The sequence below is a fragment of the Cyprinus carpio genome, chromosome B1 (assembly GCF_018340385.1).
Source record: "Cyprinus carpio isolate SPL01 chromosome B1, ASM1834038v1, whole genome shotgun sequence".
Classification (NCBI taxonomy): Eukaryota; Metazoa; Chordata; class Actinopteri; order Cypriniformes; family Cyprinidae; genus Cyprinus; species Cyprinus carpio.
In genome coordinates this window covers 30,982,742-31,044,591 of record NC_056597.1, presented here as the reverse complement: position 1 = coordinate 31,044,591, position 61,850 = coordinate 30,982,742, and the positions used below count along the sequence as shown (strand labels likewise).

General features: G+C 37.3%; 1 protein-coding gene, 2 long non-coding RNA genes and 1 pseudogene across 4 annotated transcripts; 2 read left to right on the top strand and 2 right to left on the bottom strand.

The window, feature by feature from the left end:
* Positions 1 to 1,531: 1,531 nt before the first annotated feature.
* LOC122136022 lies at positions 1,532 to 5,959 on the bottom strand. 2 transcript variants are annotated; one of them, XR_006153870.1, is made up of 9 exons: positions 5,651 to 5,959; positions 5,140 to 5,249; positions 4,509 to 4,700; positions 4,252 to 4,348; positions 3,524 to 3,689; positions 2,260 to 2,446; positions 1,946 to 2,003; positions 1,776 to 1,793; positions 1,532 to 1,641 (listed from the first exon to the last, which is right to left on the bottom strand). It is a non-coding gene; the product is annotated as an uncharacterized LOC122136022 (long non-coding RNA). The 2 variants fall into 2 exon arrangements; XR_006153871.1 differs by having other exon boundaries at positions 1,946 to 2,000.
* A 704-nt stretch (positions 5,960 to 6,663) lies between these two features.
* Positions 6,664 to 11,081, bottom strand: LOC122136020 (protocadherin-like wing polarity protein stan). Its single transcript, XM_042717552.1, has 12 exons — positions 10,998 to 11,081; positions 10,813 to 10,904; positions 10,414 to 10,521; positions 10,042 to 10,155; positions 9,860 to 9,953; positions 9,464 to 9,576; positions 9,199 to 9,372; positions 8,083 to 8,208; positions 7,743 to 7,993; positions 7,535 to 7,633; positions 6,926 to 7,098; positions 6,664 to 6,805 (listed from the first exon to the last, which is right to left on the bottom strand). Exons 3-9 carry the CDS (start codon positions 10,471 to 10,473, stop codon positions 7,961 to 7,963), a joined length of 714 nt encoding a protein of 237 aa, XP_042573486.1. The 5' UTR covers positions 10,474 to 10,521; positions 10,813 to 10,904; positions 10,998 to 11,081; the 3' UTR covers positions 6,664 to 6,805; positions 6,926 to 7,098; positions 7,535 to 7,633; positions 7,743 to 7,960.
* A 20,278-nt stretch (positions 11,082 to 31,359) lies between these two features.
* LOC122135792 lies at positions 31,360 to 38,770 on the top strand (annotated as a pseudogene).
* Positions 38,771 to 50,112: 11,342 nt separating this feature from the next.
* Positions 50,113 to 55,671, top strand: LOC122136025. Its single transcript, XR_006153877.1, has 3 exons — positions 50,113 to 50,277; positions 55,195 to 55,241; positions 55,323 to 55,671. It is a non-coding gene; the product is annotated as an uncharacterized LOC122136025 (long non-coding RNA).
* Positions 55,672 to 61,850: the final 6,179 nt, after the last annotated feature.

Genomic DNA, 61,850 nt, shown 5'->3' with positions numbered 1-61,850 from the left:
TAGACAATCTGGTGCTTCTGAATCAGCTACTGTAAGTATGTTTGTTATTAGTTTAAGAATTTGCTATTGGCTGTTCAAATGCAGAGTTTTGCGCCTTGTAGAGTATCCCATGAGAGGGTAGTGTGTGAGAGAGAGAGAGAGAGAGAGAGAGAGAGAGACGGTCACACAGTGGAGACAGCTGTCATAACAGTCAGTAGCTTGCGTACTGCAAACACATACGAAGTAAAACAAATAAAATAAAATAAAAAATGTTAGCCTGAATGCACTGTATGTCGCTTTGGATAAAAGTGTCTGCTAAATGCATAAACGTAAAATTAAGGACATTATTGTCTCTACATTTTTGTTGAAAGCTGAAGCTTGCGATTATTGAAAGGGGTGTTACATTTCCAATGAGTGCTTGTGGTGTTCGGCCAATCACAATGCACTGGGTAAGCTGGCCAATCAGCGCAGACTGTGCTTGTCAGAAGGAGGAGTGTTTGAGAGAGGCGGGGCATAGAGAAACCTACAATAATGTACAGTATTTTAAAAATAATTTGTTTTTTTTTTTTGACATATCTGTCAAACAATTCAACATATTCTGTTACACCAAATACACCAGATAATGATCTTTAAAATAGCATCATATGACCCTTTTAATATTCTGTTACACCAAATACACCAAATAATGATCTTTAAAATAGCATCATATGACCCTTTTAAGTGAAAGAGAAAGGTAGCTTTGGAACCATGCTCTTCTTTTTGTGCTACAGGAATGCTATGTCTTAACAGCTGTGTATTTTTAAGTATAAATTCACGTTTTTAAAAATGAATTTCCAATTTAAAATAATATGGCAGTGATGTGTGGCTTCATGTCGGGTGTTTCGTATAACCACTTACACCGTGTCTACACCGGATGCGAGTGGTGCGATGGGACACGACAGTAGAACCCATTATAATCAGTGATGCTGTCTACACTGGATGTGACATGACGCAACACGATCAGTCTCAACAGTACACTGATGCCTTGTTCTATTTATGATGTTCTGAAACAGAGTGATTTGATTTGATTTGCAAGGGTCGCTTTGTCACGTCCAGTGTAGACAGACTTTAGATGATGCAAGCGACAACGGTCACATTCGCTGTAGATATATGAGACAGTACTGTATAATGAGTGGAGCAGCGTGAAGGGAATTCACCCTGTCATGTTATGACATGTCATTTTGAGAGTCACATCCTTGATAGCACACGTACAGAAATGTCTATTTGATGTGTGTGTTTATATTTGGAAGATGTATTTTTTAGAGGTTTGCTCATCTGCAATACATCTCTGGGGCGTTTCCTGTCAGACATAAATATTTAGAAAATGTCTTTAAGATGTTTATGTATGTAAGATTTAGAATGTATGTAAAACTGACTTTTTAAAGATGTTTATCAGATGTTTGTACACAGCGGATTCTTTCCACTCTTTAACAGACATCTTGGAGTTTTTAAGTTCAAAAACTTATGTTGTTTCTTTCATGTTGGGAACTTAACCACTAAAATGCGAAGGCATCTCACTAAGTTTAGGATTAGGGCTATAGATGTATGTTATAATAAAGACATAAGCTTTGATCTATCGTGGTGGTTTCAGGCTGTTGTTGTTCTCCTATTCTCTATCACAACCTGGAAACACACAGGACACATAGGACACAATTATAAATAAGAATTTATGATAAATGTACAATATGACAAATGCTGTAAAAAAATACTTTATGAATTTTACTCCATGAGTTTGTCATTACAGTAATGTGTTTTACCTTTCCGGTTCTGGGTTTCTGTTAACAAGAGATGAAGCATGTTTAGTCAAACATCTCAGATAACAACATGGTAACTCATGCACATTTTGTATTTGAAACAACTTTTTCTTTTTCTTCATAAATTAGTTTAACTGTTTGTATCTGATCTTCAACAATATTTTAGCACTTACTTCTAAAAGTTAGTAGGGAGGCGAATACTGTTTTCTCCTACAATCCTTTTTCTTTCTTCTGAGTAAAACACACATAAGAAAATAAGTATAATAAGTATAATAACCAATTCACCAAACTGCAATTTTCTTCACTGTATAAAAATACTCCTAAAACACGAGTAAAGTTGAGTCAACATGAAATTTCATTTTTATTACATTAAAGATAACTACTGTGTTTTAGTAAGAAAACAGAGCGGCCAGACTGCATGTTTTATAGTCAAAGGAAATAAATAGATAGAAAAATAGCTGCAGTTACATGCCTACTAATAACTTACCTAACAAGTGCAACGAGTAACACAATAACCACAAAGCTTATTGCTAGCAGAACACTAAGATAAGTTTTGACTGTTTGACTGGAATCTCCAGAGTTTCCAGAACTGTCCTCCACTTTGATTTCCAGACCAGGACCAAAAAACATTCACCAGTTCAGATGTTAAAACTTTGTGCTCACTGTGCACTTTCCTGTGGGAGTAAACATATATATCAGTGGTGGCCTGCTGGAAATGGTCTAGGTTTGGCTGTGCCACAGCCAACTATTTCAGCAAACATCCCAGTATGATTTAATGCTAAACAGTTAAAATTAAAGAAAAGTTACACAGAAGAAAATAGTTGATAATCTGAGAGGCTTGAAACATATTTAAAAAACAAAAACCAAAAAAAAAAATAATCTGATCAAGATCGAAAAAATGTCTAATCAAGCTCTGGATTATTTAGAAGATAATTCTCACAAAACCTTATTTTCAGCAAACTTTTTTAAAGGTAAATTAAAAATACTTTTTAATTTTCATAATTCACTATGTATAAATTGCAACAGCAAAAACTGTGAGGAAAAAATAAATGTTACATTTAGTTTAGAGCTTTATAACCAAACCACATGGAGATGTGTTGACATCATCCACGAACAGTTCCTCTGTCAAAGTGAGTGTTTGTGTCTGTGTTTGGAGTGGCTGATGCCCATGTGTACATAAACACCTCTAACCACTGCAAACTCCTGTATAAAACACTCACCAGACATAGGCCACCGTACAGAAATGTGCTTGTGTAAAAATCTATCAGGTTGGTTTCACATTAATAATAATGGGCTCACGCGTGACTAATGTACGACTGTCACAGTACGTCATTGTAATCACTTTTTACCTTGATTACAATCATCATTCATCAAAACTTTACTGATCCGACCCTACAGAGTAATCCTAATAGCATTATATTTATAGATATTGTGATATTATCTTGCACTTGTCAAATTCACATTCCTTGCTTGTTTCCTTGGACAAACATGGTGGTAAAAACCAATAGACTCATGAGCATTTGGAGTTTAAAATGGAAATTAATGTACTCAGATTCATTTTAGAACTGATGAATATTATAATTGATTTACAGCCAAAGTCCTGCCCACAAGGCTATCGTCTGCAACTATCATAAGTGTATTTATTATAATCATGTTTTTTGTTAACTTACATATATTTCAGCTTTCACACTGAAGATTAGAAAAAGAAACTGATCTAAATCTAAATAAATTGACGCTAGTTGACAGCTTACTCTTTGACCTCCGTGGCTGGGATGACAGCACCACTGGTGTCCATGGCGATGAAGCTGACGTAAGTCTTGGCTGTAGTTTCTCTGAAAATGGTGCGGCATCTCAATCCCATCCTCAGCACTCACACTGAGGACTTTCACAGTCCAGCCTAAAGCTTTTCCCATGGAACTGAGAAATAAACCACACTATCAGATGGTGAAACCGAACACAATAAAAGGAGGACGGTAGAAAGAAGTACCAATAAAACATTCAGTCTGATTTGTAAACCAGGGGGAAAAAATAATTTAAAAGACTGGACTCAAAATAATGTTATGTTCATGATTCGATCCTGTTCTTTCATTTTGATACCAAAAATGAAACAGCTCTCTATAGAGGAGAAGCTTTTCTGTAAATAATGGCATAAATTTAAGTGTTTTTAAAGACAAAACAAATTGTGTGACTTGAACACATAGAACCACAAGTTATATGGACTACTTTTTTTATTATGCTTTTTTGTGGGTCATTTTGTGGAAGAGCATGAACCTTTTCCTTTTGTCTTCAAATGAAAAACACAGAAGCATAAAGGTTTGGACTGCCATGGTGGTGAGTAAAATAATTATTTTTTACAGTTATTTTTAGACTAATTATCCTTTAAACATGTTTCCACTTACTCTCTTTGCTTAAACACAATAACACTTTACTTCACAAATGGAAATGCTCTCAATAACAATGCTTCAGTGAGATTACTCACTCCTCCATCTCTGGGATCTTCTTCTCCACTATGTAGACAGGCTGGTTTAGGGAGATGACGGTGACGCTCAAATGATGTACACTTGTTTTACTCTGATCTGCAGGTGACAAAACACAAGAACTCAATCTTTGCAATGCCTGGTCTTTTTTCCTGCTCCATTCTAAATCAAAATGGCATTCATGCTCTTTCTCACTGTTTTAAGTAGTATTCTGACACAACCTTGTAAAAGCTTTCTCTTTTTATCTGTTCCTTCTCACCTGTACTGATGTAGTCATGGACAGTCCATGTTTATCAGTGGCTTTAGCCTGAAAGTTGAACAGACCGTCTCTAACACTAGATGCATCCAGTACGTAGATCTGACCAGTGCTTTCCTCCACATCCATCAGAGATGTGGACTCCAACAGTGAATAATGCAATTCTGAGCTCTCGCCCACATCAGGGTCTAATGCCTGAGAAAATAAACCACATTTCAACCACATTTTAGCAAAAAACAAACAAATAAATCATGAAATCATTTGTGATTAGTAATTCTAGACCATTGACAGCCCTGAACTATACAGCTGTGATCTTGGTCATGTATTTTTATTTGGTAAGTAATGGTGTTTTGGGGGGAAACATCGCAGACACCAACATTTATATGCCACAAGAAAATAGTAAGTCTGATCAGTTTGAAAATAGCAGCACTCCTTTTTCTTAATCATTCATGTCCATAGCACAGGAGTTACATGCTAAAATGAATTTTAAGGGTTTGAATAAAATCACTCGCCCTAAACATGAGCAAAAGTAACAGAACAAATGCCACTATATATAAAACAGATTTGAGTACATACAACACTACAACTGATGCCTTCTTTTGAAAAGCACAAGCCACTACAGAGATTCACTTACCTGCACCTTCACTATAGGGAATTTGTATGGAGCGATACTGAAAATTCTGCTTTATATATTTCATCGTCAAACACCGGAGCCTCATTCACGTTCTCAACCTGAACTCTGACCTGAAGATTAAGTGAAAGAAAGTCAAATGCTTTGTGTTAGCTGTCTTCTAAGAAGAAATCTTTGGCTTTGACATGCTTGAAGAGTGATAAAACACATTCTATGCAAGGATGTGAACGCAAACACTTTTAGCTACAGAAGCTTGTGTTAGTGGATTGGTAAATGTTTCAGAATGCAAATGCAATGCAAGTACTTGTTGCATTTCCAGTGTTGCTTCAATGGGGGATGCATAAAATATCACCTTGTATAGGTCAATTACTGCCAAAGTTAAACAGTCCTCAAGTATTAATCTGATTTAAAGTTTTTGTTTTACGAGTACAGTAACTCAAGAATGCACATCAGAACAATGTGTGTGTGTAATTGTGTAGTCTGTTTCTGGTCTTATTTGTAGTAAGAATAGTACCATTGTCTCTGCTGTGTTTGGAGGAGTTCTGGAGTCTACGGGCCTCTACTGTTAGGATGTACCACTCCTCTTCCTCCTTGTCTAGTGCTCTGAGAGCTTTTATGGTTCCTTCACCATCCACAGAGAAGACATCCTTATGTGACTTCATGTTATAGCTGACTGAAAACCAGTGGACTCCCTGTCAACGCCTTGACTTTGCCTACTGTTGTGGCCTCAGGTTCGTTCTCCTTGATTACGAAGTTGTAGGAGGAGCTCTGAAAAGCCACACTCTCGTTGACAGAGGAAATTCTAAAGTGGATCAAGACCTCAGCTACAGAGAGAAAAAGAGATGTTAGTTTTGACATGTTAGTTCTGTTGAGCCCAGTTCATTTTTACGTTCATTGTCACACCATGTCACATATGTAACATGACATGCACGCAAGCTGCACAGATAAAAAATAAGATACCATGACTGATTATAAAAGTATTAATTATGGAGCTAAAATAGTCTGAAAATAAATTCATTTGCAAAATATGATTAGGTAATTCACAATCACAAAGACAGTTTATATATTTGAAAGTCTCCGAATAAACACATACAAACTGATAGTGATCCACACGCACCCCCCACAACAATGATTTGCAATTGAAAGTCAGCAATCAATTTATACACATAGAAACATTCAGATATTTGCAAAAATACCTGTGTATTTGTTTTTGTTTTCTTTTTTTGTAGCAGTGTAAATTTGGTTGTGCATTTGCAGATCAGATTTTTGTGAATATGAATTACGCTAAGAATTTGTGAATTGCTTTAATTTTGCATTACATTCATTTTGAAACTATTGTAGCCCCCATATGTTTTTTATTTTCAATCATGTAAAATGGCCCAGAGTTTTAACTTATAAAGGTTTCGTACTGGCATTAACACTAGCACTACATTAGCACACTGTTTTTGCTTCTTTGTTTACATTTTTACAGTATGTAGGTGGGACACACTACTAAGGGAAGATCAACAACTTGCACAAACCCTTCATCAGACTGTGCTGGTGTTCCACGATCTGTCGCTTTAGCAGTCAGGGTTAGCTGTATATCTTCTGTGACCTCGCTAAGGTCAGAGGTCAAAATGAGTCTCCTGTTTCACCATCCAATGTGACCATGGAAGAGTCTTTAGAGAAACTACAGAAAAAAACAACATTTATGTTTCAGGTTCATGTTTTTTGCCAGCTTTTAAAGAATCTTTTAATGGAAGTGTGGTTTGAAGTCTTGGAGGTCTTGATCGTGAAACTTGAGCTGCACCTGTAGCTAATGACTGCGTTGGGTCCGGCGTCTTTATCTGTGGCAGAGACTGTCAGCAGCACCTCTCCAACCTTGGCGTCTTTAACCAGAATGCTTCTGCTGTAGGTGTCAGAGCTGAAGACTGGAGCGTTGTCATTGACGTCTGTGATACTGACCCTCACTGTGGTGATGTTCTGCAGAAAATAAACACAAGCAACAGTTTTGTTTGTAGTACAGACCAAATTTGCTAGTATCTCACTTAATGTGAGAATTAACCATAATGTACTTATGAAGACTTCTTAATAACAGTATAAAATCTAGTAAAGAGTGCAGATTCTTCTTGTTTGTTCATGTGTCATTTAGGGATGGATAAATCCCCAAATTCAAAATCGAATATAGTCTTTAGGACTAAATGAAATATGCAGGTGTACTCAAGGTTTTCTTCTTTTGCTATGCAAACAATGCCTCAAATGTAGCACAAATTATTAATTAATTCCCTAGTTTACGGTAAATCGTGGCCACGAACAAACTGGCACAGTGTGGCCAAGATTTACCTAAAAACCAGGAAATTAATAAATCGTGGGAACAAATTCTTAATTTCTGACCACGAAATGGAAATGAATACTGTACATTTAGCTGTGGTATTGCACTGTCCATGGCAACAATGAGCACATCATACACGCTCTGTGTCTCCCGATCCAGCTCATCCATAGCTAGCAGAGTCCCATCCTACAAGTGAAGGAAATGAACTTTTTTTCTTTTACAAAGTAAATAAGATCTGAGCATATAAAAATATGGTATCAAGAGCATCAGTGACAGCTCTCGTAAGTCCTCTCACCGCTCTGAAGCTGAATAGTTCAGTGTGTGAGTAAACAGTGATGGCAACACGTCCATTTTCTCCAAAGTCAGAGTCTGTGGCTGATATCACGCACACCTCTCCAGGTGATGAGGGCGTGTAAACACCTTCCTGAATCTCAATGCGCTCTGGGAGAGGAAGGAATTGTGGGTGGTTGTCGTTGACGTCCAGAACAGTGATGATGACCCTAGCTGTGGAGATTAAGCCATCATCAGGTGGTCTACGGCTATTACCTGAAGAACACAATGCAAGCATCCCATTTAGAATGAACAGTCATTCTGAACATGTTGGGTTCAAAGAGATGAATATGATAGTTTTGCACCTCAATGTTGTAACTGTCTATAGTTTCTGTGTCCAAGGTGGCATCGCTCATAAGTGATATTACTCCTTGACTGTTAATAACGAAGGTATCACTGTCCATGACAAAGTGACCTTTAGAGAACCCACCCTGATCAGAAAGAAAATAAGAAAAGTAAGTTTATAAAACGGATAGTTCCAGTCCTTGATTCTGATTGGCTGAGCTATGTTCGAAGCTTTTGTGAATTACTCTACAATTATACACCTTTGTTTACTTCTGTGTGTTGCTCGGCAACCATTTTTTTGCAACCATAACTGTTTCTGAGGAACTAAATTGTTTGGTGGAAGAATACTGTTTTTATTAATATCATTACACTGTGTTTGCTCTGTTTTATTTTGTGTAACCTTACTATGTATATCCATATATGGTTCGTGTCGTACCTAACAATGCCCGCTAGCTGTTATAAATTCAATGTAAACCACGGCTTCTTGGGGCTTATTGCTTTAATATTAGATTTTATGTATTCAATGTATTCTTGGGGTTTTTTGGTTTAATATCCACAGTGTTAAAGCTAAAGTCCTGGGCTGCATTTCCCAAAAGCATCGTAAACTTTAGTACATCGTAGACCCATTTAAAACCAAGCTTAAGATGCTTTATGGAAGTCAGAAGAGAGATTTGTCTTATGCCTTGCATGCTTACATTTCTAAGACATTGGTAAATCTCTCTGAGCAGTTGGAAAGGAAATAACTGGTTCAGGTGTTGCTTTGACCGTGAGATATACTGTGCATTTGTTAACTGTTCTTGTGTGTATCTGATCTCTCTATTTGTGTGTATAGACATGTTTGTGTTCCAGATGGGCGTGACCTCCGTTAACCAGTTGGAGGCAGTGATTGGTTCTGCTAAGCACCTCACCCGGATATAAAGACTGCCACAAACCCTCAAGCCTCATTGATATCTTCCCATCGTGTTTCACTTACATTCTGATTGACTGTGTTCTCTGCTATTGTATTTTTCTGTTACAGCTAACACCTAGAGGTCGTAACAGTTGGTTCTGGGAGGTAGCTAGGGTGTTGCTAAATCTAGCATTACTGTGTATTTATTTATTTTCCAAACAGACGACAAGGTTTTCAGGAACAGTACCAGGTCTGGATCAGTGACTCTAATCTGAAGCACAAGCTGGTCCTTTGGCGAGTTCTCCAGAATAGACACTGTGTACTCATCCTGGTCAAATTTTGGCGGGTTGTCATTCACATCCTCAATGGTAATTGATACCATGGCGCTAGCCGTCTTACTGGCATCATCCTGCTGAGCTGCCTGTTTTTAAAGGGGAAAATATGAATAATAAAAAAATAATAAAAAAAACATCAGCCTAATGGTTTCCATTAATGTTTTGAGAAACTGAAACCTGTATGTAAACAGTAATCTGGTCAGATTTCTCTCGGTCTAGTGCCGATGTCACAGAGATGACCCCACTGTTTCCATCAATTTCAAAAATGCTCTGATATTCATTTGGAAGAACTGCAACAGAAATGTGGATACATTGTTATGATCAGAAACTTAATTCAGAATATGAGTAAAATGTCTTCATTCAAATAGAAATATATTATTAGGGACGTAAAGTACTATTATAATGCATGAGTATTGTTTAGTGTTATTTTCACATCCCTCAAATATGATCAGATTTACAATAATCTCTAGTTCTCCCACATTTATCAAGAAAGTATATTTGGAAACAGGTGGAGGAGGTGGTTTAGATCAGAACGCATGTCATGCATGTATGTTGTAATTCTGTTAACAGTACCTGCTGTTATGCTGTAAACTACAGGCTCGTTGATGCCCGTGTCGCCATCTTGAGCTTTTATGGCCTCAGGTGTGACGTCTGACAAAGGTCCTGTCTGTGCATGGACAGAAAAGACAAATGGTTTTATTTGTGTGGTCAGACATGTGTTCAAAGCATTGATCTTGTCCTCTGACATCATTTACCTGGTTTTCCTCAATGGATGCTTCATAGAGACTGTGATCAAAATAAGGGTTTAGGTTGTCCAAATCTTCAACAGTTAGTGTAACTGTTGCAGTGTCACTGTATCCCCCTACATTCTGCAAAGAATCAGTGTTGTGTTACTACTTTAAAATTATAGTTCATATGAAAATAAATATTTGGACATTTATTCTCCATCTTCTTTCACTGTATAGAAAAAAGCAGCTTGGACATTCTGCTAAACATCTACTTTTGGGTTCCACGAGTGAGTATATGATTTTTGTGTGAACTATTCCTTTAATGCGAAGAACAGACTACTAAATCTAAGTAGTGACATGGATGCAGGACTGGTAGGATGTCAGAGTTTTTTTCTTTACTCTAGCTTCCACAGTGAAGATGTACTGTTGAACACTGTTGTAGTTCAGCTGTTGTTTCATCCTGATGTTACCATCACCTCTCACTTCAAAGTCATCTGGTACTGGAGGCTGTTAATAGGGGTGGAAGTGGTCACTTAAAATGAGGATACAGATAAATTCACAGACAACAAACTGAGCTTACTCAGTAATTTACTTTTCCCTGGCTCAGCATGCATTAAACTGATACTATGAAATAAAATAGCTACAATAAAATATTTTAATTGGTTGACAGCCCTATATTATAAAAATAACTTTGAAGAAATTACATTTAGTGCCCAGTAATGCAGTTTTCCGGAAGCCTGCATGTTGTAATAGTAATATATCACAGAATTAAATACACGAGACTCAGTTTAGACTCACCAGTATAGAATACGTAATTCTGCTGTTTTCTGGAGAGACATCTTTATCTTCAGCCGTCACCCTGAGCACATTTGAACCCACATCTGTCGTCTGCAGCAAAAGACATGGTTTACTAAGAGATGTGAGGTCTCTCGGTGACCAAACACACTACAGCTGTATAAAGACGTGACATTACACACACCTCTCGGACACTGTGGCGCTGTATGATTTACTCTGGAAGATCGGAGGGTTGTCATTGACATCCAGAACTTCTAATGTCCGGTCATTTTTTCACCTAAAACACACAATGAAGGCTTTATCAGTACAATAATATTCATATAAAAATTGAATGGTTTAATGATGGTGTTGTGTAAATAAACTTACCCCTGTGTTTGAGCAGGTGACAGAATAATACAAATTCCCTCCTGACTAAAATAAATAAAACATACTGTATATGGCACTTTTTGTCTTTATGAAAGAGTATGACATTATGAAATGTATGACTATGTAAGTATGATAGGTAATTTTACAGATAGGCCTATATACTTTATCTAACAAATATAACAGAGGAACAAACCTGCTTTAGTTTCTCAGCGTCCAGTGGTTTTTTGGTCCGTACAATCGCGGCTGAGTCTCCAACAGTGTAAATCAGCTCCAGAAACGTCACGCCATTGGGATAAAGATATGTGTCCAACACCAGACGATCATTAGGTCTGATATTAGTGATAATCTCTACATCTCCTGTAGGCAATATCAGATACACAATTAAATACATACTCTTAATACAGAATCTAAAACACAAATACTGGATATCACTAATATTGATCTTGCATTACTACTCTTGTAATACACCTCCCAGAAGCAAAGGTCTTTTAAATGGTATTAACAATTGTAATAAAAAACATAATTATAATCACATATTAGTAATATTATTGAATTGAATTGAATTATGTATGTCTTATTAATGAAATTATGCTGTGGACTACTTTGTATTTAGGTAAAGTCACGTGGGCTTATCTCACCTTCATATTCCTCCTGGACACTCCCTACATAGGCATTAGTTCCAGTTGTACAGTTTATCTTTGAGAAACCTTAAAGAGCAACAAGAAATTGGTTTAGGACTTAACAAACAGCTAAAAGACTAAATCCAGTAGTACACACTGCATTAAATCACACAGTGTATTGAGAAACAAGACAAATTATAGTGAAATGGCTCTTTACATCTATTACTTTTTGCCACAGCAGAAAATCAGAGAATACAGAATGAAAGTAAGATAAATTACTCAATACTTGTGTACATTTAATAGGAAATGTAAGCATTTACATTTTACATAGTAAGAATTTTACTTCATTTGATATCTCTTTCCAAATGGTGTGACATTTCTTGATGCTGTTTTAAAACGATAGATTGTAACATTTCTTTTTTGATACACAAGAGTCAAGAGTCGTGTCAGTAATGTTTCAGTTATGCCTCCCATCCAAACTTCAGCTGGTTATAACAAAAACTGACTTACCAATATTACTCCATACACTGTGGACATGCAGACAAGCTAAAACGAGTAAAATAGACAATGAGGCCATCTTTTCCATAATTCATTGTCAACAATACAGTCTGAAGGAAGACAATGACTACTCCTTGTGTAACATCTCCCTTTGAGCTGTTCTTTATTGTATGTCATAAAGAGTTATGGTCTCTGCTGTATGCAAGTATCAAAGGTGCTCATAGAGACCAGTAATGCAGGATTGATGTGGGAGGGATTTCCTGGAAAGAAGTTAATGTTACAGGTTTTTTGAGGATATTTGAGATGACTTGAACCTAGATTTTGTTAGTGACCTTGTTTTGAGTTTGCTTCTCATGCAGTAGTTTATATACATCTCAAACTCTTCCAGGTGGTTAACCACTTTAAAAGTAAAACCTAACATCCTACATCTGAGTGATTAACTAATTAACTGTACTTCAAAACTATTAACTAGTGTCAAATATTGTACACCCCCACCCCACCCCCATCTTTCCTCTTCACTGCTCTTTTTCAGGCCATGCAGCCTTTGCTGGATAGAAACACTTAGCAAGGACCCCTTTAACAAAGATTAGCCCTAGACTCCAAATATGGCTTCTGTGAGGAGACATGACAACAAAGAATAATTCACACCCTGCACTGCTTAGTAACTATATGAGGTTATTTTTAAAACCTACTATTTTATGTTGCTAATGACATCACAAATACTACCTTATCACTGCTTACTAGTTATCAGAACCAACCTTATATTTATTACACCAACATCACAGAACATATCAAAGGTTACACACACTGAAAATGTATGAAGGGGATTATATCTTATCTTTGTCACGTTGTAGCATTGGAGGCAAACTTGCAATCCCTTGGCTTGACCACTTGTCTACTTACAGTACATGATGTATTTCATGTGTTTGACTGGTGTTCATCTGGGCGTGAAGACTAGAAGTGTGTGTAGAACTTCTCATTTACCTATTGGGACACACTTACAGTGAGGTGAAAATGCAAGAAATGCAAGTTTAAAATAAAGCTCTAAATGTCTGTTCAGTAGTCCCTATAACAGATTACACAATTTAGCACTTGTGGTGCTTCAAATTAAATGATAAAAAGCTGTACAAAATACAGATACTCATCTTTGCACTGATAAAATATGCAACACTTTATGTTTTACTATCAAATTCTATGTAATATCTAAGTATTATTAACATTAAATCTCGTGAGATCTCTGCAAAAAGTCTCATGATTTATTTCCAGAACATGATGCATGATGGGATATTCTTATCCCACAGTGGTATTCCAGATGTGTACTTACAGTCTTGTGTACTTACTCCCTGTTGTGTGCATGTGCTCTCAAGTGCCCAAGACCACAAGCCCTATCTCAACTACAGAAGACAGGAAATAAACACATTGAACCAGGAACATGATTATGAAATTGAACACAAAACACAAATGTTACAGTCTTGATGTAACTCTTTTATTTTATAATAAAAGATTTCAAAGTGAAACATCAGTGTTACACCAACATGCTTTACTTTAGCAAGCCACACAAACTGACTTGTGCTGGATTGAATGATTTTCCTCATGACTGTGGTGCAGGCACGACTCGCAGCTTGTTGAGAAGTGTGCTATTATTTTTATTGCATGTATAACATGTTCACCTGGCATAAAAGTAAAATGTATGAAAATAGTCATAGGTTTTACAGTTTTTCTCGAAAGCTAAACACACAATTCATAAAACAAATATAAATATATAATCTATAAACACAATTTCACAACTACACACCAATTTGTACAAACTTCAGACTTCCAGCTCAAAATAAAATAGTTTAGTCAAAAACATGTTCTCTTTCAACAGAATCTAATCTTTGGCCTCAGATGACACACAAAGCTGTCAGATACACACATCACTGTCTAGAGAAACACTTGTGAGATCACTTCAAAAACACTGTTACAAAAACCTGCTTTTTGGCAAACAGGAATCCTTTTGCTAATCAATGTCTGTTACAGTATGCAGCATAAATAGCGGGATGCAGATACAGTAAAATTCACCAATAAACTTTACCGTTTTTTTCAATTGCCAAGAAGCATTTAACAATACTTAAAGTACTTTTCTAAACTCTTAACACAGTAACACACCTACATCACACAGTTAGCCAAGTAGTTTATTTTTATGGCCAAAACCACATTTTGTTAAATTACAAGCTCTAATTTTTTAAATGCCGAATACCCTTTTTCAACATGTACTTACTTTATCAAAACCCGATTCAGAATCGAGTCATTCTGTCAAAACATTTAGCATTAGTTTCTATCCAACAGAAACATTTAGTCAGTCATAGCACAGTCAAAATACTAACAGCTGATGGCTTTACAAAAACTGCATCACTTGTCATGTTTCAGTTCTACCTGCATTCAGTATAGACAATATAAAAATCCATAGTTTTTGTAATTTAGCCTTCAGTTTACCTTCAACTAAATGTTTAAGTGTTGAATGTGTTCATTCTTGGCAACATACTCTCATTACATTACAGTTTTTTTTCAATTGCTAACAAGCGTTTACCAATACTTAAAGTACTTTTCTAATCTCTTAACACAGCAGCTCACATACATCACACAATTAGCCAAATAGTTAGTTTTCTGGCCAAAACCACATTTTGTTAAATAAATACGAACTCTACATTTCAAAATTCTGAATACCTTTTTCTACATTTACTAACTCTATCAAAACACAGCGAACACAATTCAAAATCGAGTCATTCGGACAAAAACATAAGCACTACCTTTCTATCCAATAGGAACATATAGTCAATCACAGCACATTGACTTTCAAAATACTAACAGCTGATGGCTTTACAAAAACTGCATTACTTTTCTTCTACATGTTTGACATACATGTTTCAGTTCTACTTGCATAGACAATATAAAAATTGTTCATTGTTCAAAAAATTGTGTTGAATGTGTTCATTCTTGGGAACATACTGTCTAAAACTGAATGAGTCATTACTTTATAGAATGCACAATAGAAAAAATGGGGTCCTCTATGCACAAATTCTATCCTGATTGAAGTTGCTCTCCGGTGGGTGAGGGCTGGATGTGGATGGTAGCTGATGCCAGTGATCAACAAAAATTACAACATACATGGCCTTTGGTTACTATGCAAGCTTGTTTCCGTCACAGGATAAAAAAATAAAAAACAGTAATTGTGAACTTTTTATCTCACAATTTGGACTTCTGTCCGTGGACTTGTGAGTTTACATCTTGCAATTCAGACTTCAGATTCACAATTGCAAGAAATAAAAGTCAGAACTGTGTGATGAAAACAAAGGCACAATTACCCTTTATCCTTTATATTCCATGGCAGAAATAAGCTTTAATATGTTTTACATGTGTGTGAGGGGGAAAAAGAGAAACAAACAAACATAACAAATATACAGTCCAGCACTCATTCTTACCCCCTCCCTTACCTCTTCTTCTCCCTTACCTATCTTCTTCTGATCTAACTATTCCTCTCCCTCTCCCAGGCATTATTTTTTCTCTCTCTGATTCTTTGTGTTGTTCTGCATCCACAAAACCAATTCAAAGAGATCTTTTTTTATTCTATGTTGATGTAACTGAAAGAGCATCAACACCTGACTATTCCTCCAACTGAGACTGGAATCAGCTATTTCTAAATATTTTAGTGATCTGCTACTTTAAAAATGCTTATCAGTTGTTACAATATTTTATATAGAGATATTTTTCAATACTTTTGAGTTGTTGCAGAAGTAGAGGATTTACACTATATTTAAAGTTTGGAACATTACGTCTTCATTTCTGTCGTGCTGTGTTTAAGCATTTGTAAAAAAGATAAGAACGATCTATGATTTTGGTATGGGGTAAGCTTGTGTGGAAAGAAAATTTAAGCATTTTAGAAATGTGTTAATTTACTAAATACTGTGTGAAAACAACATGAATTGTGTTAAAGGTATGGTCACAACAGACTGATGTTGTGCTAATTGTGTATAGTGTTTTGAAAATGTGACTACAGATTGGACAAAAGGATGTTAGCAATTGAGGTATGGTCACAACAGACTGATGTTGTGCTAATTGTGTATAGTGTTTTGAAAAGGTGAAGTAGAAAAAATAGGGTCGTCTATGCAGAAATTCAACTGGATCCTTGATTGAAGTTGCTCTCCAGTGGCTGGTGGTCATGGCCGCGGGAAGTGGGGGTGCTGCAGCACCCCCTAGTGACGAGAGAGAGATTTAAAAAAAAAATGTAGGCCTATTAAAATATTTTGCACAATTTATAAATTCCTTATGAATATTTTAGAAAATGATTTTGACACACGTAGGCTATTACGTATATTTTGGATTTTAATTTCATATTTTGAGGCCTAATCAACACAGGTTTGAAGTTACGTTGTCAACGTCAGGCAGGCAGGTTTGGTCGCCGAGTAAAGAGGTTTCCCCGCTCGTTCCATGCAGAAGACATCCATCTTTGGCAGCAGCTGACTAGTACATTTACATAGTTTAATGACAGAAACGAGGAGAAAATATGTCACAGAAACGGATTTTGGATTTTTTTGGAAAACCACCAGCGAAGAAATCTAATACCGCAACCATGACAATGGAGTCTGTCCGCCTGCCTCTGCCTGCAGTTGAACCGGCAGGCCCAGCCCCGGCACCCGCAACCAACCTAGCGTGATTGGATTAGACGAGCCCTTCCAGCCAACATCCAGTTTCAAATTTCCCGCACGGCGTTGTGGTAATGAAACGTTCTCACGTTCTGTGGCACCGGCTTGGTTTGCTAGATGGCAGTGGCTGCATTATGTGGAAGAGACTGATCATATTTTGTGTTTTGTTTGCCTGAAAGCAGTCGAAAAAAAAGTCATACCTAGAGAAAATTTAAGAAAGACAACCCTTTCGTGAATGCCGGCTTTTCAAATTGGCGTAAAGCCACTGAAAAATTTAACGAGCATGAGAGATCAGAGTTGCACAGCGAGTCAATACAAAAGTTGGCCGCTTTGGATGATGTCCCCATCGATGCTCGCTTATCCAGCGCTCATGCCAGAAAGCAGGCTACTGCCCGACACTGTTTGGAGCTTCTCTTCAGGACCATCTGATTCCTTGGCAGTAATGGAATTGCCTTCAGGGGCGACACAGCACGCGAAGGAATACTGTATGAATTGATGCTGGAGCGCATCTATGATCTCCCTGAAGAAAGAAAGTGGATAGAAGGGAAGAGACAACTGGATGTCTGACACTATACAAAATGAAATAATTGAAAAGTTTGCTCATGCAATCCAGAGGGAAATTGTTTGCCCGCTCATCGCACTGCCGATTTTATGGCCTCACAGCTGACGGTACAACTGACATTAGCACCACTGAGCAGTTCTCCTGCTGTCTAAAATATGTTGACAGCAGCTTTGAGCCTCACACTGTTTTTTTGGGATTTTATAACACCCGGGGACAACACTGGAGAAACTCTTTTTCAGTTGCATTAAGGATATTTTTTTAAGACTAAATATCCCCATTGAACGCATCGCAGGATTTTGTTTTGATGGAGAAGCTAATATGTCAGGGTGTTTTTCAGGCGTGCAGGCTCGGCTTAAAGAGTTAAACCCGCACTCACTTTATGTGCATTGCAGCAACCACTCACTGGATTTGTTTCTTCAAGAAGCCACGCGTGAAGTGAGTCTTGTGGCCGATACTTTAAACTTTGTTCAGGGTGTCTCATCTGTGATTAGAGAGTCATCAAAGCGAAAACAGCTCTACCAGTCGTTTTTTGGCTGTGATGAGGGTTTCTGTCAATATCTTAGGCCTTTGCCCGACAAGGTTGTGTATCCGTGACATGTCCATTAACCGCGTCACTGCAGCTTACCCCGCTCTCCTGACTACACTGCATGAGCTGAAGGATGACAAGAGTGTCAGGGGGGACAGCAGAGCAAAGATTGGGGGACTCTACAAACAGGCTTTAAAAGGGAGAATATATTTTGGTCTTTTATGCTGCCATGCCCTGTTTGAAACCCTGTGAAGCAGTTGCCACAAGCTTACAGAGTGCCACGGCAAGTGCGCAAGGTGCACTGGAATGCACAGGTGTTCTGAAAGAACAAATAGACACACTCCGGGATGATGCAGTTGTGGACGAGCTGATCCGCAAGGTTGAAACCTGCGCATCACAAACCTCCCTGAAAATGCCAGACAGCACCACCCCTAGAGTGAGCAAAACCCCAGCTCACCTTCACCAAACTAGAGAGCCGGAGGCAATCGCGAATGGCGCACAAACAGTGAATTGGCGACCGTAGCTTTTTCGAGGCTACTGATGTGATATCGGCGGAGCTGGACAGAAGATTTGATCAGTCCAGTATGAAGCTTGCCGCAAAGTGAGAGAGGGCTGTTATCAAAGCAGCAGAGGGAAGAAGCGTCGATCTGGAGGCCCTTCAGCTCCCGGAGGAGCTTGATACAGACCGCCTTGAACTCCAGCTCAAAATGCTTAGGCCAAGCATCGCCAAACAGCTTGCCGATGTCACAAAAGACAGAGGGTTTATGTGTGTCACAGTCCAAGATGTAGCATCATGTTTGATAAAGCTCCAGCCACAAACAAGAGCCATGTTTTCAGAGATAGAAAAACTGATCGAGTTATGTCTGTGCCTACCCATCTCCGTGGCCTCATCCGAACGCACTTTCTCCGCCTTGCGTTTTTTGAAGACATGGGTACGCAGCACCATGACCCAGAAAAGACTCACACACCTTTCGCTGATGCATACCAACACAGACATTCTGAACTCCCTGGACATTCGTCCCCTCATGAGAGACTTTATCTCCACGACCCCAGAGCGCACCTCGACATTTGGACACCTGTAACCAGGGCACCCCGCCTGCATGTAGCTCAGGTAAGAGCATGGTGCTGCCGCGCTTGTAACATTTATTTTTTTGGCAACAAGTGTGGTGGTTGGATGTGGATGGTGCTCCATGGTAGCTGATGCCAGTGATCAGCAAAAATTACAACATGCCCTTTGGTTACTGAGTTTGTTTCTGTCACAGGATAAGAAAGTAAAAACAGTAATTGTGAAATTTTTTATCTCACAATTTGGACTTCTGTTATTGGAATTGCGAGTTTACATCTTGCAGTTCAGACTTTATCAGAATTGCGAGATACTGTAAATTCACAATTGCATGAAAAAAGTCAGAATAGTGAGATATAAAAGTCACAATTATCCTTTACCCTTTATATTCCATGGCAGAAATAAGCTTTCATAGTTTCCACATGTGTAAGAGGAACAAACAAACAAACAAACATAAAAAAGCATAGTCCAGCACACATTCTCACTCCTCTCCCATACCTCTCCCCTTTTCTGATCCAGCTACTCCTCTCCCTCTCCCAGGCATTATTTTCTCTCTCTCTGGGATTCTTTGTGTTGTTCTGCACCTACAAAACCAATTCAGAGAGGTATTTTTTTACTCTGTGTCGATGTAATGGAAAAGCGCTTCAACACCTGACTATTCCTCCAACTGAGACTGGAATCAGCTATTTCTAAATATTTCATTAAGTGATCTGTTACTTAAAAATGCTTATCAGTTGTTACAAAATTGTATATAGAGAGAGCTTTTTTTCAATACTTTTGAGCTGCTGTTGTAGCAGAAGTAGAAACGTTATACTATATTTAAAGTTTGGAACATTACGTCTTCATTTCTGTCACGCTGTGTTTAAGCTTTTGTGGAACATTAGGTCTTCATTTCTGAGGATGGTTTTGGGTAAGCTTGTATGATAAGAAAATTTTAGCATTTTAGAAACATGGTAATTGACAGCATATTGTGTGAAAACAACATGAATTGTGTTAAAGGTATGGTCACAACAGACTGATGTTGTGCTAATTGTGTATAGAGTTTTGAAAGATTAGACAAAGGGATGTTAACACCTGAAAAAAATCTGTAAGAAAAGTTGACTTTTTACTACACTGTAAAGAGATCTTACAGATGAAAAGCACTAGAAGTCCGTTATTACACTGTCAGTTACTGTAAATAAATAAATACATAAATTAATACAGCATCCATGCCAAGTTGCATTACAGTAATGGTGATATCCTTATTTCTAATCCTATAGCAGTTTCTTACTGTAGTCTTCTGATAAAAGACTTTCTCTGCCTCCCCGAGACAGTCGACTCTCAGTTCTGCACAAATATGTGTAAGATGTACTCGGCTACAAATCAGTTTCAACAGTTATGAGTTTGAGGCTGTGTGCTACAGTATTTACAGTACAAAGAACAGTGAAAGTCCTCTCATCTGAAGTACTGTAATTGTGTTGTGTAAGTAGTGTAAAACCCTGCAGGCAGCATTCCTTATGATCAGTCCATGCACAAGAACATGCTCAACTACTATAGACAAATCCGGCGAAACACGGAAGTACAGCAGCACCGCCATTACTGCGTGCCTTGCTGCTAAGGAAGTAGCAGAAGTAGCGTTAGTCCCGTAGGCGGCTGTAGCAGATTATAGCTGTACGAAAAGTTATTTTTATTTAGTTTTTTTAGTACGTATGCTGTCCAGTGATGCCGGGAAGAGCGTGTTGTGTGCTTGGCTGTTTTAACAACAGCACAAAACTACAGGCATGGAATAAACCCGTTTGTGAAATCCACGAACCTTTGTTGCACATTGACTGCCCATCTTCACGGCCATACGGATTACACAGAGTTCTTTACTATTAGCTAGAGATGATCAGTTCAGGTGCCGCTAGGGATCTGTCGCGTCACATTTACAAGCACCAAAACGGTATTTATTTTTTGAATTTCATAATAAAATTGACAGAATCTGAGAGCTGAAATTGTCGGTCTCCGTGTCCTCTTTGCTTCGCGATTTTTCTGTGCGTGAGAAAATGGATGTGTGGTGTGAGAGCGTGTGAAAAGCGTCAATTGCGTGTGTCTCACATTTTATTGCATTTGTATTAGTTTGAAGAGTAAAAAAAAAATCTGTGGGTCTTAACGCAATTACAATCGGCAAGTCGGTCGGACAAAAAGGGGAAAAAAATAATTAATTGGGTCAGTCCTAAACTGACAGGGTCGGTCAGTTATGGCAAACAAGAATATTTTTTAAGGATGGCCTAATATTTATTTGAAACTTGTGAAGCTTGTGAACATATTAACAACACAGCTAGTAATGACAGCGTTCGGTTTTATTGTTGTCATCAATTAATACACTTCTTAATTACAATACATTACATATTTATACATTATTACATTATGTTTTCAATAAATTACCTTTATAGGTAAGTTTTGGCCACTGCCCGACATCATCTACCCAATTTTCCCTTTCACCAGACATTTTTTTTTAATGAGCAGGATCCGCTTTCATTGAAATGTCATAAGAGGGCACCGGCAAGTGTCACACCGTCACACTTCGTAGGCACGCAGTAATGGAGGGAGGAGTGATGTAGTTTCCCATGGTGTTTGCGGCGGATTTGTGTATATACAGGTGCGTCTCAATAAATTAGAATGTTGTAGAAAAGTTCATTTATTTCATTAATTCAACTCAAATTGTGAAACTCGTGTATTAAATGTATTCTGTGCACACAGTCTGAAGTAGTTTAAGTCTTTGGTTCTTCTAATTTTGATGATTTTGGGTCACATTTAACAAAAACCCACCAATTCACTCAACAAATTAGAATATGGTGACATTCCAATCAGCTAATCAACTCAAAACACCTGCAAAGGTTTCCTGAGCCTTCAGAATGGTCTCTCAGTTTGGTTCACTAGGCTACACAATCATGGGGAAGACTGCTGATCTGACAGCTGTCCAGAAGACAATCACTGACACCCTTCACAAGGAGGGTAAGACACAAACATTCATTGCCAAAGAAGCTGGCTGTTCACAGAGTGCTGTATCCAAGCATGTTAACAGAACGTTGAGTGGAAGGAAAAAGTGTGGAAGAAAAAGATGCACAACCAAACCGAGAGAACCGCAGCCTTATGAGGATTGTCAAGCGAAATCGATTCAAGAATTTGAGTGAACTTCTCACAAGGAATGGACTGAGGCTGGGGTCAAGGCATCAAGAGCCACCACACACAGACGTGTAAAGGAATTTGGCTACAGTTGTCCTATTCCTCTTGTTAAGCCACTCCTGAACCACAGACAACATCAGAGGAGTCTTTCCTGGGCTAAGAGAAGAAGAACTGGACTGTTGCCCAGTGGTCCAAAGTCCTCTTTTCAGATGAGAGCAAGTTTTGTATTTCATTTGGAAACAAAGGTCCTAGAGTCTGGAGGAAGGGTGGAGAAGCTCATAGCCCAAGTTGCTTGAAGTCCAGTGTTAAGTTTCCACAGTCTGTGATGATTTGGGGTGCAGTGTCATCTGCTGGTGTTGGTCCATTGTTTTTTTTGAAAACCAAAGTCACTGCACCCGTTTACCAAGAAATTTTGGAGCACTTCAAGCTTCCTTCTGCTGACCAGCTTTTTGAAGATGCCGATTTCATTTTCCATTTTCCACCTGCCCACACTGCCAAAAGGTTAACTGACCATGGTGTTGATGTGCTTGACTGGCCAGCAAACTCACCAGACCTGAACCCCAGAGAGAATCTATGGGGTATTGTCAAGAGGAAAATGAGAAACGAGAGACTAAAAAATGCAGATGAGCTGAAGGCCACTGTCAAAGAAACCTGTGCTTCCATACCACCTCAGCAGTGCCACAAACTGATCACCTCCATGCCACGCCGAACTGAGGCAGTAATTAAAGCAAAAGGACCCCTACCAAGTATTGAGTACATGTACAGTAAATGAACATACTTTCCAGAAGGCCAACAATTCAGAATTTTTTTTTTTTATTTTTTTTTATACTTTCCAAAAGAACAAAAGTAAAAATGTTTTTTGTTATTGTTAGTGAATTGGTGGGTTTTTGTTAAATGTGAGCCCAAATCATCACAATTAAAAGAACCAGAGACTTAAACTACTTCAGTCTGTTTTCAGTGAATTTATTTAATACACGAGTTTCACAATTGGAGTTGAATTACTAAAATAAATTAACTTTTCCACGACATTCTAATTTATTGAGAAGCACCTGTATATATATTTTTTTAATTTGGGGTTTTATTCTACTTCTCATCCTTTTAATTAGACAAATGGCTTGTTAAAATGTCTACAAATTGATGATACTTCTCATAGCTCTAGTACAAGTCGCAGACTCTGGTTCAATGGTTCGCCGCTGGGGGGCGATCGATCTGAATGAACTCACATGACTAACGGGTTTAGAGAGATCATCGCCCCCCAGCGGCGAACCAGTGACATTTCCAAACGTTCCTTTTTCTTTTTAAATCGAACTTTGAAATTTACAAAATTCAATAGCATAATAAAAAATACAAATAAATAAATAAATGGGCATCTCAAGCATATTTTAAATTCATTAAGCAGAGACATGTTTCTTTGGGCTTTACAATTTTTTAAAGACTTTATAGATTCCAAATAAGCTTTAAAGGCTGTTAGAAAATGAGCAAAACTGGGTTTTGAGTTACTCCATTTAGTTTGATGTAAGCTTTAAAGTAATAATAAAAAAGAAAACAGATCAATAATAAATATTTTCCCTTTAGAAAAGTCACATTTATTTGAATGAAGTAAAACAAATGATAAATTTAAGACTAGGATGCAGTTCATTTTAACACTTATAGAAATCGTGACATTTCAGACCAAAACAAAGATCAACAGAGACATTCAAAAAGTACATGCCCAATAGACTATTTTTTATCAACAGAGGGAAAGAGCAGTTGTAATCTATATCCAGATGAAAACGCTCTTATGTTTCTTTAGCAGGATATGTTCTGTGAGCAATTTTAAAGGACACTTCTTATTTGTAACAAAATACTGACAACACCCCAGAAATATTCCCACTCAAATGAAGGAAACATATGAACCCAAACAAATTCAGATGATGGAGGAGAGATATTAACAAAAAGAGATATCTAACTGCTCGCTGCAGTTATCATGAAGTTAATCAAACTGATCTAAAAATAAATGTTTTGTAACTTTACTTCCTGCTGTGTTACACAAGAGCCGTGATTTCTGAACAGAGACAGAATTTTTTATGGTAGTAGAATTCATGACAATAGAATAATCTTTAACAGAAATATGAGATTTCAATTTAAGACACAGTTCATTAATACTCAAAAGCTGACCGTCAGAATTCAATAACTGACCAACTACTAATATATCAGATTCAGACCAACGTCTTTCTGCTGAGTGATATACGTGTTATTCCAAATAAAGGTGAAATGAAGTTCTGTTTAAAGTCAAACACCACGTCAGAAGAGCTTGCCTGTGAAATTACATGATCCAAGAAAGAGGTGTTTTATTGACATCAAAGCTACCTCAGAGAAATTATTTATGATATTGATCACTTTACTGACCTCTGCAGCATTTTTTGTTTTTTTAAGAAACTTCACTCTGACTTTCACTCTGGGGCTAATTTATCAAAACCGAAAGTAAAACTCGGAGAGGAGATTCGCGTTTTGAAGATCGCAATTAAATCCAAAAAAACAAGACGACTTTTGAAGACTTAAAAACGGTCATAAACATCGCATCACAGTAAGTTCATTTATCGTCTTCTGATATTATGTTGTATTATTGTTTGAGATGTTTTCGCTGTTAAACTCAATCTTTAAGCGTCAACCGCCATTTTAAAGAGTTGTGACGCATGTAGAAATGAACACGTTCATCTTCAGGATTATAATGATAGCCAGCTCTATGGATTCTGCTTTTAGTTGAGGATTAATTTATGGATTCATTACAGTCTAAAATACACAAAGAAAGATGTAACCATTTAAATTGTTTTTTTTTTTGGGGTTGTTCAGGGTTCAGTGACAGTCAGATATTCTCCAGTGTTTGAGCTCTCATGGGAACAGGTAGATGTGCAACTGGATGATATTCAACTTTATTGTCACTGCACATGTAAGGTACAAGGCAGCGAAATGCAGTTAGCATCTAACCAGAAGTGCAATAAGCAGTAAGTACAGAATATACAAGGTCTACAATATGTACAATAAACTATACAGATAAGTATTATGGACAAAATTTACAGATTTTTAAATACTATCAGCATGATATACAGATAGGTGTACTATGAACATATTATACAGATGAATATGTGAAGTGTATGTACACTATAGGCAGAACTATGAACATATGAACAATTTAAACTATTGCAATGGAAAGTAAAGTGCATAGAAAATATTTCAGTGTGCAATGGATTATTCAGTGTTCCTGGATGAACAGACAGTAGTGCAAGTAATAGCAAGTTTGTTGTTTTTGCTTGTTATAAATAAATAAATAAATAAATCAGTCAGATGAAGTGGGGGAGGAGTCTGTGTGTATGGTGTGGGGGGGTGTCAGAGGGCAGAGTTCAGTAAGGAGACAGCTGTAGGGAAAAAAGCTGTTCCTGGATCTGCTGGTCCTTGTCCGGAGGCTCCTGAAGCGCCTCCCGGAGGGCAGGAGGTTAAACAGTCCATGGTCAGGGTGAGAGGAGTCCTTAAGAATGCTGCGAGCTCGACGTACACAGCGTTTCCTCTGGATGTCCACAATAGCAGGAAGTGGTGTCCCTGTGATGTGTTGGGCAGTTTTCACCACCCTCTGCAGTGCCTTGCGGTCAGCCACCGTGCAGTTCCCATACCAGACTGTGATGCAGCTGGTCAGGATGCTCTCGATCGCACACCGGTAAAAGTTCACCACTATGGCTGAAGACAGCTGGTTTTTCTTCAGTGTTCTGAGGAAGAAGAGGCGTTGGTGAGCCTTCTTGACCAGGCTGGAGGTGTTTGTGGTCCAGGACAGGTCCTCCGTGATGGTGGTTCCCAGGAACTTGAAGCTGGAGACACGTTCAACAACCATCCCGTTAATGTGGATGGGGTCATGCGTGCTTCCTTTCTTCTTCCTGAAGTCCACAATGAGCTCCTTTGTTTTACTGGTGTTAAGGAGCAGGTTATTGTCAGCGCACCATGTGGCCAGGTGCTGTACCTCTTCCCTGTAGGCAGTCTCATCGTTGTCACTGATGAGGCCAATCACCGTGGTGTCGTCTGCAAACTTAATGATGGAGTTGCATCCATGCACAGGCTTGCAGTCATGGGTGTAGAGGGAGTAGAGAAATGGGCTCAGCACACAGCCCTGTGGTACGCCAATGTTAAGTGTGATGGTGGAGGAGCAGGTGTGGCCTGACCTAACATGCTGAGGTCTGTTGGTCAGAAAGTCCATGATCCAGTTGCAGAGGGAGGTGTTAATGTCCAGGTCTCCAAGTTTTGTGGTCAGCTTGGAGGGAATGACGGTGTTAAATGCTGAACTGAAGTCAACAAACAACATCCGAACATATGTGTTGTTACTGTCCAGGTGTGTGAGTGCAGAGTGCAGCACTGTGCATACTGCATCCTCTGTGCTCCTGTTTCTGCGGTAGGCAAATTGATGTGGGTCCAGTGTGGGTGGGAGGCAGTCTTTGAGGTGTGCTAGGACCAATCGCTCAAAGCACTTCATAATGATGGTTGTGAGTGCTACAGGGCGGTAGTCATTTAAGCACATCGGGGAGGAGTGTTTCGGTACTGGCACAATGGATGTGGACTTAAAACATGTTGGAACAGTTGCTTGGGTGAGGGACAGGTTGAAAATGTCTGTGAAGACCCCTGCAAGCTGCTCTGCACATGCTCTAAGCACACGTCCAGGAATGCCATCCGGGCCGGCAGCCTTGTGTGCATTGATCCGGCTCAATGCAGTGTGGACATCTGTGGAGGTGAGTTTGAGGGGTTGGCGGTCTGCTGAGTGTGTGGTTTTGGTGGCCGTCTCCTTGCTGTCGCTGTTGAAGCGAGCATAAAGTCATTTAGCTCGTTAAGGAAGGAGACGTCTGTGACCGTTGGAGTGGAGTTGCATGGTTTCTAGTCTCTGATGACCTGGATGCCCTGCCACATGTGTCGGGGGTCAGAGTTGGAAAAGTGTTCCTCTACTTTCAGCTTGTAGCAGTACTTGGCCTTTTTGATGCCCCTTTTCAGGTTAGCCCTGGATTTACTGTAGGCCTGCACGTTAAATACTGTATTTGAATGCAAATCTTCAGTTTTCAGTGAGATTCACTCGGACACGAAGGTTAGCTGCAGTTTGTGCCGTTCTGCAGTCTTAATAAGTGTTTATTTTTATGATAATTTATATTGATTTTTGTTCATTCATAAAGTCAGTCTGGTTATTAATAAGTGGAGCTGGTGATGCTGTTTGTGAGGTTGTTTAATCAGATCTTGAGAGATTTAATGTATTTTATTTCAGTTTATTTCATCTAAGGCTGTGTCTTAAGTCAGTTGTAGTAGTTCTTGTGTTTCTCTCTTTTCTTCAGTAATTCTGTTTGTTAACAGCAGCTGTTCATCACTAATGCTCAATCAGCACTTAGTTAATCACTTTATTACTTAATTGCAAAGTTTTAAAAACTTACATGGTTTAAATCAAGGCAATCTGTTTACTCAAACAGTGTGAGTTAAGTTACTTGTCGGGTTTTACAGTGCACTGTTTACTCAAACAGTGTGAGTTAAGTTACTTTCTTCTGTAGGTGATTCTCAGATGTTCAGGTTTAGTGATAGTTTGATTCTGACAGGACTACAAGTGACCCGTGCTGGAAAAATGAGTCTGAACAGGGCTCCAAACTGCGACTAAAACAGTCGCAATTGCGAGTAATGTTTTTGCTGAGGTCGCCACTGGCGACTACCCGCCGAAAGCTCCTCAGGATTTAACGCTCAAAAAAAAAAGTTTTCTCAGGCAGATGATTTGCTTCATTCTAGCAGCGCCCCGTCTGTGATAAAACGAGCTCGGGCCGAAGGTTAATACCCACCACTACACCGAGTGTGGACCTGCCGCGTGTACAACAGCTTTCAGCCGAGATCGGCCCATAGAGAAACAGCCGTCTGTCAGCCAGAAGTGTTTTGTAGAGTCGGCGCGGCTCTGGCCCATTATCTTCTCACCGATGCCGAGACTGAACCGACAGAGACGCATTTCAGCCAGAATCAGCCCGAGTGTTATTGCTATCTGGGTATATATTTACATGTTATAACTTAAACATTTGAATGTAATGCCCTTTTTTTCCTAATTGTTTTGCGATCAAATCTTTTGTTATGTTCACGTATTAAACTGAGTCGATGCCCATCAAAGTTTTAGTGGAAAAAGAGAGTAATACAGTCCTCTTCTCTGCCGCACATCAGTGCTGACGCACACAGTCTGATAAACGCAGCTCCGCTGTGCGGCGAGAGAGAAATGACGGAGACGGAAGAAGGGAAAGTGCAGAAAATACAGCACAACTTGAACAAACTAGAACAGGTAAAGCTGTCAGCTGTGTGGATATTGGTAATATCATTAACAATTCTCGTTTATAATAATTACTAATATGGCTTCTTCTAAACAAGATCTTGGTCTGTGTTCTTTTAATGCGTGAACTTCATTATTTGAAGTGCGACTGCCGTCCAGTAATCGCAAAAAGCTCTGTGCTTTGTAACTTTTTAATAAAAAGTACCAGCTTTTAAAATGATTCCGAATTCATAACGAAATTCAAACAATACAGTTTTGGCGCTCCTTAATGGGGCAGGCGCGGTCGCTTTAGCGCCTCAGTTCAAGGGCAAGTGAACCCATTTAATCTTTCTCTTTACTAATACAGTACATAATGAACATGAATTAAAATCAAAAGGTAGGCTATTTTATAAGCGATCCTACAGTACAACTTACTGAAATATCTCATGTAGGAGGAGCCCAAGCTACACTCAGTGGCCAAGTGATGCTTATGCTCCATGATACTGGTACAGATTCTGTGTAATGAACAATTATTTGTGACTGTAGATTTCAAGCTGGAAAAGACATTTAGTTCCCACTTTAAGTGAACCTTAGTTTCCAGGTCATCTACAAGATGGATTAAAATGCTGATAAAGTCAAGAAAAGATGAGACAAACACATGACAGTATGATTGAAATGTTGAAATGTAAATAAATAAATAATAGTAATCGTAAAATAAATAAAACACGTTTATTCTGTGGCACCTTAAAAAATTATTTGGCTCCTATGTTTTTTTCTTAGGAGATCTTACCTCGATTTTTTTTGTTTGGAGCCCTGGAAAAATGAGTCTGAATGTGCACGGGCTACATTACAGACAAAAACAGAGAAAACAAGGCAAAAATGTCAAATTTGGTTGAATTTCAGATTTTCACAAAAAATGAGTTCATTAAGCTCTAGTCTAGTGATCCATTCTCCAAATAGTAATTAATTATCTTTATTTGTATTTTTTTTTAGGGTTTTTGAGAGTCTTTCCTTTGTTTTGAAAAGTTGTGTTTGTTCATGAGAAGCAGAGCATGTGTCTGACGTTTTGGTTTTGAAAGGAACATGCAGGAATGAGAAAATAAAGTGCGGCACTTACATCCAAAAATATGCAAACAGTGCTGCAGGGGTTTGAAGTATTTATATAATTGAGTGTGGCACTTACATCCAAAAATATGCAAACAATGCTGCCGGCACTCAAAAATATCAAAACCAAGGCACTCGAAAATGTTGTGGAAAAAGTCAAAAATATGCAAACAATGCTGCCGGCACTCAAAAATATTGTGGATGCGAGAAAGTACAGGACTTGATTGATGTTAAAAGAGTTATTAACCCTCTGGTCACACATGCGAGAAAGTACAGGACTTGATTGATGTTAAAAGAGTTATTAACCCTCTGGTATGAACCTCTGTGACTATGGCAGTCGTTATAGTTGCTCTGTGACTTACACCATGGTATTACAGAGGATCTTTTTTTTTTTTTTTTTTTTTTTTTGTCCACAAGGTGGAACAAATCTGCCTCAATTCAATGGATTTTAAATACTTTTGCTCTAGTTTTAATTTACTGCATTAATTTATAAATTATAAAGAATTATATATATTCAAGTGACTGCTAGAAATACATTATTTGGGTAACACTTTACAATAAAACACTTTAATACATTAACTAACATGAACTAATGGAACCTTATTGTAAAGTGTTACAATTATTTGTTATTTAAGCAAATACATTCACAAAACACTGTCATATTAAACAGAAAAGCAAGCAGGTGTGCATGATTTGGCAGCCAAAACAAATAATAACCGTCTCCTAAATCCTTCCTTTGGACCAGGCTCAGTCACAGAATAACATCAGTCTGTGCTTCTGAAATGATTGTCTTTATCTATATAGTGTAGTAGTTACTTATGTAGCTAGTAATAACTATTAGCTTTTGGAAAATAACAAACATTTTCTTTTTGCAAATTTGCTGATTGTGAATCATTTTGCCAGCATGGGTCACAAATGTATTTTCTATTATAAAAACCTCTATAAACCATTATTAAAGTGTCTGGTTTGTGATATTTAAATGATATTGCCAAGATAACTTTTAAACTTTTAGAAGGAGAAATCATAAAATAAAGACTTGCAATAATATGATTGCATAAGTGTGCATTTAACTTTTTTACATTTTTAATATTTGTCTTTCGCTCTCACCAGTTATACTGTGATGATCATGATATATGAATCACTACATGATTTGTATTATATGATTGATGGCCTCTCTTGTTTGTTTGGTGAACACTGTGAAACTCATTGTGTAGAAGAGCAGCTATCACACGTTTGAAGAAATATAATAATCTGCACGTCTGAGATTTGAGGGGTTTTCAGCAGCGCTTCAACAATGGAAGTTTGGATATGAAATGGTTCTTCATCAGATGAAGTCATGATCAGTTAGTTGATGTGTGTCAGTGAGGTCACGTTCCAGCAGCAGAAACACAGATTCTGAAGTCAGATATGTTCAGTAAGACACAAGAGCATCAGTGAGCTCAGATACTGACGATGCTCATGAGGATCACTCTTCAGATCTTCTGCACTGCAGTCAGTAAAGCAGCACTTTATGATTCAGAAGAACAAACATTCTCTTCAGTCTCATTGTGTGTGTAGCGTTCAGATTTCACTGGAATAATAATCACAATATTATGTGTCATGTGTTCTCTTATGTTTCCATATGCAGGTGTGAAGTCAGTTTGTCATTATGGAGAACAGAGAGAGATCTCCTGATCACAGCTGTGTGTCTCTGAAGAGTGTATTTGTCATGTTTTTTTTTGTGTTCCTCAGTGATGATCCGGTGACCTCTGACCACAGGTGAGATATAATCCAGTATTGGACACAACAGACTGACTTGTAAATAAACCAAAAAGTAAACAGAACTAAAGGCTGAATTATTTCTGTTTTCTCAGGATCTCACTGAGACAGAGCTCTTCATCTCCTGATCACAGCTGTGTGTCTCTGAAGAGTGATGGATCAGCAAGGCTTCCTCCTGACCTCAGTATTGATCCAGTGACCTCTGACCCCAGGTGAGATATAATCCAGTGTTAAGTTCAATTCATGCTGCACTAATTAACACTGACCAGCGTGAACAATCACCGGATCACAGGACATAATTTCTCAGACGCTCCGCGATTCAACATGTACAATCAGAGAAAACACACACTGAGAACAGATTCAGACAGAAGTCACACACTGATCCACAAACTGATCAAGAGTTTCTGCTGTTGTTTAGTGAACCAACACTCAGAGTCAACTGACTGACTTATAATTACAGCTGCAACTAACCTTTATCTGTTGATTATTTCTTTGACTCATCAGTTGAAAATCAAGAGTTTCTGCTGTTGTTTAGTGAACCAACGATTTAATCATTTAGAACTAGAAGATATTCTGCAGTTAAAGGATTAGTTCACTTCCAGATTAAAAAAATTCCTGGTAATTTACTCACCCTCATGTCATCCAAGATGTTCATGTCTTTCTTTCTTCAGTTGAAAAGAAACTAGAAAGCATTCCAGGATTTTTCTCCATATATTGGACTTCAGTGTGAGCAACGGTTTCAGTGCAGCTTCAAAGGGCTTTACATGATCCCAGCCGAGAAATAACATCTTATCTAGCGAAACTATCTGTCATTTTTTTGAAAAAATAAAACTGTATATACTGTTTAACCACAAATGCTCATCTTCCAGCATTGTTCAACAGTTTGGTGGAATTGTCCACCAGCGTGACGTAGGTGGAAGTGCTGGCCCAGTGTTTACAATGTGAAAGTGCAAATAAAGTTAAACACCCTTTACAAAAGAGGTTAAACAACAATGTCTGACAATTTTGAAGTTGGAGGAGAAAATGAGATGGAGTTTTTGCAGATGAGCATTTGTGGTTAAAAATTTTATAATTTTTTATTTTTTTTTTTAGTTTGTGGATAATTGTTATGTTAGATAAGAGAATTTTTAATTGGGAAGTATATAATTTTTATTTATTTTTTTTTAGAAAATGACCAATTGTTTCTTTCCAACCACTATATGGAGAAAAATCATGGAATACTTTCTAGTTTCTTTTCAACTGTAGAAAAGAAAGACATGAACATCTTGGTTGACATGAGGGTGAGTGAATTACCAGGAAATGTTTATTCTGGAAGTGAACTATACCTTTAACTGCAGAATATTCTAGTTCTAAATGACTAAATCGTGGGGTAATTTTTAACCTTAAAACTTTTTTTTTTTTTTTTTTTTTTTTTTGAAGATAATGAATAGAAGATCCTACACAGTCATAGACTTTATATTGCAGATTGTTTGGAGGACAACATTGGGCAGGATAACTTAAGAAATGATTTTTAAATAATGATTAAAAGTAATTACTTCCTAATTAAAAAAAATTTACAATTTCATAATTTATAATTTTCAACTGATGAGTCAAATAAATAATCCCCTTTGAAGCTGCACTGAAACTGCGATTGTGATGTTCAACCTCTTGATCTCCCATTGAAGTCCACTATACAGAGAAAAAACCTGGAATATTTTCATGAAAAAACGTAATTTCTTTGTGTCTGAAAAAAAAAAGACATGAACATCTTGGATGGTATGGGGGTGAGTACATTATCAGGACATTTTTATTCTGGAAGTGAATAATCCATTAATGTACAGTCATATTAATTTAGTTTAGGCCAGAAAGCAAGGTAAGGAATTAGATCATTTTAACAAATGATCACAAATCTGAGCAGGTGCTGGGTATGATAGATTGATGTGTAGTGATATTAATTTAGTTTAGGCCATCTCTATTGGGAAGACATTTCAGCCACCTGAGCAAAAACATTCTTTAAACCAGAGCTGCACAGTACACACAAAAAAGTGTGTAACTTTTAACTTTAATGTGCTGTTATATTTGATTTGACTTGATTTGATGTAACTAAATGATGCACATTTTAGGTTACCTGAAAAATACAGTTTTCAGGATTCTTTGATGAAATTCTGAATCTTCTCAGTTTATACAAAATAGAAAATAAACACAGAACTTTCTAACATTGACAGTGAAGGACTGAACAGTAAAATGTAAGTTGTGTGTTGATTATTAAAGGTTTTAAAGGATTTGAATAGCAGAATTGTTTTTTTAAGTTCAACGTGAAGGATTTAAGTGTAAAATTTTGGTTTTGCATTGGGAGCTGAATATACACTGTAAAAAATTTTGCCGTTAAATAACAGTAATTTTCTGGCAGCAGGGGTGCCAGTAAAGTACTGTTAATTTACAGCTCCAACCATTAATTTACCACTCTTAATTTTTTTTTTACAGTATTTTACCGTAAATTCTACCATGGAAACTAACTCCACTCCCACTGCTTCAAACAGTTCGAGATTAAAAACTATCATTCCTACAATGTTAGTACTATGAATTTATTTCATTTGAGTCCAGTGAGAAGGAAGATTTCTTAATATAAAACTGTAAACACTTAATGTGTAGTAATACAGTAACTAAATGCATGACTTTTACTCAAAACACTGTAGTTCATTGTCAGCTATAGCACACATGTATGTGCTGAAGTACTTCAGAGATCATCACAGAGATCATCACTGTATCAGCAACTCCACAGTTACTGTCTTTATATAAAGCAGCAGAAGATCAGCATTTGTGTCTCATCATTGACTGAAGCACAGACTCTACTCTCCAGCACAATGGTGAACCACAAAACTACATTAAACTAACAGATCTCTCTTGTGCAATCACACATTAATACAGTTGAGTTCAGTATTTAATCTCATCATCAGTGTATGTCTTTGCAGAACTTTTTTTCTATGGATGTTCATAAATATTTTAGTCAAATTTACTTTTTTTTCATCTGGTAAATCTGACTTTTTACGTTTTTTCAGTATAATGTCATTTTTTCCTTGACTTAACGGCAACAAACTGTAGAAAAACAGTTATTTTATGGAATTGTGGGTTTAGATGGGGTTAATTTTATGTAAGTGTTTTTGTAAGGATTGTTTCCTGTAAATTTATTAAAGTTTTTTTCTAGTTTATTATGTGTCATGGTGTTTTTTTCTTCATCTTAAATCTTTAACCATTTAAACCCAACAGCAAAATCCTTAGTTTTAAATGAACACTTATAATGTGTGCACACTACAGAGTGTTAGAGTAACACTGAATCAGTGAAGTTAATGAGATAATTCTGTGATTAATTGATGATTGAGCATTAGTGATGAACACCTGATATTAACAAACAGAATCACTGAAGAAAAGAGAAACACAAGTACTACAACTGACTTCAGCCACAGCCTTAGATGAAATCAACTGAAATAAAATAATTCATCAAATCTCTCAAGATCTGATTAAACAACTCCTAAAGCAGCTTCACCAGATTCACATTACTAACCAGACTGACTTTATTTCTGTCAGATGTCTACAGAAGATCTTATTGAGAGGTTTAGGTGTTTTTTTTCACTACCATGATGGAGATCAGTGTTTACTTTAGTTGAGCTCTTGAACCGTGACTTTTCAATACCAGAGTTTTTTTTTTAACCATGCAATAACAATGCGTCTTTGGAGCTTGTTATAGCAAAAAAGTCAACAGATAAAAGAATGTGGTATTGTTGTTTATAGATTGTTAAGAACAACCATTCTCCTATTTCTCATCCAATCCCGTGTCCGTTCTCTTGTTGAATATTGACACTACAGCAGAAGAACACTGCTGAGCTGTAAGTTATGAAAGACTGTTAAGAAAATATCACACATTTAAAACAAAAAACCTTTTTTGTAACTTAGACGGACACATCAAGAATCAGCGTATGAATCACAGCAATGGTGACAATCCACAAAATAAATAAACAGTTAAGTTCTGAACATCACAAAACATGCTACTAAAACTTAAGACAAAAGCAAAAATATAAGCACATGAGAATTCAAGAAAATAAGTGGACAATTTAGGGGCATAATTTATTCATGCCGCAATGCATGCTGGGAGTCATGGATGAGTTTTATCCTGTGCTGGTACCCAGAATACATTGCATCATGAACCTTTTGATTGTCACCATTGTTGAGATTCATATGCTGATTGTTGATGTCTTTTTTCTGACAATGAAGACCAAAATATTTCAAACCCAAGCTGTTCTCATATACATATGTTATAGTTGTCACATTATTGTTCAATTTTATAAAGTTAAAGAAAAGTAAATTCACACATATGTTTCAACACCAAATTATTCTAGCAACATTTTAAGTCAGTCTGGTTGATCATGGCTGACAAAAACAGCCATAATCACTTGACCAGCCACATAAACACTAGTGATGGGATTTATGGCTCTTTGAAGGGATCCGGATCTTCGCAATCCGGTTCCTTTCAAAGAGCCGTTCATAAGAACGGCTCTTTTGGCTCTTTTTAAATATTTAGTCAGTTTTAAGAAGCCAGCTTGGGGGCATCTCAGTTTGTCTTGGAAATAATCACTGGGAGGAATGATGAGGTGAGATTTGTAGTCAAATAATTAAAACTCAGATATCACACACCAATATCTGAGTTTGAATTATTCTGAAATATTGATTATTACCTCATTTGTCATGTGTGGACTATATTCCATAGGGTTGCACAAATCCCTCTGCTTAGACAGTGACATCACTATTTTGGATTTACCTTTAGTACAAAGTGTGTGTGTGTGTAAAGCTACGTTGACTTATGTTTATTCATACAATACTTACTCACAAATAAACATCAAAAACAAAGTCGGCTGCAATGAATTTCTGTGCAAAACAGCTTTTACTACAAACACTTCCACACAAGAATATTGTCATCACACAAGAACATTTTGATAGAAAACAAAAAATATTTAAAGTAGATAAAATTAGAATAAATAAAATGGAAATGTATACATACTACATACTATTACTACTGTAAACTTTGCAAATAGGACATCAGCCCCTTCAAGTCAATGAACAATAACAAAGTGGGCTGCAATGAATGTCTATAAAGGGTTTGCCTGCGCTGGGTGCGCCCCTCCCCCTATAACTGTTCTGTCTCACGGAGGAGCTCATTTGTGTGCATCTGTGTGAAACACGCATATAGAAAAGAACGACAGAAAGAACGGCTCCCCTCCAGCCGCGACTCGGCTCCCATCGTTCATGTTTATGAACCGTTCAAAAGAATCGGTTCGTTCGCGAACGTCACAACTCTATTAAACACAGCTATAACAGATGCATCATTAAGACACAAATAAAGCAAACAAACAGAACTTAAAGTTCAAAATTCAAGGGTCAGGAACCCAACTAAAGCAAACACTGATCTCTGCAATGGTAACGTCAAACGAAACGGTAAAACATCATCATCTGAATCTCTGTAATTCTCAATAAGATCTTTTGATCTCTGATCTGACAGAAATAAAGTCAGTCTGGTTAGTAATGCTTGGAGCTGGTAAAGCTGTTTGTTGATTGTTTAAATCTTCAGTTGATTTTAATCTAAGGCTGTGGCTGAAGTCAGTTGTAGTTCTTGTGTGTGTCTTGTTTCTCTTTTCTTCAGTGATTCTGCTCATTAACAGCAGCTGTTCATCAGTGTCTTAATTCATTCATTAGTTTTCATTCTCTCTGTCAGGTGGACTATATTAGTAAACTCATGTAGGGAATAGTGAATGAGGGTGTAGGGTGTGATTTGAAACACAGGCTCTGAGTGTCGACTTTGAACGGTTAATTTACGATATATAGCACCAGGCTACCTTATCGAAAAAGATGAATATTACCCAGAATGCACTGTTTTAATGAAAAACAGTATGTTACTGTCAAAATTTGGCCGTTTTTTTACAGCGATTTTTAACAGTGTAAAGCGCTCTGATGTTTCAGACGTCTTGCTCCTGCATTTTCCCACAGCAGCTGTTTTCCATGTTTTTCTCCACAGAAGTGTGTTATTCACTGATATAAAGTGATGTGACTGACGGATCACACTCAATACACACAGACAGGACTCGATACAATGAGCACATGAGCTCCTACATGTATATGTATTATATTATGTACATTACATATTACATTATATTATGTGCAAATTATAATATAAAATTCTAGACTGACATCTCTATCGATTTAGATTTTAATTTACACATCCTTTATTTTCAGATATGTTTAATCATTTGTTCTTGTGATATTTCAGCAGAGCAGATGGAGAGAGAAGCATCTCTGGAGGAGCCTCCTCTGTCTTCCTTCTGAACAACACGAGCGTTACAGCGTCTCTGGATAAACATGATCAACCAGTGAATGATGAACTACAGAGAGTCAAAGAGCAGCACAAAACCAGCATGAAGAACAAGTACGAGAGATTATTTGAGGGATTGAAATTCCAGGAGAATGAAAGCCTCCTGAACAGCATCTACACACAGCTCTACATCATAGAGGGAGAGAGAGAAGGAGTGGATGAAGAACATGAGGTTTTACAGATGGAGAAAACAGCCAGAACACAACACTCACAAGACACTCCAATCTACTGCAATGACATCTTTAAAGCCTCAGCTGAAGCAGGATCTGAGGAGAAAGAGCAGATCAAGACTGTTCTTACTAAAGGCATCGCTGGAATCGGAAAAACCGTCTCTGTGCAGAAGTTCATTCTGGACTGGGCCGAGGGAAAAGACAATCAGGATGTAGATTTCATGTTTGTGCTTCCATTTCGAGAGCTGAACTTGATCCGAGATCAACAGTACAGTCTTCACATACTTCTGCTGGACTTTTCATCCTGAACTTCAAGATCTGGACTCACAGATTTATGAGGAGTGTAAAGTTGTGTTCATCTTTGATGGTCTAGATGAAAGCAGATTCACACTGATGTTTTCAGACACTCAGAAAGTTTGTGATGTGACTGAGACTTCTTCAGTGGCTGTGTTGATGTCAAACCTTATGAAAGGAGAGCTGCTTTCCCCTCTGCTCTCATCTGGATCACCTCCAGACCTGCAGCAGCCAATCAGATCCCCTCAAAATACATCCACCGTCTGACAGAAATTCAGGGATTCACTGAGCCTCAGAAGGAGGAATATTTCAGGAAGAGAATCACTGAGCAGCATCAAGCCAGCAGAATCATCTCACACATCAGAAGAGCAAGAAGCCTTCACATCATGTGTCACATCCCCGTCTTCTGCTGGATCTCATCCACTGTGCTTCAGAAGCTCCTGGAAGAAGATCTGAGTGCAGAAATCCCTCAAACTCTGACTGAAATGTACATCCACTTCCTGCTGATTCAGATCAACATGAGGAAGCAGAAGTATGAAGAGAGAGATCCAGAGAAAATCCTGCAGTCCAACAGAGAAGTGATTGTGAAACTTGCTGAAGTGGCTTTCAAACAGCTGATGAAGGGCAATGTGATGTTCTATGAGGAGGACCTGATTGAGAGCGGTATAGACCTCACTGACGCATCAGTGTATTCTGGGATTTGCACTGAGATCTTTAAGCAGGAATCTGTGATTCATCAGAGGAAAGTCTACAGCTTCATCCATCTGAGCTTTCAGGAGTTTCTTGCTGCTCTCTATGCTGTTCACTACCATCTTTGTAAAACAATGAAAGCACTAAAGTTTTTTTGCACTGCATAATATGTTTGAAGCAGCAATAGACACAGCTCTACTAAGTAAAAATGGTGAGCTGGATCTGTTCCTGAGGTTCCTGTTGGGCATCTCACTGGAGTCCAATCAGAGACTCTTACAGGATCTACTGACACACACAGAGAACAGCTCGGAGAGCATCACGAGAACCACACAATACATTAAAGAGAAGATCAAAGATGGACATGGACTCTCAACTGAAAAGATCCATCAATCTGTTACTCTGTCTGCTGGAAGTGAAAGATCAGACTCTTTCCAGAGAGATTCAGGAGTTTGTGAAATCAGACAAACACTCAGAGAAACTCTCTTCTGCTCACTGCTCAACAATCTCCTACATGCTTCATATGTCAGAGGAGCCGCTGGATGAGCTGGACCTCAGGAAATACAACACATCAGATGAGGGGAAGAAGAAGACTGATACCAGCTGTGATCAACTGCAGAAAAGCTCTGTGAGTGTTTTCTTCTTTTTTATACTTATTGAAGAGACTTGTATACTTGAACAGAAGAGACTAAGTTTTTACATAACTTAGCAATCAGATGCAAGTCTCTTTTAAAGGTATTTAGAAATTCAATATAATTGTTCATTAGGTTGACGAGAGGTGAGCAACCATTTTTTCATGCATTCCATCCATTTTACACAGTCAACAAAAAAGTCTCAACTCATTTCCAGCTAGTGTTTTCTTAGAATGTTTTTGGCCAATACCACCATTTTTTATCATATTCACCAATCTTTCATGGCCCCTAGAATATTGTTATTTACATATGTAAGCAGTCAATATATCAAACAAAAAAACAGAGCCTCTGCTTTTAAACAAAAAAAATAAACATTTTATTCTAGCTTCATATAGTGGTGGGCAGTATGACCAAAAATTAATATTAAGGTATTTTTCACAATTATACCAGTTTCACGGTATATGACGTTATTTATTTATTTTTTCATGCATGACCGGGTGTAAACCACATTTTCTACTGATTGAGAGAGGAAATAGGCTACTACAGTAGATTGACTAAGAATGCCCTATTTACTGTCATGATGAGTGAATATTGTAGAATAATTCCACTCTAAATAGTGATGAAACATGATCCATCAATACATTTTAACCAGGCGGCACACTCATTTTAATCGCGACATCATTTGATAAAATCAACATGCATGTACACAGCGGCTATGCGGTGGTTTTGGTTATGTTACTTTTTTGTCTCATGCAGCGCACTGCCTGCGTCTGAGTAAGAAACAAACAAAAAAGTGCATAATATTAACATACAAACTATGCTCATATTTATAATTCCAAACAGTCAGTTAGCAACAGGTGCCCTGGGAACATTGTTTTGTACTCATTTATTGATGAGTCGGCTGCGGTACGACCAACTGAATCTGCTGCTTCTCTGCCGCTCACTGCACAGAACAGACGCAGAGAGAGGCGACACTGCGCCGGGAGAGTCAGACCTTGGGCTCGCGGAGCAGCACTGGTGACATCTTCCAACTGAATCATAGCTAAGGTTTGTCAGTATATATATTCTATGGAAAAAAGCTGCTAAAAGCGTCTGAAAGTTGCTAAACCTAGCGCTTAAGTCGGGCTCGTGTGTGTGAGGCTCAGGCAGTACTCGCGACATCTTCCAACTGAAACCATAGTGTGAGAGTCGTGGGAGCTGATGGCAGCAGGCGGTGGATATTTGTGGCAGTCAGTGTGGATATTGTGGATGAGTTTTCATGCTTAGTAACTTAGTAACAGCTGTGTCCTCGCAACAGTGAAAAGAGACCCCTCTCAAACGTGTTCCAAACATTATCTAAACGACACCGGTATTGTGGTATTTAAAAAATTCATATCATAAGAAAAATAAACACCGGTATTCGGTATGAACTGGTATACCACCCAGCACTACCTTCATATATTGTTTTTTATCAACACTTGAATGTAATTTTCAGCCAATGCTTTTTGTAAAAAAAAAAAAAAAAGGGCTAAACTAAAAGGGATTGTGATTTGCAGTCTACCAGTTGAACACCACTGACCATATAATGTGGAAATGTTGTATTCAGTGGCACCTCCATTTGTTTTGCCTTTTAATTGTATTAATTAAATGAAAAAAACTATTTTATTACATTTTGCATTATATTTTATATACATGGCTATATAGTACATTCACTGAAACTTGTATTTGGGTCTCATTCAGATTGTCCAGCTGTGATCTCACTAGTCAGTCTTGTGAAATTGTGGCATTAGCTCTACGATCCTCAAACTCTGTCCTGAGAGAGCTGGATCTGAGTAACAATGACCTGCAGGATTCAGCAGTGAAGCTGCTCTATGAAGGACTGAAAGAGTCCAATCTGTCCACTGCAGATTCTGAGGTATGTAAAAAAATCTTCCAAGTCTGTTTTCCAGTAGAGTCCTGGTACTCTGGAAGCTGAGCCTACCTATAGCTCAAACAGTTGAGCATGATGATTGAAAAGCCAAAATCAAGTTTTCTGCTACCAGGGGAATTCATGAACTGATCAAATGTGTGACTTCAGTGCAATGCAAGCCCCTTTGGAGTATCTTAATAAGCACAAATATAAATGAGTAGCTTTGCTGTACAGATTGGTAATACAGTGGTGTGAAATTCATTACTTAAAAAATAAAATTTGTGTAATTTACTCACCCTCATGTTGTTTTAGACCTGTATGACTTAATTTATTTTGTGCAATTCAAAAGGAGGATTTTTTGCCAAGCTTCTTTTTAAAAGTGCTATGTATTATTTTCAACCAATGGTTATTGCACAGGAGCACAAGCATCTTAGACAGTATAAACATGTGATCCAGCCACACCTCTGCCCTCCCTTCATGCTATGCTAAAATATAAAAAAACATGGCCAAGATGTTTCCATTCAGAAAGTGTAGTATTTTATAGTTTTTTTGTGATCTCAGTCAGAATCACAGTCAGATATTGTTATACATAAGAGGTTGACCGATGTATCGTTTTGCCGATTAATTGTAATCGTTAAAAATCCATGCTGATAGTTTTTTTCGGGTTGCGTCCATTGCTGGAGTGACTGAGAAGGGTCCGTTGTCATTAAACAGTACGAGAGCGGTCTTTTGACGTTGCTAAAAAGAACATTATTTTGTGTATTTGGTGTAATGCAATGTGTTTATGCATTTTGAGGTAAAAAAAAACACACATTATTTTCCACATAATGTATATTATTCTTGCTCCTCTATGCCCAGCCTTTCTGAAACGCGTAAATTTTTACAAAGTTCACCGTTCTAAAAAAGCGAGATGTGCTCTGATTGGCCAGCTATCCAGTGCATTGTAATTGGCCAAATACCTCAAGTGTGTGACAGAAATGTTATGCTCCTTAACATACTGCGATGCAAGTATATCCCGGCGTGACGAGACGAAACCAATACAACCCATTATAAATTAGGCATTTTTTGCATCCAGTGGGGACATAATTACTGATTATAATGACTTATACTGTCTTTTTACGTGTTGTGTTGCATATTGCGCTGTGTAAAAATAAACCATGCATACATTTGTGATTGGAGAAAACGACAAACAGCAAGCACTACTATACACTGCTCAAAACTTGCGTTTGAATAATCTGTGGCAAATTCTTTAAATATAAAACCTTTACTTACAGCCTGTGTGTCAGAAGCGCCAGACTCTCCTTGCAAAGTTGCAATTGCCCCACTTTATAGAAACAGATGCACAGACGCATTGTAGGCTACTGGTTCAGGAAACAGTCCTCCATAAAATGTGCTGTACACATCTGAATATATGGGTTGAACTGTTCTGAAACAATGTTGTAGATACAACTTAACCACTGATTTCTAGTTGTGTCCTCTTTTGGAATGCCAAACAAAGTAGTTTTGGTTTCACAAAGAAACACACAGTGTCACACACGGTGGGCTTGAGTGAGCGGCGGTTGGCGGGCTAGAGAACGGCACCCTTTAATACACAAAATAATGTTCTTTTTAGCAACATCATATGACCCCTTTAAAGACTTCATCCTGGGCTGGAAGATTGTGTATTGTGCATTTTTCAGTAAAATATTTGTATTTCTATGGCTCTAATAAAGTCTGTATATTTCAAGAGCTGCAATATAGATTGTACTTTATTTTTTCTGTTTTACTCTGTTTTTAAGACACCAAATTTCAAACTCATCTATGCCACTTTTTTTGATCAATCTTGAAGAGAACCTTTGCCCGTTTGGTGATTTAACCTGTTAAACTACACCCCCCATTTTGGGACTCACAGCTAAAAATGACCTACCTGACATAAAATTGTAAAAGTTCCTGACTTCAGTGTGCTACACTCACAATTTTTTGTCTTTGGAAAGAAGACACTTTGGGCTTCACTATCCATTATCCAGAGTTGATAATGATGAAAAATATAAAGTTATAAACATTGAAGTGCCTTGGAAAAAAATTGTGCCACACTGAATTTATAAAAAAAAAAAATCATATAAAAATACATGAAATCAGTCCTGGAGCAATCCAGAAAAGTAATTGATTGACAGTCACATGTATCATAAGTTTTCTATTTCAAATCTGAAGAAGATACCATGAAAAAATTTCCTGCAAACATTTTTCAGAGACTATGTCCCCAAACCCACAATAAGAATAATTTTTGAGTAATAAAAAAAGAAGTAAAAAAATAAATAACTATGTATACCAAGATTGCTAGAAATACAGCATTCACAGTGATAGCTGCTGATACAGTCAGTAATCACATGCTGATGGCCGGTAGTACAGATGGTAATCATACAGATGGCCAGCTATACAGGTGCATCTCAATAAATTAGAATGCCGTAGAAAAGTTCATTTCATTAATTCAACTCAAATTGTGAAACTCTTGTATTAAATTAAATGCACACAGACTGAAGTGGTTTAAGTCTTTGGTTCTTTTAATTTGGATAATTTTGGCTCACATCTTAACAAGATGTGATTTTTGGCTTCACATCTTATCAACTTAAAACACCTACAAAGGTTTCCTGAGCCTTCAAAATTGTCTCTCAGTTTGGTTTACTAGGGCTATACAATCATGGGGAAGACTGCTGATCTGACAGTTGTCCAGAAGACAATCATTGACACCCTTCACAAGGAGGGTAAGCCACCAACATTCATTGCCAAAGAAGCTGGCTGTTCACAGAGTGCTGTATCCAAGCATGTTAACAGAAAGTTGAGTGGAAGGAAAAAGTGTGGAGAGAAAAAGATGCACAACCAACCGAAAGAACCGCAGCCTTATGAGGATTGTCAAGCAAAATCGATTCAAGAATTTTGAGTGAACTTCACAAGGAATGGACTGAGGCTGGGGTCAAAGCATAAAGACGTGTCAAGGAATTTGGCTACAGTTGTCGCATTCCTCTTGTTAATCCACTCCTGAACCACAGAAAACTTCATACCTGGGCTAAGGAGAAGAAGAACTGGACTGTTGCCCTGTGGTCCAAAGTCCTCTTTCTAGATTAGAGCAAGTTTTGTATTTCATTTGAAAACCAAGGTCCTAAAGTCTGGAGAAGCTCATAGCCCAAGTTGCTTGAAGTTCAGTGTTAAGTTTCCACAGTCTGTGATGATTTGTGGTGCAATGTCATCTGCTGGTGTTGGTCCATTGTGTTTTTTGAAAACCGAAGTCACCATGGGTGTTGGTGTGCTTGACTGGCCAGCAAACTCACCAGACCTGAACCCCATAGATTTCCTCATCAAGAGGAAAATGAGAAACAAGAGACCAAAAAATGCAGATGAGCTGAAGGCCACTGTCAAAGAAATCTGGGCTTCCATACCACCTCAGCAGTGCCACAAACTGATCACCCCCCCCATGCCATGCCGAATTATTGAGTATTGAGTACATGTACAATAAATGAACATACTCTCCAGAAGGCCAACAATTAACTAAAAATGTTTCTTTTTTTTTTATTGGTCTAATGAAGTATTCTAATTTGTTGAGAAAGTGATTTGGTGGGTTTTTGTTAAATGTGAGCCAAAATCATCACAATTAAAAGAACCAAAGACTAAACTACTTCAGTCTGTGTGTATTGAATTCATTTAATACACAAGTTTCCACAATTTAAGTTGAATTACTGAAATAAATGTACTTTTACACGACATTCTACTTTATTGAAATGCACCTGTATAGTCAATAATCACACTCTATTAATATAGACCACATTCACACTGATAGCTGTCATACACATTTGTGATTCAGTAATTAATTGCTTGTTTGTGTTAGTTAATATGGTTGTTGTTCGTATAGATACAGCCACATTCCCCCCCAAAATATGAAAAATGTTGAAGAAAAAAAAAAAGAATTATTTGTGCAAAAAGCCGATTGCTAAGTTATGCCTCCATCAGATGACAGGTATTTGTGCAAAAAGCTCACAAGCCATCACAGGGAAGCGCCAGAATTCAAATAAACAATATTCTGTGTATCTTTAACTTTTTTTAAGTGGATGGTCTCATTTTGTTTGTGACATTGTATGCTACAAAAACATGCTGCTTTTAACAACCAAGACGCAGTTACATAACTATTACATAACGGATACAAACAATAACTGTCCCAGAAGAAATGTGTAGCAAATTAGCTCAAAGTAAGATGAACATAATAAATCATAACGTGTTATTATTAATCATATTCATCTTCAGCAATTACTTGTAGCATTATAGCATTAATAGTACAATAAAATTATTTTGTTCACACACAGGACGGACAGTGTTAATTGTCTAATGACTCTAAGTAAAATTATTTTCTCTGGCCAGGAAAAATAATCTTACTACTAATACATTGCTCCCAGAGCATGTAAAAAAAAAACGGAACGTTAAAGTGACCTCGTCCTGTGATCAGCAAACACAGACAACCAAGCGTGAATATGGATGTTTATTAAACTACAAACCCGATTCCAAAAAAGTTAGGGACACTGTACAAATTGTGAGTAAAAAAGGAATGGAATAATTTACAAATTTCAAAAACCTATATTTTATTCACAATAGAATATAGATAACCTATCAAATGTTGAAAGTGAGACATTTTGAAATGTCATGCCAAATATTGGCTCATTTTGGATTTCATGAGAGCTACACATTCCAAAAAAAGTTGGGACAGGTAGCAATAAGAGGCCGGGAAACTTAAATGTACATATAAGGAAGCAATTTGCAACTTATTAGGTCAATTGGCAACATGATTGGGTATAAAAAGAGCCTCTCAGAGTGGCAGTGTTTCTCAGAAGTCAAGATGGGCAGAGGATCACCAATTCCCCCAATTCTGCGGTGAAAAATAGTGGAGCAATATCAGAAAGTAGTTTCTCAGAAAAACTGCAAAGATTTTGAAGTTATCATCATCTACAGTGCATAATATTATCCAAAGATTCAGAGAATCTGGAACAATCTCTGTGTGTAAGGGTCAAGGCCGGAAAACCATACTGGATGCCTGTGATCTTCGGGCCCTTGGACGGCACTGCATCACATACAGGAATGCTACTGTAATGGAAATCACAACATGGGCTCAGGAATACTTTCAGAAAACATTGTTGGTGAACTAAAATCCACCGTGCCATTCGCCGTTGCTGGCTAAAACTCTATAGGTCAAAAAAGAAGCCATATCTAAACATGATCCAGAAGCGCAGGCATTTTCTCTGGGCCAAGGCTCATTTAAAAAGGAACTGTGACAAAGTGGAAATCTGTTCTGTGTGTCAGACGAATCAAAATTTGAAGTTCTTTTTGGAAAACTGGGACACCATGTCATCCGGACTAAAGGGGACAAGGACAACCCAAGTTGTTATCAGTGCTCAGTTCAGAAGCCTGCATCTGTGATGGTATGGGGTTGCATGAGTGCGTGTGGCATGGGCAGCTTACACATCTGGAAAGGCACCATCAATGCTGTAAGGTATATCCAAGTTCTAGAACAACATATGCTCCCATCCAGACATCGTCTCTTTCAGGAAAGACCTTGCATTTTCCAACATGACAATGCCAGGCCACATACTGCATCAATTACAACATCATTGTTGCGTAGAAGAAGGATCCAGGTACTGAAATGGCCAGCCTGCAGTCCAGATCTTTCACCCATAGAAAACATTTGGCGTATCATAAAGCGGAAGATAAGAAGACCTAAGACAGTTTGAGCAACTAGATGCCTGTATTAGACAAGAATGGGACAACATTCCTATTCCTAAACTTGAGCAACTTGTCTCCTCAGTCCCCAGACATTTGCAGACTGTTATAAAAAGAAGAGGTGATGCCGCACAGTGGTAAACATGGCCTTGTCCCAACTTTTTTGAGATGTGTTGATGCCATGAAATTTAAAATCAACTTATTTTTCCCTTAAAATGATACATTTTAAACATTTGATATGTCATCCAATAAAATATTGAAATTTGAAACTTCCACATTATTGCATTCTGTTTTTTATTCACAATTTGTACAGTGTCCTAACTTTTTTGGAATCGGGTTGTACACCACAGGGGAACATGCACATCTGACTAGACACAAAACATACACATATTAAAACATAGATGCCAATGTGAGCGAGCGCGCACTGTAGAGAGTGAGAGAGAGAGCGTGCGAACTGTAGAGAGAGGTAGCGCTTGCACACAAGAGAGTTAGAGTAATAGTAGTATTTACTCATTAACTAATCACAACCTGTTAAGAACCATCAAAGGATCACATCACCTTAATTAAAAGGGGTCAAAGCCTAGAAGTGCATCTAAATAGTTAACAAGCAGTTACTTGCATTGGTTCTGTAGTTGCTGAGTAAAGTGTCCTGGTGCATGTATAATGCATAGATTTCTGTTGAATCCTGTTAGGAGTAAAAGCTTCGTCATTTCATCCATGGGTTGACTGCTCCGAAGTGAATCAACAAAGTTGTTGAAAAACTGCCAGAGGATCGGACTCCCCCGGAAGGGGAGTCGCAAGGTTTCCAAGGTGATGGGTGTCTCCAGGGAACCTTAAGTTAAGAGAAGCCTCACTTTTTGAGGTGTGGAGTAGGTTTTATCTGGTTTCCCTGTAACACCCATTTTGGTTAGATTGACCAGTAACAAGGCGTATAGTTTTAGCGGAAAAGTGTTTCTTTGTCCCAGTGACACCTCATTTGCATGATTTATGACTGTCCTGAATATTTGGTGTAGTTTTACCCAAAATATGGTACAAATAGTATGGTGCATTTAAAGATCACATAGAGTACATCATGGTTTTTGGTGTATGTAGTGGATAATTTTTGTAGTTTTAACAAAACATCTAGAAAATATTAAACCAGAGATACATTCATACACCTGAATATTAGCATTTAGAGCTTAACTAATACAAATAAACAGTAGTAACTAGACTAATGTAATAGGGAAACATACAGACAACACATGCATATACCAGATACATTTGTAACTGATTGATTGTAGTCTAAATAAAGAAAATGTCTTCATGTGTGTGTGTTATGTGTATTTGGAAGCATGGAGGAGGTCCACTGGTCAGCTAGGCTTTGCTTTCTGGCCCTGAGGGTCATTAACATATCTTTGAAATGTGTTTGAAGTCCGATGGAGAGGAGCAGAGAGTTGCTGTTTAACATCATCTTGATAGTGGGGGGGCCATGTCTACGATTTATATGCAAATGTCAAAAGGCTAAAAGGAGCTGACATAAAGCCCAAATGATCGTACATGATCCTAAGCAGATGCTACAAATGAGACATAAACAAAGGAATTACCATCCATATTACAACGTTATTTACAGCTGTGGATGCGTTTATGACTCGTTATTACGATGAATCGGGTATGTACTGTTTTTTGATTATGCATGTTTTGATATGTACTGCTTACACAAATTTAGCAAATACATTCTTTATGAGCTTTCCATTGAAAAAAAGCGATCTATCGTCGATGCTTGAGGCTAGGATTTTTAGAGTGATATATAATTTGTCAAGATTATGTCCCTTTTCATTTGATCTATTCGTAAACATAGACACATGCAAACAAAGAGCGTTCAGTGCACTGGCGTCCAGGTGCGGGTTAACAGGTTAAAGGGGTCATGAACTGGTCGGCGCCAATGCCTTGCGGTTAGTGCGCCGACATATACAGCGCAACTGCGCTGACGGCGACCCGAGTTCGAGTCCCGGCTCGTGGTCCTTTGCCGATCCCGCTCCCCTCTCTCTTCACCAAAAAACACTTTCCTGTCTACTCTACACTGTCCTTTCCAATAAAGGCATAAAAAGCCCATAAATAAATCTTTAAAAAAAAAACCGCTCCCCTCTCCTGAGAAACCAAAATTCCCTTGATCTTTTAACATACAAGAGGTCATTGTACTATGAAAGTCTTAGAACTCAAACTTTCCCGTTATTCTAAAAACAGCTTATATTGAAGGCAGTCAGACAAAACAGCGCTGCCTGTTTAGCCCCGCCCAATGATTCTACAGCGCTGCCTGTTTAGCCCCACCCACGATTATACGTTGTTGCCAGTTTAGCCCTGCCCACCAATTCGACATCACTGCCATCAACATATTTTAGTTATTTTGATTAAGTAATCATCACGTGTTCTTGAATAGAAGCAATTAAAGTGTGAGAGTACACATACAATATCCATATGTATGCAATTTCAATGCTATGGCTTTTGTGTAGATATTTAAAAATGGTCATCTTGTTCGAGTGTGTTAATTTCAACATTTACTAATACATTTTAGTTTTGTTTTTTTCATTTTTTAATAATTTTTACATTTTTAAAGTTAACATAAATTAATGAACTATATAATTCATTTTGTAAGTTTTTTTTTTTTTTTCACTTACAAAGTATGGTTCAGTCCTCTTTCAGTATATATTTTAAAAACTATCAGTTTATTTATCGGTATTGGCCAGAGTGGTACAACCTAGCTATCGGTATCTGTAAAATCCACTATCGTTTGACCTCTAATATACATCATATATAACACCTTTAAATACATAAAACTACATAAATGGACAGTGGCTGTAAAGCTCCAAAAAGGGAAAACCTGAATGACATTTCCAACCTATTTTCCTACTGATGTGTCTGGCTGTATGGTGACAGAGGAAGGCTGTGGTTATTTGTCTTCAGCTCTGAGTTCAAACCCCTCACACCTGAGAGAGCTGGATCTGAGCTACAATCACCCAGGACCATCAGAAGTCCAGCTGCTCCAACACAAACTGGAGGATCCAAACTATAAACTGGAGAAACTCAAGTATGTGCACAAACTGGAGGATCCAAACTATAAACTGGAGAAACTCAAGTATGTGGCACAGTATGGTTTAAAGTTAACACTAGATTGGTAATACTGTTTAATATTGGTGAATCATATGTTTGGGGGCGGGGGCAAAATACATGAATCGTTAACAAGTCAGACATTCAACAGTCATAATTACTGATGTTAACACACAGTGAAAATGTGTAACGGATGCCTTGGAGATACAAAAATAATGTTTTATGTTTGGACTAAAAGTCAGTTAACATTAAAGATCAGCGAAACTCTAAGGATTCACAACATTTTTTACAATAGTGCTCTCATTATAAACGCTATGTATATGACAGTAGATATTCTGCATTTCTGCTTTGAGCTGCGTGCGCTGAAGATGACCAGTAGAATGAAGCATTTGATAGCAGGTTTTTTTTTTTTTTTTTTGTTTTTGTTTTGAGCTGATTTATCTGATTTAGGTTTTTGATAGTTGTTTTTGTAACATAACGTTAATATTACAACTTACAGGCTATCTGCACAAAATGCCCCGAATGTTTATCTCATATAGAATCTCTGAATTAACTTCTTTTGTGGACGCGTTCTTCACACAATAACGTGCAGAAACACAACAACTAATAAAACAGTGTTTTATTATAATAGTGTTCTCATTATAATTTTATGTATATGACAGTCCCAGTCATAGTTATCAATATTATGCATTGTTGTTTGTCCTGTTCGCGCTGCGTGCTGAAGAGATAATCACCATAGTACTACATACAGTGAAGCGATTTACTGCAGCGCAACTCAACCAAATGCATCTGATACCAGATAAATAATATTTTGACCTGTTCGCGCTGCGTGCTGAAGAGATAAGAAATCACTTGTACTCTACCTGATTGAAAAAATCCAGTCTTTCACTCTGCCAGTGTCAACTTGAGTCGTATTAAAGTTTTAAATCCCTGCCGCCAAGATAGAAAGTGAAACTGAAATCTATAGGGGTGGTTGGGTTTATTCATGCACGTTAAAATATTTATTTAAAGCTTCTTTATTTACAGCATAGGCTGTATATTAACTTTGGTAGAAAACGGCATGATCATAACACCCCGCAAATATTAGACTGTGAGATTGGTAGTTGAATCGGGCTCCTCTTATCGAAGCATCGAATCGTCAACTATTCGGGGTCACTCTTACTTTCTGCATGTGATCTTTGTTTAGAAATTTCTTTAAAAATATGTTTTTTGTGCTCCTGCACTGTTAAAAGTGCTGGGTTAAAAACAACCCAACCTTAACCCAGCTGCTGAGTCACTATTGGACAGAACACGCGTTGGGTTGCTTTATATTTACCAATGTTACCAATTATAATAAATACCGATCACAAAGGAATGTAAAATTATTATTACTATTCTGTAATACAATTACACAATACAGAAAAATGCAACTGTAAATATCCATTTAATAAGTTTTGACATTTCTTTTTAAAACAGTTTTTGAATGGGTGCTGTCACACATGTCATCCAACCCTAACAGACACAAATAAAAACAACAGTTATTGTAGAATAGTTTCATTAAATCACAAAACTGTGTAAACGTATCAAGGGCATGTAAACTGTTGAATGGGGTCAATTTTATAAATTCAACCATTATTTTCTATTGTGGACTATATGTATACATCTTTTATGTGAAATATCTTATTCAGGTCAGTACTAAATAGAAAATATTTTTTTTTTTATTTTGGTAAAGTAATGAACATTTTGCTGATTCTGAAAGGAGGACGTAAACACTTGACCTCAACTATCTATCTATCTATCTATCTATCTATCTATCTATCTATCTATCTATCTATGATGCTGATTTGCTGCTCAAGAAACATTATTATTATTGTTATTATCTATAATTATTATTTAAAACAGTTGAGTACATTTTTTTCAGGATTCTTTGATGAATATAAAGCTCAGCATTTATCTGAAAAAAAAAAGCTTTTTAATTATTATTTCATTCAAAAGTTTGGAGTCAGTATAATTTATATATATATATATATATATATATATATATATATATATAGTTAGAGAGAGAGAGAGAGAGAGAGAGAAATTAATCCTTTTATTTAACAAGGATGCTTTATATTGATTAAAAGGGATGATAAAGACATTTATAATGTGACAAAAGATTCTATTTCAGTTAAATGCTGTCCTGAACTTTCTATTCATCAAAGAAACCTGAAAAGATTCTACTCAGCTGTTTTCAATATAATAATAAAAATGTTTTTTTGAGAAGCAAATCAGAATATGGCTATATATATAATGTTAGAATGATTTCTGAAGGATAAAGTGAGTTAGGTGAGTAATAATTCTAAAAATTCTAGGGGTGCACGATGATAAATGTGCATCTTGTCAGTAAAGCCGGTTCTCTAATCAGCGGTAAATTCCATCAGGTGCGTGATTTCACATAGATGAAATTATGGAAGCTTATAATGAACGTGGATTTGCACAGCTTGTCTGTGAACAACGGTTCTTTGTAGTAACAGCTGCTCTGTGTGAAATCACGCACCTGATGGAATTTATCACTGATTAGAGAACCGGCTTTACTGACAAGATGCACATTAATCATCGGCAGATATATATCGTGCACCCCTAAAAAATTCAGCTTTGAAATCACAAGAATAAATGACATTTTAAAATATACTCAAATAGAAAACAGTTACGGTATTTTAAATTGTAAAAATATTTCATAATTTCACTGTTTTTACTGTTCTTTGGATAAAATAAATGCAGGCTTAGTGAGAAGAAGGGACTTCTTTAAAAAACATTAAAAATAAATGCAGGCTTGGTGAGTCCACCCTTATTAGAGTAGAAAAAAGTAAAACACAACTTACAGTTTGTACTTCAATGAATGACTTCCGGGATTCCGTGGTTGTGGGTCTGAATACCTCTCTGCCTTTCTTGTATATTGATGGGGGAAGCAGGGTGGGCAGGACTTTGAAAGCACTCTCCCCTTTAGCATCTAAACCATAAGAATAATACAGTGCAAACTGTGAAACTGATCTCATAATCAAAATGACACATTGAAACACATTTTCTTGTGAAAATGTCTTCATTCCTTTAAATAACTTAGATGTTCCTACACCTGTCTCTCTGTACATGCAGTGTCGTGAAAATGCAAATTAGCCCCAACCCCCATTAAACCACTGCAGGCCCCCCACCCCACTGTCCCCATGCGTATGGGATAAGTTACATGTGATGCTGGGAAACAAAGGCGGGGTTTTAAAACTGTAAATGGTTCACTGGAATTTGAAGAACAAAAATACCGTTGACTAATGAATTTGCACATGGTTAATCTTAAAAAAAATAATAATTAAAAGAAGAAAAAAAAAAACGCAGCCTTTACATGTAAACAATATATATTTTTTATTATGGTAAACTGACTGAGGATACCAACATCAGGTTTCTTAATTCATGAGGACTACTAAGAGTTTTTGTGCTGAAAAGGTTATACAAGAAGGGAAATAAGTTTTGGAACTACAACAGTGGCAAGACAGGGCAAGCAAAGAAAAGCAGAGGGAAGAGGAGAAATAACAGCAAGGGTACTGGAGTAAAGACCAAGCATTAATAATAATGATAATGATAATAAGCCGTTTAATGGCATTTTTAGAGCTAATTTATAGAGGGCCTAAATGCTTCAGCAACTAGTTAAAAGTAAGAATTGGTCCCTGTGCTAAAGTGTTACGATTGTATCTACCAGTTGATAAAAATACAGTTGTCAAATACAGTTGAAATTTTTTGTTTTATAGATTATAGACATATTACAAGAAATAGCTTACCTGGAGTCATGTCACCCAGCTCTAAATGCACTTTTTCATCTCGCATAGGCAAGAATTCGGTCTGCAATTGTAGCCCAGTCTTCAAATAGTTTTGTCTGTCTCTGGATATAGCTTCCAAAAAAAAAATAGTAAGCGTAATCCATAGTGTTTAAGATATTACATGCACTTGAGAGTAAACCTGTGTTAGGAAAGAAAACAAGAGATCCACATGTTAGATATAACATTTAAAGGTGTCAGCCAGGGTGTTAAACTGCCAATCCTTGTCCATCTGCACCAGCAAGAATCTTACATAGCTACCTAGAATGAAATTTCAGATTAAGAAAACGTTTGTCAAATAGGGTGTTCTTGCATGCTATGATTTTAAAATGTAATGTTATCGCTGCTTTGATGTCTTAATTATGACATGATTCCAAATTATACAGGTTGCCATAGGCAACCCTAGCTAGCTAAACATTTTTTGGAATGTGTAGCTCTCATGAAATCAAAAATGAGCCAATATTTGTCATGACATTTCAAAATATCTCACTTTCAACATTTGTCACTATATTCTATTGTGAATAAAATATAAGTTTATGAGATTTGTAAATTATTCCATTCCTTTTTTACTCACAATTTGTACAGTGTCCCAACTTTTTTGGAATCGGGTTTGTAAATTTTTTACTCACAATTTGTACAGTGTCCCAACTTTTTTGGAATCGGTATCCATATTAGACAGAACTGTTAACGACGACGACGAACAAGAGAAAGAGTGTGTGCACTGTGTGCTCGGGCGCTGCCGCTCTCTGCGCCGTCAAAATAAAAGTCCCGCCTCTAACACATAGACCAAACAGAAAAACTTATCGGCCATAGGATATTTGAAAAATGCCAATATCGGCCGATATATCGGACTTGGCGATATATCGGTCGACCACTACTAGTGCCCCAGATGATATCACTAATCGCAGTAAGTTTTTAAAACCTTTATCAGGTTCAAATGCAGATTTTATTTTTTTCCCTCAAAACACAGTACTGCTGTATGTTTTACACAACAGTGAAACTGTTCCAAAATACATTAGTTATCACTCCATTGAACATTATTTGTTTGTGTGTACATTTCTGTCTCTGTTCAGTTTGGACCATGGAGGACATTTCAGGATCGTTCCAGGACTGAAAAAATGTAAGTCCTCTCCCACGTTCAAACACAACGATGCATGTTTAATGATGTCATAGATATTCTGACTTCTCTTCCTGTGTTCAGATGCCTTTGATCTCACACTGGATCCAAACACGGCACACACTCGTCTCATTCTCTTTGAAGGGAACAAAAAACAAAATGTGTTAAAGAGCATCAGCCGTATCTTGATCATCCAGAGAGATTTGAGCGCTTTAAGCAGGTTCTGTGTGAAGAGAGATTGACCGGATGCTGTTACTGGGAGGTTGAATGGAGCGGCTGGAGTCATGTAGCAGTGTCATATAAAGGAATCAACAAGAAAGAAGGAAGTGACAGTCGGTTTGGACTCAATGACAAGTCCTGGAATCTTTACTGTGGCAATAATATTTATTCTGTCTGGCATAAAAATAAGAGCACAAATATTCCTTCCCCTTCAGCCCTGCTGTTGTGAAAGATTATTTGTCTGGAGAAATAATAATAGTAGTGTTGTATTTGCGGCTTTTCTTTCCCCCACACACACACACTCACACACTTACACACATTCAACACCACATTCACTGAACCTCTCTATGCTGGATTTGGACTTTATAATGATTCCTCAGTGTCTCTGTGTCAGATTTAACATCATTTGGTCAGAAGATGATTTTTTTTTATACCTAGATCTGTCTGAATACTCAAATATAATTGGCTGGAAGGTGTGCTTTAAAAGCTGTTTTTTATGCACATGTCGTACCAGTCAGTTTAAATCACATTCCATATTAATCCACTACTTTCAGGGCCCAGAGAGAGAGAGATTGTGCTGCAGACACACAGAAACATTCAGGAGCATAGAAACTCTTGTCAACGCTGTCCTGCAACTCACCCTAATAAAATAGTGTTCATACTCAATTGCTATATTATATTTCTTAGCAACGAGAGGTAACATCGCTGCTTCTGATGTAAATCAACTCAGCTTAACTATTAGAGAGACCTGCACAGTTAAATTTAAGGCATTTTTAAAGACATGCATTTCCATTGTAACATAAGTGTGTTATTAGGCTTGTTTCGCATTGCATGCTTAAGTAGTACATATGCCATTTATTCTAGCAACCATATTAACAACTTATAGCACTCATACTGCACCCATTAGCAGTGCTGTGCAGTAGAACACTTTACTAACCTATAACTGTAACCCAAAGGTGCTTACTATAGATCCCATTTTATTAAAACCCTTTTCTATTCAACATTGAACTTCTGATCTATCTTTTATCAGGGTTTCTGTGGGTCTGTGATATGGTTTGTGACGTGGTTTAATTTCTTCCCCATGACCATTTTGAAATAAACAACCCATTTCATGTGTAGTTTTGCATCATTCCCATTCCACTTCTCGCATGTGTTTTATGATTAAATGTGTTTTTGGAGAGTGGCTAGAGACACTGGGTGACAAAGCTGTTGTCAGCTCACGTAGTGTGTGACCTGCTGTTGCGGATCATTTATGTAGTGTTACGTAGTGTGAACACCACGACTTCAAGACAGAAAATGTAGTCTGAACAGCACAGTAATCTGCAGACATTTAAAGTCATGTAGTGTGAACTAGGCTTTACGTGTAACATTTTGCAATACGTTTATTATTTATATTACAATTAGTGTAATACTTAAATAAATACAGAAAACATTTTTAAATTCCAGTGCAAAGAGGCAAAAAAGCATTTGGTGGCCGGAAAAATAATATTCATATGTAACTCCATGGTTTAAGAACTAGATGCTCGTGTGGCTGTTTAATAAATATATATGTATAGTTCTAGAACATTTGTGGTCATAATGACTTTTTTTAGATTTAGCATTTGAATGAATTTTTAAACATTATCAAACACTCGATTTTTATGAGTTTATATTTTTTTTAAACATTAAATTTAAAAAGGTTAACTTCTCATATGCCACTATTTTATGATATTCGCAAAAGTATATAACATAAGTGAATATTAAAGGCAAGCAAATATGGAATTCAACCCAAGGAAGAAATAATGCTTAAAAACACAAGGCAACTTTATTATATTATTCATTATATTTCTCAGTTCCTATGCAAACATATGGGGGTGTCACAGCTTTGCTAATCAAAGGCTCTGGTTCAGGCCAGTGTGAAAATCGAGCCATGTTTTCATGCAGCAAACAAGCAAAGTTGTAAATGTGAGCTGGTGGATTAACAGTAAACTAATGCTAATGCAATCTGAACAATTAAGAAATTAAGATATATTTGTTGTTTAATTAATACAGGAATTGATTAAAAATAATTGCTTAAATTAATATAGTAATTGATACATTTAACTCATCCATTTTCTTAAAAAATGGTTTAAAAGCTGAAATGTGAACTTTATCATTTTATAAAACTTTTTTTTTGTGTGAAAAACCTGTAACTGAACTATAAATTAGTTTTTTTACAATCATTTTACTGTTTAATATGTTACCATAGACATTGCCATGCCCTGCTCATATGATATTATTTTTATTTATGTGGGTCTTAAAAAGGTCTTAAGTCTTAAATTTGATTAAAAAAAAACCCCTGCAGATTCCCTGTGTAATGTACTTTATACTTATACTTGGCATTATGTACTATGAATGTTGTTGGCTCAATTGACATTGTGATATTCCTTATTTATAAGCCACTTTGTATAAAAGCATCTGTTAAATTAATAAATGTAAATATATTTATATAACGGAGAGTAGCTATAAGAGTATCTTTGTTGATGTGGTTAATATTTGTATCCTCTTGTCGCAATCTCTAGCTGGAATTTCCTTGAGTTTCCTTGAGTCTGATTGTTTGCTACCTGCCTTTAACTTCACCTTTTTCATGGATTACTCTTTTGCCATTGCCTTGGATGTGATTGTTTTCTGATGTTTGACCCTGCCTGTTTCGACCACACTCTTCTAACAAAGCCTGCAATTGGATCCCCACTCCGTTGTCACCTCCTTCGTTACAGAATAACCAGCCATACCCGGATCCAGCAGTTTTTTTGGAGTGTTCCAGGCCAACCATGGGCCCAGTTGACCAGCTACTAAGACTTCGGCAAGGAGACTCTTCAATTGAGGAGATTGTTCTTCAGTTCTGTGAGTTCTGTGCCATTTGACGATATTGTTTTGAAAGACATTTTTCGTTTTGGACTCAGGGAGTCCGTAAAATCATGGTTGGCTGAGGGGAAATTACTGAGAGACTTTATGAACTATACACTTTTTTTTAACTGGATTCTCATTCACTGTGGGAGTCACTGAAGAGGATCCCGTCATGGCTGCCATATCAAAGTCTCCCCTTGTAATGGACAGCAATTAAGAGTCTCTCTCTTCGCGAGATGATTGCCAGCTCCAAGGGTGGGTTTACACTTGGCATTAACGTGATTCAATTCAATTCAATTCAATTCAAGTTTATTTGTATAGCGCTTTTTTACGATACAAATCATTGCAAAGCAACTTTACAGAAAATTGAGTTTCTACAATATTTAGTAGTAGCTTATCAGTGATGACTGTCAGTTTTATGTACATACGGCAGAAATGTTCAGAAAAATCAATAAAAGACGTAAACAAACAGACGATTAACACTATTAACAGCAATTATGCAATCAAACTTATAGCAAAATGTGGTAGTTCTGTATGTTGTCTCTGGGTTAGCGTCATCTGAGGTCCTCTGAGGGGCTGGCATCATCTCTTCTCAGGTGTTCTGGATCCAGACTGGAGCTTGTGTAAATCCTAGTTACCACGGGATGTAAATCCAGCAGAAACAGAGAAACAAATAGAGACATAATTAGCGTAGCTGCTGTTCCAGCCAAGTAAAATTAATTAGTTTTAACCCAAGCTAAAGAATAATAATGCGCATTTGATCAGATTTAACTGCAGTCCAAAATTATGAGATGCATTATTTGAATGCTTGGCCAAAAAGGTTTGTTTTTAATCTAGATTTAAACAGAGGAAGTGTGTCTGAACCCCGAACATTATCAGGAAGGCTATTCCAGAGTTTGGGAGCCAAATGCGAAAAAAGCTCTACCTCCTTTAGTGGACTTTGCTATCCTAGGTACTATCAAAAGTCCAGCGTTTTGTGACCTTAGGGAGCGTGATGGGTTGTAGCGTGGTAGAAGACTAGTTAGGTACGCAGGGAGCTAAGCCATTAAGGGCCTTATAAGTAAGTAATAATATTTTGTAACTGATACGGAACTTAATAGGTAGCCAGTGCAGAGACTGTAAAATTGGGGTAATATGATCATATTTTCTTGACCTGGGTAAGGACTCTAGCCGCTGCATTTTGGACTACCTGTAGCTTGTTTATTGAGGATGCAGGACAACCACCTAGCAGTGCATTACAATAGTCCAGTCTAGAGGTCATGAACGCATGAACTAGCTTTTCTGCATCAGAAACAGGTAACATGTTTTCGTAGCTTGGCAATGTTTCTAAGATGGAAGAATGCTGTTTTTGTAACATGGGAAATATGATTTTCAAAAGACAAGTTACTGTCTAATATAACACCCAGATTTTTTGACAGTAGAGGAAGTAACAGTACATCTGTCTAATTGCAAATTGTAATCTACGAGATTCTGTGTAATGTTTTTTTGGTCCAATAAGTAATATCTCTGTCTTATCTGAATTTAATAGGAGAAAATGATTGGTCATCCAATCTTTTACATTTTTAACACACTCTGTTAGCTTAGATAATTTTGAAGTTTCACCTGGTCTTGTTGAGATATATAGTTGAGTATCATCAGCATAACAGTGGAAACTTATCCCGTATTTTCCAATGATATTACCAAGGGGCAACATGTATATTGAAAATAGCAGAGGACCTAGGACAGATCCTTGTGGCACTCCATATTTTACTGGTGATAAATGAGATGACTCCCCATTTAGATAAACAAAGTGGTAGTGATCGGACAGGTAGGATCTAAACCATCTTAAAGCCTGCCCTTGGATACCTGTATAGTTCTGTAATATATTAGTATGTCATGATCTATGGTGTCGAACACAGCACTAAGATCAAGTAAAACTAGCAATGAGATGCAGCCTTGGTCTGATGCAAGCAAGTCACTTGTAATTTTAACATGTGCAGTTTCTGTGCTTTGATGGGGGCCTGAAACCCGACTGAAATTCTTCATAGAGATCATTTTTTTTTGCAGGTAGGAGCACAATTGAGCAGACATAACTTTTTCTAAAGTTCTAGAAATAAATGGAAGATTTGAAATGGGTCTGTAATTTGCCAGTTCACTAGGATCTAGTTGTGGTTTCTTAATAAGAGGCTTAATAACCGCCAGCTTGAATGGTTTTTGGGACGTGACCAAAGATAACGATGAGTTAATAATATTGAGAAGAGGTTTTTCTGATACAGATAACAACTCTTTCAGTAATTTAGTGGGTACAGGATCTAATAAACATGTTGTTGGTTTAGATGCAGTGATAAGTTTATTTAGCTCTTCCTGTCCTATAGTTGTAAAGCACTGCAGTTTATCTTTGAGTGCGATGGATAAAACTAAAGTATTAGACGCTGTAGAATCTACATTTGTTATTGCATTTCTGATGTTAACTATTTTATCAGTAAAGAAATTCATAAAGTCATTACTATAACTGTGAGGGAATATTAAGATCGGGTGGCGTCTGTTATTTGTTAATCTAGCCACTGTGGTAAATAAAAACCTTGGATTGTTTTGGTTATTTTCTATGAGTTTGTGGATATGCTCGGCCTTGGCAGCTTTTTAGAGCCTGTCTATAGCTGGACATATTGTTGTTTTTCCACGCAATTCTAAAAACTTCCAAATTAGTTTTGCGCTCAAGACTACGAGTTTCTTTCTTGAGAGCGTGGGTATTACTGTTGTACCATGGCACGGTATGTTTTTCCTCTAACCTTTTTCAATTTGATGGGGGCAACAGCGTCTAATGTATTAGAGAAGATAGAGCCCATGTTGCTAGTCATTTCGTCTAGTTTCATGTGTATTTATGGGTACACAGAGCAGTTGAGATAAATCAGGCAGGTTATTTTGTGAATCTGTCTTTGGTGGCTGGAACAATAGTTCTGCCCGGACGATAACGCGAAGCTATACAGTTATTATCATCAATACGCAGAATGCACGATATAAGGAAATGGTCAGTAACATCATCACTTTAAGGTACGATATCTAAACATCATCACTTGATTCCATGGCGATATAATTAAATCTAGCGTATGATTAAAACGATGAGTGGGCCCGGTGACATTTTGCTTTGTCAAAAAACAACCAAAACAATCCAAGGTTTTTATTTAGCACAGTGGCTAGATTAACAAATAACCAGACGCCACCCAATCTAAATATTCCCTCACAGTTAAATAGTAATGACTTTATGAATTTCTTCTTCACTGATAAAATAGATAACATCAGAAATACAATAACAAATGTAGATTCTACAGCGTCTAATACTTTATGTTGAAATGTTAAAATCTCCGAAAATTAGCGCTTTATCAGCGGTAACCATCAGGTCTGAGAGGAAATCTCCAAATTCTTTTAGGAATTTTGTATATGGCCCTGGTGGTCTATACACAGTAGCCAGGGAAAGAAATACAATAGATTTATTTTGCATATCTGACAGTGCAACATTAAGCATAAGTATTTCAAATGATTTAAACCTGT

Coding starts and splice junctions, on each gene's coding strand:
- LOC122136020 (XM_042717552.1), bottom strand. CDS start 10,473: ATGAAACAACAGCTGAACTACAACAGTGTTCAACAGTACATCTTCACT. Junction 9,577..9,859: donor AGTTTACAGCATAACAGCAG/GTACTGTTAACA, acceptor TTTCTGTTGCAG/TTCTTCCAAATGAATATCAG. Junction 9,373..9,463: donor AGATTACTGTTTACATACAG/GTTTCAGTTTCT, acceptor CTTTAAAAACAG/GCAGCTCAGCAGGATGATGC.